General features: G+C 33.2%; 5 protein-coding genes and 2 long non-coding RNA genes across 11 annotated transcripts; 2 read left to right on the top strand and 5 right to left on the bottom strand.

The window, feature by feature from the left end:
* Positions 1 to 10,521: 10,521 nt before the first annotated feature.
* Positions 10,522 to 25,235, top strand: LOC117913008. Of its 3 annotated transcripts, XM_034827847.1 has the most exons (24): positions 10,522 to 10,742; positions 13,241 to 13,371; positions 14,204 to 14,288; positions 14,471 to 14,524; positions 15,387 to 15,478; positions 15,571 to 15,674; positions 16,565 to 16,637; positions 17,204 to 17,606; positions 18,652 to 18,975; positions 19,092 to 19,295; positions 19,807 to 19,902; positions 19,999 to 20,062; positions 20,455 to 20,582; positions 21,286 to 21,532; positions 21,702 to 21,850; positions 21,936 to 22,060; positions 22,628 to 22,751; positions 22,853 to 22,911; positions 23,384 to 23,480; positions 23,561 to 23,741; positions 23,972 to 24,073; positions 24,251 to 24,369; positions 24,730 to 24,789; positions 24,922 to 25,235. In XM_034827847.1, exons 1-24 carry the CDS (start codon positions 10,704 to 10,706, stop codon positions 25,021 to 25,023), a joined length of 3,162 nt encoding a protein of 1,053 aa, XP_034683738.1. In that variant the 5' UTR covers positions 10,522 to 10,703; the 3' UTR covers positions 25,024 to 25,235. The 3 variants fall into 3 exon arrangements, with proteins under 3 accessions (XP_034683738.1, XP_034683739.1, XP_034683740.1); XM_034827848.1 differs by lacking the exons at positions 24,730 to 24,789; positions 24,922 to 25,235 and having other exon boundaries at positions 23,972 to 24,140; positions 24,251 to 24,342; XM_034827849.1 differs by lacking the exons at positions 10,522 to 10,742; positions 13,241 to 13,371; positions 14,204 to 14,288; positions 15,387 to 15,478 and having other exon boundaries at positions 14,496 to 14,524.
* Positions 25,236 to 26,353: 1,118 nt separating this feature from the next.
* Positions 26,354 to 29,105, bottom strand: LOC117912959 (cancer-related nucleoside-triphosphatase). The gene is made up of 6 exons (XM_034827779.1): positions 29,003 to 29,105; positions 28,836 to 28,923; positions 28,671 to 28,761; positions 27,663 to 27,747; positions 27,143 to 27,299; positions 26,354 to 26,834 (listed from the first exon to the last, which is right to left on the bottom strand). Exons 1-6 carry the CDS (start codon positions 29,042 to 29,044, stop codon positions 26,719 to 26,721), a joined length of 579 nt encoding a protein of 192 aa, XP_034683670.1. The 5' UTR covers positions 29,045 to 29,105; the 3' UTR covers positions 26,354 to 26,718.
* Positions 29,106 to 30,509: 1,404 nt separating this feature from the next.
* LOC117912960 (HMG1/2-like protein) lies at positions 30,510 to 32,307 on the bottom strand. Of its 2 annotated transcripts, XM_034827781.1 has the most exons (8): positions 32,088 to 32,307; positions 31,925 to 31,982; positions 31,612 to 31,734; positions 31,439 to 31,496; positions 31,280 to 31,324; positions 31,096 to 31,176; positions 30,876 to 30,968; positions 30,510 to 30,791 (listed from the first exon to the last, which is right to left on the bottom strand). In XM_034827781.1, exons 2-8 carry the CDS (start codon positions 31,972 to 31,974, stop codon positions 30,771 to 30,773), a joined length of 471 nt encoding a protein of 156 aa, XP_034683672.1. In that variant the 5' UTR covers positions 31,975 to 31,982; positions 32,088 to 32,307; the 3' UTR covers positions 30,510 to 30,770. The 2 variants fall into 2 exon arrangements, with proteins under 2 accessions (XP_034683672.1, XP_034683671.1); XM_034827780.1 differs by lacking the exon at positions 32,088 to 32,307 and having other exon boundaries at positions 31,925 to 32,081.
* A 3,498-nt stretch (positions 32,308 to 35,805) lies between these two features.
* Positions 35,806 to 36,591, bottom strand: LOC117912338. Its single transcript, XR_004651003.1, has 3 exons — positions 36,507 to 36,591; positions 36,365 to 36,424; positions 35,806 to 35,919 (listed from the first exon to the last, which is right to left on the bottom strand). It is a non-coding gene; the product is annotated as an uncharacterized LOC117912338 (long non-coding RNA).
* Positions 36,592 to 45,102: 8,511 nt separating this feature from the next.
* Positions 45,103 to 49,071, top strand: LOC117912237. Its single transcript, XM_034826750.1, has 7 exons — positions 45,103 to 45,305; positions 45,950 to 46,029; positions 46,317 to 46,387; positions 47,140 to 47,210; positions 47,299 to 47,380; positions 47,528 to 47,577; positions 48,770 to 49,071. The coding sequence occupies exons 1-7, from the start codon at positions 45,201 to 45,203 to the stop codon at positions 48,839 to 48,841; spliced, it is 531 nt and encodes a 176-aa protein (XP_034682641.1). The 5' UTR covers positions 45,103 to 45,200; the 3' UTR covers positions 48,842 to 49,071.
* Positions 49,072 to 56,201: 7,130 nt separating this feature from the next.
* Positions 56,202 to 58,608, bottom strand: LOC117912356. The gene is made up of 2 exons (XR_004651005.1): positions 57,159 to 58,608; positions 56,202 to 57,075 (listed from the first exon to the last, which is right to left on the bottom strand). It is a non-coding gene; the product is annotated as an uncharacterized LOC117912356 (long non-coding RNA).
* A 7,326-nt stretch (positions 58,609 to 65,934) lies between these two features.
* Positions 65,935 to 67,987, bottom strand: LOC117913065 (heterogeneous nuclear ribonucleoprotein F). Of its 2 annotated transcripts, none has more exons than XM_034827963.1 (2): positions 67,837 to 67,987; positions 65,935 to 66,918 (listed from the first exon to the last, which is right to left on the bottom strand). In XM_034827963.1, the coding sequence occupies exons 1-2, from the start codon at positions 67,851 to 67,853 to the stop codon at positions 66,141 to 66,143; spliced, it is 795 nt and encodes a 264-aa protein (XP_034683854.1). In that variant the 5' UTR covers positions 67,854 to 67,987; the 3' UTR covers positions 65,935 to 66,140. The 2 variants fall into 2 exon arrangements, with proteins under 2 accessions (XP_034683854.1, XP_034683855.1); XM_034827964.1 differs by having other exon boundaries at positions 65,935 to 66,829; positions 67,837 to 67,919.
* Between the last annotated feature and the right edge of the window lie 3,177 nt (positions 67,988 to 71,164).

Here is a 71,164-nt window from a genome sequence, read left to right as displayed (position 1 = left end):
ATATTCAGGTGGTACATGTACCACCGGAATGCTTTCACGTGCGAGGGGCTCAATGCTCCATCAACCATTCCCATCAAGCCACGTGGCTAACTTCATGAGTTTGAGTAATTATATGCACGTGTCACGATACGAAGGATAAGAAAAAGCGCGGCGCGGAGTAGGCGATCGTGAGGGTGTCTCGTCCGCCGTCCACGTAGCGACAGAAGCGGGGCGGATAGATCGGCATGATTACATTTTTACCCTTTTTGAAATTATATCGGTAATGTGTTGATGGCATAAAAAAGAACAGGTCATGGACAGTTGCTGCGCACGACATTCCCATTTGGCGGCATAGTAAACGGGATACGGAATGTGTGGAGGATTATATTTGTTTTTGTTCCGCGCCGTGGCTTGTGGGATTGGTTTCGAGGTTGGATTTTACGGCGCAGTTCAATTCTATTCAACAGTAAAAGAGGGTAAAAGGAGAGAGTGGACGTTGAAAGATGCATAGGAAGAAAAGGGCGAAAAAGTGGGTAAGGGGTGTCGCTGACAACTCATGATCATTCGAGGAAGGGAATAATGGGTGGGGTTGGATGTTGTAAAGCTAACCTTATCTAATGATGTTGAGAGCGTGTGGCATGTGCTTTGGAGCCAGCAACGTGAGATTTTTATTCAGTGATGATTCCATTATAGAGCCTTCGGTACTTTCTGGGCCTTTTGTGAGGGACCGAGGCCCGGAAAACTTCGAACTTGACAACGTGGCACCATCACCCCCCGACAATTTCTTTATTGGTGAAATTCAAGTGTGTCCCTCAAACTCTTCAAAGTTTGGGAAAAGGAAGTGCCTGGTGGGCTCTGTTTTGTAAAAATCTTCTTCTCTTTCTCTGGCTGGGCTTTCCTTTTGTTATGGGCTTGTGATCATTGAAGTAAGCCGCCCGTAAGCACATGCACGCTTGCTTTTTCTCATGGGTTTGATGGTCTCCGGCTGCAAATCATCAAATAATCGAATGTAAACAGTGACCGAGACAGGAATTCAACTGAGGAATCTAACAAAATTTCTTTTATAAGTACTCATATTTTGAAACCCTTCAATCATAGCCTCACTGTCAATCAACAAATTGCATATGTTTAAATTTAAATACAAAAATAAAAACATATTTGTTAACTGTTTTCAAAAATAATTCTGAAAAATAGTCTCTCGATTCTTCTTTATACAAGATTAATAGCTTGATTTTAGTTTTACAACATGTTATCAATACAAGTTGTTCTTAAGGTAATTTTTTATCCTTAGTTCAAGATTATTAATATAAGATAGACTATTATGGCCAAAAGTTACATTCAATTCTTTATTTAATACCGTCATTACTAGAATATAAAAATCATTCTTGTAGTCGAAAGCTATGTACAAATCATTCTTATACTTGCAAATTATTTACAAATTATCACTTATATAACAAATTATTTTGTCTAGTCATGACCAAAATCTACGTGCAAATTTCATTTAATACCATTATTGCTAGATGCTATGGACAAATCATTATCTAACCAAATGCTATATAAAAATCATTTTTATAGTAAAAAAACAGTATGTAAAAATCATTCTTATATCTCTAGACCCTTTGTAAATTATAACAAAAAATTATGCAAAATTATTTTAAAGTAATTTACTTATATCAAAAGCTATATAAAAATAATTTCATATTTTCTTCACAACTAGAAACTATCTAAAGAAAAAATTTCATATATTAGTATAGCCTAAAGCTATATAAGATAGCAATTTCATTCCTTAAAAGAGAATGTAAAGTTATTATCAAAAACAGATATAAATCTCTCTCCTTGATTATTAATACTAAAGTGAAAGTTAATATAACAAAATAAACCACAACATATCATCAAAAGTAAAACAATATAGATAATTATTATAGGTATGATATAAAAGAGCATTGGTTACGTACCTGTCGTACGTCAAAATATTTAATCAACTTTTACCAAGTATCAATAAAAGAAAAAGAAAATATATGAAAATAAATTTCACTGATAATAATGTATTAGATCGGAGTTACTTTGATGTATATTGATATATTTGAATGTCCTAGTGAAAAATTAATCTTCTAGAAAATGATGGAAATATTCGTATTGATTAATAATCCATCATATGTTATCATTATATTTGTTTTTTATGTATCATGTCTTTTAATCAAATTTTATTCATATATGAAAATTGTATATTTTGTTTCATGATAAACAAGAAAGTTGAATGTCTCATAAATTGTGCAATAATTAGCACTTACACATTCCTTTGAGATAAAAGATTATTTTCCATTTGACATTAGCAAAAGTTAATTTTAGTATCATATTAGGAATTGCCAACTTGATTGAAGGCTTTGAAAGAGCAAATATTATGTTACTAAATGGAACTAGATTTCATATAAATGACATTTTATATTCAAGCAAATCTAGAAAATGGTTTCTCAATTTTAAAGATATTTGTGGAAAAGAGTATCCTATTGAATCTATGAACAAAGTTAATGTAGAATATCTTTACATTACTTCTATTATTTATAACCAAAAGCTTATTGAATCATACATTGTTGTGAACCAAGAGTTTAAGGACCCAAAATTCTTTTATGTTTTGGCATGATCGATTAAGCCACCCCGGTTCTTCAATGATGTGTCGAATAATAGAATATTCAGAAGGGCATCCATTGAAGAACAAGAAGATTCTTTTGTCCAATAAATATTCATGTACTACTTGCTTACAAGGCAAATTAATACTTAAACCATCTTTATTAAAGTCGTATCCAAGTCACTAGTCTTTTAATAAACAATACATGGGGACATATTTGTGTCTATCCACCCACCATGTAGACCATTCCATTATTTTATGATCTTAATAGATGTCATTACTAGGTAATCACATGTTTGTCTGCTTTCTACACAAAATGTTGCCTTTTCTAGGCTCATTGCATAAATAATTAGATTACAAGCATAATTTTGAAATTACCCAAATCGGGACAATATGTCTTAATAATGCTAATAAATTTACTTTTCAAACATTTATTGGTTATTGCATGTCAATTGAGATTGATATTGAGCATCCTATTGCTCATACTCGTATCCCTAAATGGTTTAGTAGAATCTCTCATAAACATCTCCAATTAATTACTTGACCATTACTAATGAAAAAAAAAATTACTTACTTCTTTTTGGGGACATGTTATTATGTATGTTGTAGATTTAGTTTGTATTCGACCTATAACTTACCATGAATATGTTAAGATAGATCCTTAAAAGCATGACATGATGTAAAAAAATTCAAATTTATTATTTATTTAATATTATTTCAGTTTCACTTTTATCTATCTTTATTCATACATTATATCTTATGAGCATTTCTAACCTAGCATCTTTTACATTGTATATGACTTTGGTGCATTAGAACTTGCACACAAGATTCAAGTCATAGGTTCTTTATAAGTAACTAATTTCTTCATAGTTGGTTTGTAGATTTAGCCAATTCATTTGAGGTTGTAGTACACTACCTCTTAAATAGAAGGATAACTAGTTTTAGTCATTAGGATAGGGTTCTCATGGTAAGTGCATTATTGTGTACGGTTACACATTGGACAAGATCTACGATGAGTTATAATGTAAGGCTATTGAGTAGTCATGATTTTACAAAACAACTATATTGTATTATCTTTTAACCTTGAGAAAATCCTAAGTCTGTGATAAAGTTAACAGTAGCTTTGAGTTACGAGGAAGATCCTAAAGTGATCATATATTCCCTATAAATTTAGTAAATGTTAATGAAAGTTAATAACAATAAGTATTTTTAACAGAAGCACCACGATATCTCATAAAGTTTAAGATAATGAGTCACTTGGATGATTTTAAGGAAGTGTGTTCATGTAAACTATGGTCATAGTAATCCTTAAGTAGAACTAGACATAAGCTCTTTTTTAGCTTGGACATGCCAATTAATCACATAAAAGGAAAATCTATAACTTAAATATGGTAAAGGTAATCTTAAGAGATTGATAGCATTCACCTTGTTAGATTACAGACATTAATTAATGAACATACTATATACAATGGATAGTTGGTCAAAACCACGAACACCTTGTCTTTCATTGTTATTTACATAGGGTACTAGAGTGTAGTTGACTTATTACAATGAGATGTTGAGTCAACTTCAAAATTTGATTATAAGATAGTTATCATTGTCTTATGGGCTTTAATGGTTGATTGGAGCCAAAATATGTGCTCTAATGATATATATTTGATATGATTTATGCACCATATGACACTTAAATCATCTAGTTATTAAAGATTTTGTCATTATTATCTACCCTAAGACAAATCTACACAGAGCGACAAAAACCCAAAAACCTTAGACCTAAACCTAGATTCCATGTCCATTCATCTCTTAGGTAATTCAATGGAATAAAACATTAAAAGTTAGGATACGAATCAACTCTGAGGTGTGGAAATCAAGTTAATCTCGTTAGACCATGCATTTTGATTACCCTAAGGCTATTAAATTATATACTCTTGTTTCACCTAAAGGTTTATACTCAGAGTTGGATTGTGGACCCCCAATATTAATTAATTGAATTAAAAATCAATAATTATTCTATAATTTAAATAGGTTTATTTAGGAATTTTTCATCCCTATTTTATGCTGATTTCTTGGAATTAGATTTTTTTTTTTTTTACCTTTAGTAAATAAATAATCTTTTGAATCTAAGAACAAATAAACATATTAGAGTTGATCTCAGAGGATGACAACTTAGAATACTACAAAACTATGGTAACTCTATCTCTGGTTTTTCTTGGCTAGAGTTATCATGTATTTAGGCTTTAATATATTATTTACAACAAGAATTTACGATCAGTGGTCCCCACTCAAGTTCATATTCCTTAGTAACACAGTTTATGACAGTTGGATTTGTTTTTGGTTCACTTATGTATAGAACAACATTTTGGTAAATATGAAAAGTTGCACATGGGTCAATAAATGGTATCTCTACACTTGTCCAACTGATTTATTAGAGTCCAATTGAGTTAATTAATCAATTAGGACATTCATTTTTAGGTTAGATTAAGTGACTCAAGCTCAAAGTAATCAATTAGCATGTTATTTGGCCTTAGACAAAATCACCTTTGTTTTTTTCTTAGTATCCCTGATCTATTGATTAATTGTCACATTTTCCTCAACCTAGCCAGTAGAAACCTTTTTAGAACTTAGAGGAGTGTTACCTTTTTAGGATACCTTCTTGATAAGTAACCTAATCCCTAGATTTAGACTCGAGTTTTTCAAATACACATTTTTCCAACAATTTAAGGAGTTATTTTTCTTAGCATTTTAGTTTTTTATTTTATTTTTATAAAATAAAAATAAAAATAGGCGACGACTCTAGTTTTTATAAAATATAGTTTTTTTTTAATGTTTTCAAAACCGGACCGATCATTGAACTGGAAAAATTACCGATTCACGGTTCACTAGTCGGATCGACGGTCAAACTGGTGATGTCATAAATATATAATTTATAAATTATTAAAAATTAAAATAATTATAAAAATTAAAATAATTAATAATTTTTATCTGAAAATATTTCATAAAAACAAAGTAAGATATAAAATAAATTTTAAAAAATAAACATTTTTTTTCCAATTTTTCACAAAATTTTAAAACTAAAAAATAATTTGTTTTTTTTTTAAATTCTTTTAACATAAAAAAAATGATCTTTTTTATTTATTTTCTTTCTTTTTTTTGAAATTCTTTTAACATAAAAATAATTTTAAAAGCAAGTATATAAAAAAAAACATGGTAATCTGAGAGTTTTTGTGAATGCAAAGTGGAATTAAAACATAAATAAGGTAGAAGAAAATAAAAACCTTAAACTACACCTCGAAAGGGACTAAAAACTCCCAACTTCCAAAGCCAAGGTTTGACTAGCCTTAAAGTTTGCTGCTTCTTAAGGTAGCTACAGTTGTCAGGGAAGGACTTTGGATGCCTAAAAGATAGCATAAATTTCTGCTTGAATCTTCCTCTTCCCTTCGCCGCTCCACCACCACTGCTCTACCACCGTCGGCATCGTCCATGGGAGGCGTACCTGATCCAAAATCGAAGCTCTCCCACTCTCACCTTAAGGATGACAAATATCTTAGTTGTGTCATTCCCAAGCGCATAGCTGTCTTCGAATCCATCAAAGCTCAACAAATCGCTCATCGCCAATCCATTTTCGGCAACCCCATCAAGTAATCTAGCTATTTCTCTGTTTTATATATATATATATATATATATATATATATATATATATATATATATATATATATATATATATATGTTTTTTATTTTCCAAATCGAGGGTTCCAGCGGAATGAGAGGAACGCGGGGGGGTGGGAGGTTCCAACGGGGTTGCGGGGGTCTTGCCGGTGGGAATGACGACAGTGGGAGAAAAAAAAAGTTGAATTGAATGGTTCCATCTGGTTCACCAATCAGACCATTGATTTAGCCGATCCAATTCTGGTCCTACCACTTTTCGGTCCAATTGACCGAACAGACCGAAACCGTGATCGGTCAGCAATCGGACCGGTCGGACCGGCCAGTCTAGTCCGGTTTTTAAAACCATGGTTTTTTTTACAAAGAAAATGAGTCTCGTCATCAAGTGGGAACGCACGTGAAAAATTGGATTCCAGAATAAGTGGTTCACCTAAGATTAGCATAAGCTTAACAAACAAGTATCAAAGCTTAGCCTCCCCACTTCCTAGGTGTTCACCTAGAATTAGCATAAGTCTAACAATTGGTATCAAAGCTTAGTCTCTAGTATTAAGTTTAAACACCTTAGAAGAATAGCCAATCAACCTTGCACATTAGTCATGGAAGCAATTTCTATACTCTCATTCTTCTCCGGACATGATTATGCTTATTGGAAAATAAGAATAACTTGGTTTTTTAAGTCTATTGATATCATTTATGGTAAGTCATTCAAAATGGATCTCATATCCCAACAAAAATTGAAAATGGGGTGTCCATTCAAAAATCTAATCATGATGCATGAGTAGGATGAGCTAGAGAAAATAAATGCATAATTAAATACTAATGTTATATATTTTTTGAATGTGCATTAAATAGTGTTAGCAAATCGGAGGTTGGTCGCGTCCATCAACTCCCCTTGTGTTTGAATATCATGGGTGTTTAGGTGAATGCACTATAAGGCTAGGATATGTATCTTTCTTGATAGCAATTGGCAGTGTCTAAGGTCCTACAAGTGGTATCAAAGTCAAGGTTGCGGGTTCGAACCCTAGGAGTGTTACTGATGAGGAAATTGTTGGCAGATCGAAGGTTGACCACGTCCATCAATTCCCATTATTAATTAGGTTAGGTGCATGCAATTCTCCTTAGGCTTATCTAGATCCTAAGCATACCTAGATATGGATGTTCTTAGATCTAATCCTTGTGGTGAAGAACAAATATGAAGTTGTTGGAGATCTTATAGACCTATGATTTTCTACCCAATGGTTTTACCTAGATGTTAGGCACTTAGATGGTGGAAGTTTAGAAGGTAGAGGTTAAAGGTCTCTCTTTAGAATGTAGAGAATGGAGTTGAAGAAAATGACAAAACCCTAACCCCCAAGAAGGAATGTATAAGGTTTGGTGTCACCATCTTACCAGTAACGGATAGTTTTGTCCTAATTGATTCATATAACTAAAAGATTGTGTAGGTAGGATCATTGAACATTGATGATCACATACCTTTGTAGGAGATAGGTTGTTTTTTTTATGAAAGCCTAGTCATCTAATTAATAAACTTGTAGGAAAAGTGTGTATGTGTGTGTATGTTTGTGTATGTAAAAGTGCGTTTTAAAGTGAAAAAAAGAGGTAAGGTGTCAATCCCACATTGGAAATGAATGACACCTTTTAGCAAGCATATATCTTGTCTCACTTTCATAACCTCATGAGCTTATGGAGAAGTGAGTGGGAGCCTCACACCATACCTGAACACTATTGCATTCTAATTGTAGTCTTTTTTTATCCAAACTTCATTCTTAAAGAATCTCTTTAAGCTCGAGTTGTATTGTTCCCTACTGAAAGGTCTGCACTTAAAGTAAGGTTTTTGGTTGTTGAATCCTAAATATAGGATGTCAATTCCCTACTGCACCTAGTTTAATATGTAAGGAGGACAAATCTACTTGAAAAACAATATTTTTCACACCTTAGCCAAGTCCGATAAGTGCCCTAATTTGAATTTCTTTTCCTAGTTTGGGCTTGGTCAACTCTAGTTTATCCCATTTTTTGAGACCTAATTTTTCCAACAAAGAGAGTCTAGGATATACATAGATAATAACAATAAGCTCCAGAGCATAAGATAGTGTAAAAGCATAACCAAGAAATGTATTTAAAGATGAAAAACCGTAATGATAAGGCAAATTATAATAATACAAAAAGAAATTTGGAGAGTTGAACAAAATAAGAAATATGCATAAAAATAGCGCGAAGGCAATAAGCACTAAGACTGGTTGATGCCCTTGTTAATTTTGGTTTTTCCAACTTAGTTTCAAGCTCTTTATGAATTCAAGCCCATAATATGACTTATGTATGAAATTATACTCCAAACAACCCAATCACACTTGAACAACCTTATAGGTGAATCAATAAGGATCAAGTATATTCAGGGTCAATATAAAAACTCAGAAAGTATAAAAAGTGGAATCCAAGAATGTTAGAAGAAAATTATTAACTTAAATTAACCAATATAATTCACTAAAAAAGTTCTTTAACTGGCAACCTATTCATAGAATACAGTCAAGTACAACCTTACAAATAGTTGTATTACAAATAATTGAAATATTTGTTTAAAGTTTAGTTATCTTAATTGTTTCATTGATTGACAAACATTGTATAACAAATGAATCTCCAAACGGGCTTATCTAAAGGACAAGGAGTCTTGTTTGTTTCCAATTAAAGTAGTTCGGAGTTTCATGTAATTTAATCTAACTTTCTTAGGTGGTGTTTGTTTTTAGTTTAATTATGTTGATTGATATTAAAGAGTTACTTTTAATTGAATAGAAAAAACCAAATAATTTGGTTTTTTCTATTCAACCAAAAAACAAACACCACCTGAGTTTAGGGACGTAAGGAAGTAAATTCCTCCCATTGATCAAACTTATAAGGACTAAGAAGGGCATGATGTCTAGTTAAATCTGTGCTGCCTTTCCAATCTAGGAGTTGCCGACCCACATTTTTTATTCTCTACGAGTTAGATTCTAGCTTTTGGTCTTTGTTTTTCTCATTATTTGAGGTGACTTGACTTTGTCCTTATCAAAAAACAAAAAAGAAAAAAAGTCACCTGTTGCTACCATTAGAGGAGAAATTTTATTTTAAGAATAATAATAAATATAAAGCAACTTTAGGAAGAAAAATCATTTGATTTGATATTCGAATATTACCTTTCAAGCTAAGCTCACATGAAAAATAGTGTCCATATCATTAAAATTGATTCAGTGTTTAATAATATGATTTGTTACTTTTTCTTTTTAGTTATTTTAGGGTATTATATACTGATTATTTGTTTATACCTTCATCCAATAATATAGGTTTCATCATGTACATTCAATTATTGATACAAACAATTCGATGAGGATTTACAAAAGATAGAAAACAAAACTTGAAATCACCTATCAACTTCTAGTAGAGCTATTGTTTGGGTTTCTATTTTATTTTATTTTTATTTAAAACTTGTATTTTATAAAATTATTTAAAAATTTAATGTGATTAACTTTTATAATTTTTAACCTAAAATTAATAAATAAATATGGATATATATCTATATATATACACATAAATTATGGATTTTTAGTAACATCAAGAAGAAAATCGGATTGGAAAAATTCTTAATTTTTTGTTATTATTTAAAATAAAATTTTAATGTGATAAATAGAAAAAAATTAAATATAAAAAGAATAAATCACACACTTTAGTAAAAATGATCAAAAAAACTAATTAATTTTATTTTAAAAGTGGTCGAAATTATACATTTATCATGTTAATTTGTCCATATAAATAACATTAATTAAATTACAAAAAAGAAAAAAATAATCCTTCATTTGTATTTTTTTTTTCATACATTTGTCATTTTAATTTTTAAAATTGAAAAAAAATTCATTTATAAGAAATGTTATTTCAAAACTAGAAAACTAATTTCAAAAAATATTTTTTAAAAATATTTTTTCCATTCCATAAATACTGATGAACTATTATTTTCCGTTATTTTAACTACTCAAACAAGTTACCTCCAACTCATCTGGTTTTAGTATAAATATAGAATCAAATCATCGCCAAATCGGATTCTGAGGCTCTGAGCCTTGCAGCTTTGCTTTGCTGGCTTTGCTTTTGTCGTTTTCCACAGTGGCTGTGAGGTCAAATCGTCAAACCCCCTTATTTCTCGCGAACGTTAGGAATCAAACCACCAAATCGCACTCCACGTGTACGAATCCGATGTTCCCTTTCTATAAAACCAAAAAAAACCGCTCATTTTGTCTGTGCTTCCAACATCAAACTGCGATGAACCGTTCTCTTCACTCACTACAGGCTCCCTTCTAGCGGTTTTCACAAAGCAGAAGCCAAGGTCTCCTTCTCCACGTCTTCTTCTCCATCGTTTCGCACCTTTGATTCAAGCGAATCCTCTCTGACCACAGATTCGAAGACGCTTCAGGCTATGTTCGTCAAGAAGCTTGTTGAGAAGGCTTCCAAGAAGGTAAGTTCAAGTTCAAGTTCAAATTCACTTATCTTCAATCGCTTTCTTTGATTCATCAAGCATTACTCTGTTAGGATTGTTTGTTTATCTATATTCAATCTCATTCGGTGAATTCTCGAATTTGAATCGACTCTGCACAAGAACCGATGTTTTCCAGAATAGAAAATGAATTTGGCGTTGTTTTTAATCATTTTAGGTGGATTCCGAAATTTAAATTTTTTTAATAATTGACTGCACGATCTGTGGATCTTCATTTCGGACGATTCAAAAAAAGAGAAAAAAAGTTTGATTTTGTTTTAATGGCTATGGATCCTGGTTTGTATAAGAAAGTAGTATACATGGCAATTAAGTTCTAAAATTTCTGAAAATGGGAAGAAATTAAGACAACAAATTGGGCTATGAACAATCGCAAGTTAGCATGATTCGTAATAGATGTGGTTGGTGGGAAAGTGATCCGCTGGAGAGATTTCATTCAATGTGTTTCAGTACAAACGTTTACTGTGACTGACTAGTGGAGCCATGAGGGTCTCCATAAGCATGAGGGGTTTCCGTGTGGTTGAAGTTAGCGGAAATGAATCATGTGTTGTCATTACGGTTGCTTTATATGGATTTGGATTGAATTCTTGCCTTTTCCTTTTTCTTTTTTTCTTTTTTCTCTTTGCTTTCAATTGGTCGATCTTCCATCTATAATGTTCATCACTTTGGTGAGAGCCATTTCTGAGTTGATAGAACTATGGAAAGATGTATTTGAGAGGAAAAAGGATTTGAAGGTAAGGAAGACTAGGATAGACATATGGACCATATATAAAGTTTGTTTGGATCTGAGCTAAATCATAAAAGAAGAAAAAGGTTCGATGAGTACGATGTGATGTCAGTCTTTGATTTCAATGGTTTTATTTCAGATTGTTGGACTGAATTAAGTTGAACCCATGCTTCATTCTTAGAACTTATTAGTTTGTAATTATCGATCACATTTAGTTGTCATTGTGACCTCTTTTGACAAATTCTATCAAGGATCCTACCTACTATAGTTTTTAATCTCTGCTTTTCCGTTAAAACTTTAATAAAGACTTTAAACAGCAACGTGTCAATCTAAGAAGCTGCCACGTTATTCTAGAAAGTCATAAGACGTTTTAAAGCATCCAAGACCCTATAGAAAAGAGGCCATTGTGATATTTGGTACACCGACCAAAGAAAAGAAAAAGACACAGAAGCAGGGCGTCTTATCCACTAGACATTGAGGAAGCGTGTCCGTTGCCAATGTCTCTTTTAGCTGATGGCAGGCCATTATATTAATGTGTACTCGATTCGGATTCAATAATGACAGTCAACGTGGCCATGTGTTGGACGGTGGTAATTGAATAGGTGGAGATGGTATGGGCCCATGGGCCCATGTTTATAATTCATATCCAAACGGACCCAAAAACCGAAATTCGGATTTGCTCATTATGGGCCCACTTGCATGGGATCGGCTCTTCTGCTGCCAGATGCCCTGCAGTATTTGTACCTCTGATGACAACAATCAGCCACATGTCACCCACGCAATTGCTCATCGCCAATAATGTTAAAATATATACCTTCCTCAATTCAATCTCTTCTTTTGTCTTCTCCCTCTTTCTTCTTTAATTAAATTTAAACTTTTTCCATATAGATTCATCCTAGTCACATGATATTGAACTACAAATCCTAGAGTACGATATTCGAGGTTGAGGGCTTTTTTGATAAAATATTAATGTTTATGAAATAATTATGAATTTTAAGAATAAATTTTGTTCAAAATTTGGATTTGGATTAAATAATATTTTTTTTCAATTTCGAACAGTACTCTACAGTTATGTACAGCATAAAAATTCTTAAAATATTTTTCAAAATATTTTATAAAAATACCTCAAATTTGTTTCTAATAAAGAACAAATTCTTTTTTTAGATTAATCTTATATTTGTTAACTTTTTTATTTTTCCAAATGAAAATTTTAATCTCTTTGCAAAATATAAAAGAATTGAGTGCATGTCACTGTGCCCCGAGAGAATGTTTCTTTTTTCCTTTTTTTTTTTTTAATTATTTTGTTTGCATTTTCAATTTAAATTCATCACGCTGGCCACTTTGAGGGAGAAAGTTCCGATTAATTAACGCAAAAGATTAACTCAATCTAGCCAAGATGAACTCTTCCTCTACTATGTATGCATGAAGGACGTTAGTTGTTGCTTGATCATTCACTGCTCCTGATGCAAATTGCAAAATTTGAATGCAGAACCATTGTAAAAGCCGATATCATTGAATTCTCAGATGCTTGTTAAGCTTAAAACTAATTTGCAATCTTTCCTTCTTCCAATTGCTTTATGATAATGCTTTCTTTGAACCTACTTGTATACTAATCAAATTTTTCTTGGTTCTGTCAACTCTGGCAATATACCACAAATTTTGTCTTTGAGTTCAAGGCAAGGATTGTTCAACTTGGGTTTTCCTGTTTTGATAATGTTACTTGGTTCTGTTGCAGCCTGGAGGAAGTTTGGATGGTTTGAAATCTCAAGATGTAGACCCACGCCTGGTTTTCCATTATGGAATTCCAGGGGGTTCTATCTTGTTTGCTTATGATTCGATTCAGAAGATACTTGCAATTGCTACGAGGTAAGTTCCTTTACTTTTTCCATCTATTGTCAAGTAAAGTTCTTAAGTTCTTTTAGGCCAGATGTTCCATGCAAGTTGCTTTTATCTCTTTTACATAGCATTTGAAGGTAGAACTCATTTAGAGACCCAATCAACTGGAGAAAACGGGTGCCATCAGATGGTTTAGGATGCTTTCTAGCGTTCATGAAATAGCCTTTTCAAGTTCATTATAATTTGAGAAGATTAGTGGCGTTTCTTCTAATGGTACAATTCAGTTATAATTTCATACAATAAAATATATAGAAAACAATAAAAGGGAAATCTAATTTCCAACGTGTGCTTAATGTCTCTTTGCTATGTAAAGTCATTGATATCAGTTCAATATCTTGGAATGTAATATTATGGAGTGATGAATTTTTATTTAGGGGAAATTTTGATTCATACATTCTAATGTTGGTTGCCATTGAAAGCATCTCACACAGATTTACCAAAATGAATACTTTTTAAATATATTTCTGTTAATGTTTTCTTTTTCCTACTTTTGAATTTTCTTTGATGTTGATTTCTATATTTGGTACATAAATCTATGTAGTTGTATGGTTTTGTTTGATGCAATACACTGTATATCACCCGATCGTGATGTTTCATACTTAGCTTCGTTCTTGATATATCATACGTTATTTATATGGATAGATGTATTTCAGAAGTTCATTCTATTAAATTTTGTAGTTCTTGTTGTCAATGCATTCTGTTACGTATGCCTCCATTATCTGGAGCACATTTTGGAGTTAATTATATAAACAGTGATGAACCTATAAGACGAAAGCTGTTTCTGACTCATATTTTTCCTCAGAGATGGTCGAATTAAATTATTTGGCAAAGACAACACTCAAGCTCTACTTGAATCCAATGAGACAGTTCCAAGCAAGTTTTTACAGGTTTTGTCTCCTCCATGTCCTCTTATATTTTACAGTTTCTGCTTCCATGTCTTATGTGATGTTGTTTCTTCTTTTTACCATGAGAAATTGAATTCCATTAGTATTGCTTTAATTATCTTCAGAACTTTAAATTTATTGGTAAATTAACATATTCCATTTTCTTCTTTTTTTTTTTCCTTCAGTTTATTGAGAACCAAGGCATTCTTCTAAATGTAACTGCTGAGAATCACATTGAGGCAAGTCATTTTCACTAGACTAATTGCTGAATTTTTAGCTTGGCTCTTTTAATTGCTTCTTTTTTTCTCTAATGTTTGATGAGAGATTATATGTCAAGAGTCCTGATTGGGAATTATCAGGACACAGATAATGGGAACGTGATTTTCTTTCCCTTTCTTCCTTTTTGTGTGCTAAAAATTCTAAAAACTGAATGGTACACACACTGTGACCTCAACATCCCCATTCTAATGTATTTAATAGGTTTTAATGAATTTTATCCACCAAATAGACATGATTTTTATAGTTATTGTGTTTTTATTGATCTTAAAGCCATCGACAATAGAAATATTATTTGATTATCTTTTCAGTACTTCCATAAACATACTTGAAAATGAAATTGAAAATAATGAATGTGGCCAGATACACAATTGTTTAATAAACTTGGCGATGCCTAGTATTTTTCATGTATTGATTTTAAAATGAGTATAAACTTGGCATTATTAAAATGTTTCATACTTCAATGAGACAAATCTAAATTCAATAAGAGTTTTCAATCATGGACTGGAACTTCTTTTTTTTCTAACAAAAGAAACACTTATAAGTAGCATTTCAGACTTAGATAATGCATTCATGAGGTTTTCAAGTTGAAATGCTTTAAATAAAAATGGGAAAGGGGCTTTAAAACCGTCTTACATGACTTATTATTATTATTATTTTGCAGACTGTTTTTTTTTTTTTTCTTATCTATGTATTATTTTGATAATTGATTTTCGTCTGGGACATAGACAAGAAGCTGTTGTCTCATGTGCATGTTTTTATTTTTTATTTTTCTTATCTATGTATTATTTTGATAATTGATTTTCCAAGGAAATTATAACTTAGGTCTGGGACATAGACAAGAAGCTGTTGTCTCATGTGCATGTTTTTAAAGAAGAAATTACCTCTTTTATGGTCATGCAACGAAGTTTCTTCATGTAAGTATCTCTTCGCCAAAATGGGCACTAACAACAAGACATGCATGCAACTGCCCTCAAATATGTGATGGGTGTGTTATGTGCATTGGCAGGTATCTTGGAGACTCTTCTGGTAATATTTCTGTTTTGAAGCTTGAACAAGAACCATGTCATATGGTGCAAATGAAATACACTATACCTTCAACAGCCTCTCATGGTGAGATAGATTCCTATCCAATTATGTCTCATTGCTATGCTATTTGTTGTGACAAATGTTGCATGAGTTCTTTTACACCTTCTTTCACATTGACCCCCACAGGTGAACTTTTAGAAATTAGAATCTCATATATGCTAGCTAGTTTTTATTTTTTTATTTTTTTTCTGGAAGCAGTGAACCATGGCTAAGGTTATAATAGCAATAGCATTAATGCTAAAAGAACAGTATATTGGACTGGTGGAAATCTGTAAATCTTGGCAATCATGGCCTCAGATTTGTAGCATGAATAAGGCTGAGGAACTTAAAGCCAAGCACATGAAGCCATGTTGAAAGAGATGCCATTACCAAATTTTTACTAAATTTAGTATGATTACTCATTGATCATACAACACTTTATGCCCATCAATTGTCACTATTTTTTCATCTTTGTTTTTAGTTTACTAAAATGGCATTTTGTATCACAATAATTCATGGACAAAGTAATTAAGCCCATCAATCAGAATATTAACTTGCAGTTGTCCTTTTTTATTGCTGAAAATAATTTTTAAGGACAAGCTTATTTGAGACTTTAGAGGATTTTTACATTAAAATGAAGTCAATGCATGATCTTATTTTTTTTAGTTTAAATGTGACAATGAGCTGCAGACCAGGGTAGCCCTGCCTCATTCCAGAAAATCAGGCAAAATTCCATCCCAGCCCTTTGTTATGGCAGGATAGCTGACACCTTCTAATCCATTCTTAATGTTAACACTGCACCTGCTATCTGTAGTATAACAGGATAGCTCTTACCTCTTTTGAATGTTAATACCTGCACATATGCTTCTTAATTTATTTTTGTGCTATTTGCACCTTTATTTCCATATTTAGCTTGATAAATTATCTTCCTCTAGGGAATCCAACTGAAGTTGCAGGTGGCACTGCTGTAATGCATATTCTGCCCCAACCAACTGCTGAAAGTAAAAGGTAATCTCCATGTTGATGTTTTTCCATTTCAGTAGTTTTCCTTGATGAGATCCATATCTAGAATCAACAATGATGACCATATTCTTACACATCTGGATGCACATAACATTTTAATTTAACACATTTTATATGGTCTAACTTTAGGAAAAACTAGCAAACAGGCATCAAAGGGCATTTATTTTAGCCTAGAAAATATAGTATGCACCCTTCATGAATAGGGGTTGGCTTCACTTGCATCGTATATGCATATAGTATTGAAATGTAATCTACGTTTGCCCTGTTGGGAATTTGAAAAGTTCAGAGACTGATCAGATAGATCCTGAATGAACCCTTGCTGCCAATACCGGTGGTTCATTTTTGGAAAAAGAAAATTATGGTTTGTCTGAACAAAGACGATATGGGAAATGTAAGGCCAGTAGTAGTTACTTTGCTTGGCCTGCCTTTGCTGGCCTATTTTCACCTTTTCTAAGCTGCTATCTTTAGGAGGTTCACAATTGGTGTTTCTTCTTATATTTGTGCAAGGCCTGAAAACTTACATCCCTCTTGTGATTTTTGATCAAATATAGGGTTCTTATAATATTTAGAGATGGTCTGATCGTGTTATGGGATATCCGAGAAAGCAAGGTTATTTTCAAGACTGGTGTAAATATGTTGCAACCATTAAGTCATGACACAAAAACAGTAACTTCTGCATGCTGGGCGTGTCCTTTTGGAGGTAAAGTTGTGGTTGGGTACAGCAATGGAGATGTTTTCATTTGGAATGTTCTTCATATTCCAGATCCAAGTAATGGAGCAGCAGCAGATAAAGATTTATATTCTTCTCAAAGTGCTCCTATTTACAAACTCAATCTTGGATATAAGTTGGAAAAAATTCCTATAGCATCATTAAAATGGGCCTATGCAGATGGGAAGGCAACTCGACTATATGTTATGGGTGGCTCTGACATTCAATCCACAAACTTATTGCAGGTATTTGGACATTAATTTTATCATTATCTACCCATTCTCATGTAGCAGATTGCATAGCTTCAGTTTCTAGTTTCACTAATAAAATATCCTTGTATTTCATAAACTTCAGATCTCAACTTCTGCTGCTTCCATCTTTCCTTGAAAATGTACTACATCTTCTCCTAGTTGAGAATTATGAACCAAACAGTATCCCACTTTGCATAGTTCCGTCTTATATAGCTAGGAGGGTAGCAGTTGGGTCATGTTTTGTTTCCAAAAAAGCTAGCCTTGTGGGTTTGTCGAGCTGGCTGCTTCCCAACCTAATCCTACCTTGATATTGAGATAATAAAACCAAATAGTGGGTTGGATCTGATTGGTTGGGTTGCTTGGTTATAGTGGAATGTTATGTTTCATGCAAATATTTCATATTTTATCCTTTCTTAATGCCTATATGACAATGATTATTGTTAAGTCATACCTAAGAGGATACTTTCAGAACATGATATCAATGGAGATTCAAAGTGACTAACCAGATCATCCTACTTATTTAACAAGGGAAGAAACATTTGAAACCAGTTGTGGTTAGGTCTTCTTCCAATGATAATTTTTTATAAATCTTATATTATTTAAAAGTAATTCAGACAACACTATATTCACATTTGGTTAAAAACCTCCAAGGCTTACATATTTAAACATAATTATAATATGTGATTTTTGTATATTGATAGAATGTAATATTAAGCCTGATTAGTGTTTGGTGACATGAGACATCAGTGCCTGATCCGTACTGGGATGGTTGGGAATTTTCAACTCAATTCCAATCCTAAGCCTAAAATCATCTCCCCAAGCTTAGCCAGTCATTATGTCAGTTCAGGTTCAACCCTCTCAAGTTGCTGACCTCGCCTTAAGCCTTAGCCAGTCAGAAGATGTGGATAGGAACAACTAATCCAACATTTGAGCATGAGTTTTGAGGATATATCTTCAACGTCCACAGTTCTGGATATTGAATTTTTTATATGAAATTCTGATCACTCTTCTTAACTCAAGGTTGACTCTGATGTGGCAGGTGATCTTATTGAATGAGCAGACTGAATCACGCACAATTAAATTGGGGATTCATCTGCCTGAGCCTTGTGTTGACATGGTGATCGTTTCAAGCTCCAGTGAGCAAAGCAAGCATAAACAAGATTCTTTCCTTCTTCTGGGAAAATCTGGTTGCATGTATGCCTACGATGATTATGTGATAGATAGGTATCTCTTACAATGCCAATCAAGGTCCTCACCCTCCCTCCCAAAGGAGATAATGGTAAAGCTGCCTTTTTCTGATTCAAGCATCACTATAGCAAAATTCATCACAGAGAATCCAAATTTCTTAAATTCTTCTGATGAGGTAATATTATATTGTAAAAGTTATTACCATTGAATCAAATGTTTTACTGTCTTAGGCATTTGATTATCAAAAATAAAATTGACGTGGTGTACCTTATGATTTCTCTGGTCTTGTAGGATTATGTTTCGCTGGCAAAAAGCATTCCACCATTTCTTCCATCTGAAGCAAAACCAAAAGATGAAACACGGTTGAACTCTACCAACTTTGGTGGATTTGCAAAGATTAAAAACTTGTACATTACAGGACACAGTAATGGAGCCATATATTTTTGGGATTTATCGTGTCCATTTTTGCTCCCAATCTTTTCATTAAAACAACAGGTATATTTCAAGTGACACTATCCAATTTCTGTTCACATGTTGTATAATTCATGGAGAGAAATGAACACCTTGTTACTTATCAATTGGCTTTGTCAACTCAATTTCATCATTGCCCTAGTTTTATTAGTGCCACTGTCTGCAGGGTCCATACATCTTCTTTTCGATTATTTTCATTACTCTTTGGATCATAAGACTAAAGCAATACAGAAAAGGGACATTCCAAATGAGCTTAGAGAAAGCCTTGCTTTCTTGTTTTCTAGTTAATACCTTGAAATCTGGTTGATTGTACTGGGATATGTTGACATGCCTCAATTGGGAATGTAGGACTATAAAAAAGATTGTTATAAAGGGATTTTTTTTTTTTTTCCATCTTCAATTTATTAGCTTTCTTTGCTAGATTATTGGCATTTTTGATGTCTTCAATTTGTTGGTTTTCTTTGCTAGAGATTATTAGCATTTTCGATGCATCAACTATATTCATTTGTGCTTGTCCTACTGTGTTCTTATGCAGAGCGAGGATGACTTATCTTTAAGTGGTACAGCATTAACTGCATTGTATTTTGACGGCCATTCTCGCTATCTTATTTCTGGTGACCAAAATGGAATGGTAAAGCAACCATGTTGATGTACTTGTGTGATATGATCAATTTCTTTGTAAAAATCAGGAAATTTTATGGTGCTTTATTGTTTATATGTTCCACAGGTTCGCATCTTCAAATTCAAAACTGAGGCGTATGCCACAGCCACCAGTTTTATGCCTCTGCAAGGTACCATTAGGCACATGATTTCATTATAAATTTCAAGCTGAATATTGCATGACCATAGTTGCAGGAATTATTTGGGTGGACTCTGCTCCTCAACAACTGCCTGCTTTGTACACTTCAGCTGCTAAGAATTGCAGTAACCCCATTATCTTAGGACCATACTGATTCTAGTAATTATTCTGTATTGGCAGTTACTAATTTGTCTATTATACCCATGATGTACACTCAGGGCCATGATCGTTATACCCACTTACCCATGATGTAGGACTTTAGATAAACTTTTGTTATGTGAAACTCTTAAATGGTCCTACTCATCTCAACTTAGTGCAATAAAGTTTCCCAGAAGTGGCTACCTAAGGAAGCTTCTTCATTATTCATACGTTCCTTGTTGGCAGGAAGTACAAAGAAAGGAAGCAACCATATCATCCAGAGTGTCAAACTTATAAAGGTCAATGGTTCTGTGCTTTCTATAGACATAAGCCGTGGCTCAAGACATCTTGCAATTGGATCTGATCAAGGATATGTGAGAAAGCTTATTTTATTTGCTCTTGTGTTTTTTCCTTTTCCTTTTAGCTATTTTTCCCATTTATCTTTTCTATTAGCATGTTATCTTGTTAATCCCTTGGTAAGCCTGATTTGTGTTTGAGACTTGATTTCTCTATTAGAATTTGGTATTGCTCTACTCAAAGAAGAAAGTATCTATAGCATATTGCCATTAGTTGTTTATTTAGTGAACATGAGGCTCCTTCATTTAGTTGAGCTTAAATGATCATAAATGGTATAACTTAAGAAAACTATTGGATAGAAAGCATATGGTTTGAGTTTCAGCACTATACTAGTTATGTTTTAGATAAAATTTATGGAGTTGATAAATGGTGTTTTTGTGAATATGGCTAGTCCTTAAAATTTACTAATGAGAATAGGCTGTCAAGGAAAAAAAGGGTCCTGTTCTCATTTATTTGAGAATCAGGTATAACTAACTGAACACTTTTTTTCTTTATATTTTTTAATCCTCCTCCTTAGAAAGATAGTAGGATTTCTTTTTTTTTTTTTTCTTCAACACATGGGTCACTAAAACCAGACTAATTTGACATTGTCCTAGATTGTATAGATCCTCTTAAGAATATGTTTTAATCTTTTTTAATTTTTAAATTTTGGGAATGAAAATTATAGGTTTTATGATATCTATGCATAAACCTAAAATATGCCAAGCCTTTTATTTACAGGTTTCACTAATTGATATGGAAAGTCCCTCTCTATTGTATCAAAAACTTATCGAAAGTGAATTGAGCACTGGTGTCATCTCCGTGCGGCTTGAAACCTGCATTCTGCATGGTTTTGAGAAGAATATTTTAGCGGTAGCAACAAAGGATTCATCAATTTTGGCTCTTGATAGTGACACTGGAAACACACTTAGTACCAGCATGATCCATCCCAAGAAACCCTCTAAAGCTCTATTCATGCAGATTTTGGGTAATCACTCCTTTTGTCTTCCTAAGATTTTCATGTTGACCTTGAGACGAATCAATAAATAATAAATTTCATGCACATGGGTACCCTAAAGTACTATCTCATGGAGGATCATCTACTATGACAACATTGAAGATTCTAACCGAGAGAATAATCTAATAATAATGTGCAGATGGGCATGATGCATTTGGTAAAAGATCATATACATCAGAGAATTTGGACTTGAACAAAGGGAACTATATTGAGGATTCAAAGCAGTTGTCACTATTGCTATGTTCTGAGAAAGCTGCATATGTCTATTCCTTAACACATGTAATTCAGGTAACAAGTGCCCTAGCTGTGCAGGAACTTATGATATGTGGAACAACTTTCATAGATAACTATAATTTCCTTCTTTTTCTCTCAGGGAATTAAGAAGGTACACTACAAGAAGAAGTTCAATTCCTCTTGTTGCTGCTGGGCATCAACATTCTACACTCCCTCTGATGCTGGGCTTGTACTCATTTTTACTAATGGAAAAATTGAAATAAGGTGAGAAAATCTCTCTCATGTTTTGCCCATTTCCATTCATAATGAGATGCCATAAAAGTCTGCTTCCTACATGAATTTTGTCTTCATGGTAAGATATAAAACTCCACCTTCACTATTGCATTTATTTTAACTAGCAAAGAGTCTCCCAGCTTCACTCTGTGCCATGTAATTAACATCATTCCTTGAACCATGCTATGTAGTACATCTGACAACTCTGGATCCTATTCCATAAACATACCATGTGCTCTGTATAGTATGCCTATCTTGGACATGAACAATGCAACTTTTATAAAGGAAGGCATCACTGGGCATGGTTTAAGATATTTGAACAGAATCTACTTATCTGGATAGACTGGATTGAGTTTGGCTAACCTGAAGGTTGAATTATAAGGAACTACTGCAAGTGATTCCATCTTGTACTACATATTTGTATATTATTCAAGAAAAGGACAAATAACCATGAACCACACATGAAATTCAACAATTCTATTTCATTATTTGTGTTACAGATGTGGGCTGAAATTGATTTGTTGCATATTAACCTGAATATCACTCGTAAAAGTTTAGGTCCCTTCCAGAGTTATCCCTGTTAAAGGAAACTTCAATAAAAGGTCTTGCATTTTCAACTTCCAAATCAAACTCATTGTCAAACAGTTCAGTATGCTCTTCAAGGGATGGAGAAATTATTGTGGTATGACAGCTTAACTCATATTCCATATCAATGTGTTTACAAAGGAGAGATGATTTTCATCGTGCTGATTTTCATGTAACTTCCATATTACTCCTGTACAGGTGAATGGTGACCAGGAAATGTTTGCTCTCTCAAGTTTGCTTCAAAATGAAATTTATAGGTGAGTATATGCTCTATGTCAATAATTCTTCTCTCATATCACTAGTTTATGGCCTCCAAGGGATAGTTCACATTTTTGGGAAAGGATGCACACAAGTGGGAAGCAGGTATATCTTTATTAGCTTGCAGCTATTAATCAAAACCTATGAAGACGAGTCTACCAGCTTTCTTCCTATAAAGGGAAAACTGCATTGATAGTCATGGGTATGTGTGAGAGAGAAAGAGGGAGAGGGAGAGACATAAAGAAAGAGAACATTATCTATGCATGTAAATGTTGATACAATGTTACATTATATAAATTATTCTAAAAATATGGATGATTTGTAAACAAAAGGGAAAAAACAAAAGATCAGTTATGAAGTGTGGAACCAAGCTGATACTGGTAGAACATTGTATACTAGATTTTGTCAAGAATTTGGTCATAAATGGTGGAGATTAGTATAATGTGGCTCTATGATGATGCACATTTGTAGGCTTTTGGACTCAGCTCGCCAAGTCTACAGGAAAGATCTGGTGGTTTCACAAGAAGGGCTTATTTCTGGACCTCTTGTCCATAAGGAAAAGAAAAAGGTAAGTAGCATGTTGAAACTGTTTGAGCTCTACCTTAGACCTAATATCATGAAACTAAAGGTTTTAGTTCTGGATTCTAGGGCATATTTAGCTCTGTTATTAAAGGCGGCAAAACAAAGCATGTGCCTGATATGGAAGCAGAAGATGCGAAAGAAAGTATTGAAGAACTTTCATCAATCTTTTCAGTTGCCAACTTCCCATCATATGCTGGGAAAGGAGACAATCTAGACTTGGATGAAGAGGAGGTTGAATTAGATATAGGTATGTACATCCCTCAGATTTATGTATTTTTACTGGATACTTCAATTCTAATATGCCTACAGGACCACAGTAGATACAAGAAAATTTATGTTTTACAGTTTTACTTTTGTCTAGCAACATTCCTGTTCAACTCAATCTGGGTTTTAACTTTTATACCCTTTTTTTTATTGAATGGATTGTTTAGTTAGTCAAACATGTGATTTTCTTTCCTTTCTTTTGGTTTTTTAAAGATGATATTGACCTTGAAGATCCTGGCGAAAAGCCCAAGGGACAGAATATGATGGCAGCCCTAAATAAGCAGAAGCTCACAAGCAAATTTCAGGCTCTTAAAGGTCAGAAGAAGACCGTAGATTATCACATCATTGAACAATTAAACTTCACCTCTTTACTTTCTATGAGGTGCAGCTATTCCTTTGATGACCCCTTACTGTTTTTTATTGTGTTTGTAATGTGTTCTCTAATTTCTGTTTCTTTTGATTAAGAATAATAATAATAATAATAATCTACAGGTAAATTAAAACATGTGAAGTTAAAAAATGAAAAAAGTTCCACGAAGGAAGAGCAACAAGATGAGAAGGCTGGTGCAGTTGATCAGATCAAGAAGAAATATGGGTTTCCTGTATCTGGGGTAAGTTTAAATCCAAGATGCACATCCCATAGAATCTTTAACTTGAATCATGCTGTATTTCTTAGGATAAACCTTTTTGCAATCCAAAAATCAACAAATTGTTGAGTTGGCTAATTAGATTTTTCATTGTCTTAACAACTGTCAAACAGTCAAACCTGAACAGATATTACTCAAAACATTAAAAATGATTTGAAAATGACATATTGAGCTATTATATGCAAGCAACAATATCTGCTGCTCAGATGATTTTTCTAGCAAAATGAATGTTCTCTATCAACATTTTTGTTAATGGGGTGCTTTGCATTTCTGCATCTTAGGCAGATAAAAACAGTTAAATTCTTTTCCTTGCTTTGGGTGTAGGAATCAAGTGTCATTAAAATGGCAGAAAGCAAGCTGAACGAGAATTTGAAGAAGTTGCAGGTACCTCTGGACATTGCCTTGTGCTCAATTCGTGATTATGTTTATAGGCAATTATTGATGACGGGCAACAGTAAAGAAGAAAAGGGTCGGTTGTTTAGACTTCCATTAACTTTGGTTTTACTCAATTTTTAGGGTATCAGCATAAAAACGACAGAGATGCAGGACACGGCTAAATCATTTTCATTCATGGCGAAGCAGGTCCTGCGAGCCGAACAAGATAAGCAAAGCTCATAATCCTCCATTGCCTTCATACACATGAATTGGTTGTTTATTACGTTGTGTGTGTGTGTTTTCATTTTTTCATTTAATTTATTTTGCATGTATATTCGTTATGTATGTAAGTGGCATAAAATGTGTGGCAGCATAAGCAGGTAGATTTTGTAAAGGATTGCTTTTTGTTGTGAATGGGGATCATATTCTTAATGGAATAAGTTCTTTTCTGTATCTCTTTCAGCTTCTTCTTTAATGTGCTTTTCTGCATCTCTTACTTTTGATCATGAATAACAAAATATGTGCCTGCTTTGCCAGAAACTTGTTTGACTTAGAATTAATGCCAATTAGGCAATAATGGCATACTTTCAAGGGTTGCAGAAAGGATATTCCTCTTTTCCAATTGATCCTTTTGACATCATCAACCAACCGCCGCCAACTATTTGTAAATTATGTAAAAGAGTGTGTGAACTGTTTTGAGGAGGACATTTCAACAATTGAAAGATGATGAATATCTTTGCTTTTGTGTATATGTTTTTGATTGAATTTACTTCTGCAGTATGGATAGAAAATTGGTTAAAATTTATAATGAATTTAAAATATTTGAAAAATTATTTAGAGAACATAAAGGATTTGACTCAATTTAAAAAATATTTTCAAAAACAGTTCTAATAAATAATTTTTGATTATTGAATTTTAAAATTATTCTCTAATATTTTCAAATATTTTTTAAAAAATAATATTCATCTATATCACTTTATTTTTAACCGTCCTCCGCATTTGTAAAATTATTTTTTGAAACAAAAAATTAATGAAAACAACTAAACTAGTTAAAATATATTCTATTCTCTAATTTATCAAACATATTTTCCTTTTTTTGTTTTAAAAAACAAAAATTTATTTTTGAAACTTCTTCCTGGGGGAAATTTTTTTAGGTTTACACATCTTATTTGATGGATGGGAGAATAGACGCCGAAATTTGTACGGTCTGCATCCTCCCTAAATTGATTGTTTGAGATAAAAATCAAAAACTGATAATAGGGTTTGAATTTGTATAAAGGTAAAATAGAAAGATATCATAAAGCACATTTCAAATCTATCAACATCTACTTTAAAAACCAGCCACAAAGTCAAATATAATATCAGACTCAAAACACAAAATTACAAAAACAGAGAAGGTATTTTGAATTTCAATATTGACTTTCTTTCAAGTGGATAGGTGTGAAATTTGTGAGAAGACTAGCAACAACCACTGATGGAGAGAGAAGCATCAAATAAGAGTATGAAAGAAGTAAGATGATGACAGTAAGTAAATGCTAAGATGAAACAATAAGAGGAGAAAAAAATTTGACAGTTGAAAACTGAAAAGCCTCTTTTTTATTAATCATTACTTTTAACAGAGTTTCATTATGTAAATTTGACATTTTGGGTCCCTTTTTTGAAAAAAAAATAATAATAATCAGCTGAACAAAAGTGTGCTGATTCAGTTAGTTCCCCACAGGGGGGAAGTGCAAAAGTTTGAAGCAGAAGTAGTCAAACAGGAGAGTTGAAACCCTGACCAGCCATAAAGGCTACCTTTTAAAGCCCAAGATAAAAACAATTACATGAGCTGCCAATACATCTCTTACAAGGTAAAATTTTATCAAGCCACGAAGGATTGTCCTTGACTTTGCGGAAGAGCCACAGCAAACACAATTTTAAAGCACACCTGAGCAACACCTAATGCTTCTGTAGTAAGTCTCTGAGTTGGGAGTAAATCTGTTCTTTAACAAAATCCCTGTTGCCGGTGTTCAAAGTGAAAATTGTTGCTCCTGGATGATTCCTCAACCGTGCAACTGTAGAATTTCAGACATCCTAGTTATAGGTAAATCCAGAACATAAGGCAAGTAACAGACAGCTTTTTAAGTAAATTATCCTAGAAACTGTTGAACCAAACTTTAGGATAGACCAATATGGACCCTTTTGTTGCATACCCTCCATCCTCTGTCTTATAGAATAGAGAGGACACAACAAATGAGGGGATTTCTAAGGAGAAAAAGGGTACATATCAAACTTCTTTTACAAGCACATTTTGCATTTGCCAAAGCCTTTTCAGGTGATTATGAATATATGGTAGTAAGATACGTGTTGGACAAATGTGTACCTCCAGGTATATCTCGGCCGAATTTTGGAATTGGGATGGAGGCCAAAACTGGAATATTTGATTCCAGAACTCTTAGAACAGCAGGAAAGAATGATGAACTGAACAGCTCCATTTTACCAACCTCGTCGATGATGAAAAGATCAGTGTCTTCTTTCACCTGGTTTCTAAAATGCACAATTCTTAAAACCACTTCCACAATAATAAAATGTAAAAATAACAATAATAAATATAATAAAGAGAACTGAAATGACAAATCAAGAATTTTGACATTTAACAGTTGAAATATTTGGAACTTGCCAATCCAGTAAGAAACTTGGAACTTTTCGAAATTTAGGCATCTAGAAACTCTAATTTTAGTCTATGCTCCACCACTGATTTATCATACACATACGAGTCAGGAGGGCTTCAACATGTAGAAAGTCCCCTTGCCTGCCTCCGTTCTCTCTGGTACTATAATAGAATCACTGACATTAAAGATTATTCCTCAGAAACACTTTAAAGATAAAAGAAAACAGCCCACCTGCAACTCGGGCAATGCTAATGCCTCAAAGGATGCTATATCCACTCTGTACTTCCCAACACTAGGCCATCTTAGAGACTCTGGGCTGCAATTGCACAAGACACTTCAGTTGGAGATGGAACACATGACTAAGAACCTGTTTGGTAGTGATTTAATTTTCATTCAAACGCTTTTAGTTTGTAGCACTTCTCAAAAGTGATTTTTGGAAGAATAGCCCACAAAGTGACTCTCTATGAATCACTGCAAACAATTCTTCAGGTTTTTAAAAAGTGATTTTCAAAAGTTTGATAAACACTAAATTTCTTCAAGGTACCACTTCCAAGCATTATGAAGAACTTTTAACTCTCTCAAAATCACTCCCAAATGTGTTCTAAGAAAAGTAGTTTCTATTCAATATAAAAAGCTCTGGCAGGAAATGGCCTTCAGAGTTAACAAAACCATGCAATTTGGTAGAAGTCATATAATTAAGAATGTAGAAAAATTGTAACATTGGAAAAATTGTAATGCCTATTATATGTAGACAGATATGGTCTAAGAAGCAGTCAATGAATACATTATTTGAATTAGTCATTGCTCCGTTTTGGTGCTTTCAGTAATAGATCAGCTAATTATACCATAATTTCCTTTCCTTACTACTATTATGATCAAGAAATAAACAAAAGCTTGAATCCTCAATTGGAATGATAGTGAAATTTTCGAAATTGGATTGATAATCTGGATTACAATTATATGTAAAAGGCTAAGATAAATACAAACAGAGAGAGAGAGAGAGAGAGAGAGAGAGAAGGAAGAAATTGAATTGATAGTCTGTTTACCTGACCCAAGATTTGGTTGTGGGGGTATTCCATACCCACCATCAAATAACTTGGTGAAATGCAAATGAATGAAATTAATGCATAGAAATGGGCATGAGATGGGAACATGTAAGATAAGATGGGTCGCTGACATTGAGCATAGAGAAAGGGTGTTGTAGGATAGTAAGGCAGGTAAGAAAGAAGCAAAGAGTACCTGGAAATAGAAGAAGAGGCGAGAGGTCCCTTGCGACCATCTAATGTAACCACTTGGAACCCAACTCTTTCACTGGCTTCTCTCACCTCGCCTATGCATTCATAATTTAAAATATCATCGCCTATTATCAAATATTCAAACAAAGAGAGAGAGAGAGAAACTTACTAGTGTAGAAACCCTGAACCTTCAAATTAGGGTTTGAGATTTTGAGAGTCTCCAGCACCCTCGTTATCAGAGTGGTCTTACCCACGCCCTGACAAAATTCATTCCTTTTTAATCACATATTCATTTTGAATGACAGGAGGATTGAGTTTCGAGATTTTATAACTTACAGGAGGGCCAGTAACGAGGAAGCATTTACCGGGACCTGCCATTCTCACCGTCTCCAAGCCTCAACTCTCACTTCCCTCCGCCTTTTCTAAGGATAATACCGGCAACCGCTTCATAACCGACTGATTTAATAATTAATAATTTAATATGGGCGTTATTTCAACCTTCTTAACCAAATAACCCCAAATAATATTATATTTATATCTATATGTCAATGGTGTCGCTAATCTACATTCCTCCAATAATTATTTTTTGTCTACTTCCCCCATCCACCCCCACCCTCCTCCGTTAATGATAAAAATGGTTCATCAAACTTGAAAACTCATTTTGCCCAAAATATCAGAGATATGATATAGACCTCCACTTCAAACAATATCAATTCTCCAAGTTATTCCGTAATAGCCACCAGTTGTCCGATATGTGATAAACAATTTCAGCGTTTTCCATATACACATTAGATAATATAAAATATGACTTGGACTGAATCACAAGCCCCATGAGGCGCCACGATCATATTTGGTGGATTAGTGAGACAGATTGACTTGGAGGCCGACGAGCTCACAAGACACAAGCAGGGTTGCCAAAAGCCAAGATTTCATCCATTATGTTTTGCGTATTTTGGTAACTGATCCAAACTGCTTAACCGCAAATGGTATGACTTGCGTTGAAATTGCAAGTCTTGATTTTGACACCTTGAAAAAATACTGCTACCAATCATCTGTTAAACCCCAATCTCACAGTGCGGCCAAACCAATAAAAAGGTCACATTCGTATGCCATCTAAGCTTCAAAACATAAATGGAACCAGTGAAAATTCCAGCAGATGAATTTCGCAATTCTCGCGCAAGGATATAACTGCTGCTTAAAATTGTGTTCTTCCTCTTTTATGATAAAAAATGTGACAATGAAAAATCTTGGCAATGCAGAACTCTCTTCTTATACGAAGGCGTCTGATGACAACTATAAAAACATCACCACATGCGCACTTGCTCCATCCTGATTTCGAATTTTAAACACCAAAATTACAATGCTCAATCTGATTTTTCAAGATCTGAAAAATAAAAGCTTGTTGTCCACGGAAGAGGCACACGTGAAGATGACGTACAAATCATCTTCCATTATTTTCAGCTCAAATAGACAGACCACAAAAGTCAGAGCAATAACCTATAGCGTAGAGGCCAAAAAAATGACCAAACCACCAAATCTGTGGTTGCAGGTAAACCTGTGCCTAGCACATTTACCACGTTTCACATTCGCCCGGGGACCAGACCTAATACCACGTGACAGGATGCGAGTGAGACTGACAAGGCACAACAAAAACCACCGTTTCAGATATTTTAGAGACCCCAAAACCAAGAACAAACTATTCACTCTTTAACCATCAATGAAGGACACAGACTCGTCGGGGGAAATACCCACATTAGTACCCATGGGCCTTAATGACAGTAATGGTAAAAAAACCAACAATATAATGAAGCATTCACACCACAAAGCGATTAACAAAGCGAAATTCAAGGAGACAGAAAAACCTAGCTGAATCATTGAGCATTAAGAAAAGATGAGTACATGGCCATATGAACGAGGCCGCTCCTGAAACTAAGCTTTCACCTAAAATGGGAGCAGCCGAAATTTCATAAAAAAAAAAAAAAAAAAAAAAACAAAAAAAGAACTATTTATCTTGATAGAGTTATCAGAAATGGGAGTCATGATATCCTAGCGATCCTACACAACTGGCAGATCTCCCTTGTTGACATCCTTCACTGCTGGTTCCCTACTCTTCATCATCTTCTTCCTGCAAACACAAAGAAATCACCATCTCAGTACAACTAATTTTAATTAACCACACCATACTTTTCTCAGAAAAGTTTTAATTAACCTCTCCACTCTCATCCTCGTCTTCCTCGTCGTCGTTCACCTCAGACCTAGATTTGTCAGACTCTTCCTCCTCAGCAGCAGTCGGTCCCTCAGCCTATTGAGCGAATTCAATAGTCGCGAGTCAACTTAGGAATTCTACTTATAAAACATTTATAAAACAAATAACTTTTGGAATTAACATGAATAAAATAAATAAATTAAAAAAGAAGAGAAATGCGCACCATTCTCTTGTTGTAGGCCTGCATGCTCTTGTTGTATTCAGTTTTCCTTTTCTCTGCCTTTGCTACATAGGGCGCTTTCTCCTGAATTTTTCCAAATTTTGAAGAAAATAAACGAAAAATAAACAAATTAGATTCAATTTGTCTCCAAACAAATAAATGATATTGGTTCTGTTTTAATACTCACAGCTTCTGACAACGATTTCCATTTATCACCACCAGCTTTACCGACCTATTTCGGTCCAACAATTATCACAGAATAAAAGAAATAAGTGAATAAAATCGAAAAATATATCAAAATTATTTCTCCAGGAATTAGTAGATCTAAAGAAATAAGTTTACTTACAACAGACACAGATTTATTGGCTGGATGCTTTTCTTTGTACTGCTTCCTAAACTCCTCCCTTCATTCAACGAAGGATAAAGAGATTCTCACATCAGAATGGATTAAATAAAAAACCTAAAAATCGGAAGGAAAAAATGACAGATCTGGTCAACGTTTCTAGCGAGATTCAGTACATGAAAACGAAGAAGGCACTAGCAGGCCTCTTCGGCTTGTTTGGATCCTTTACAGCCTTCTCCTTCTTAGCCGTCTTTTTTCCGACGGCAGCGGCACCTTTCTTCTTCACAGAAAGCCTAGCGCTAAAATAAAGGGGGAAAACACACACACACACACAAAAATCAATCAATCTCTTTCGCATATACAAATGGAATAAGAAAAAATCCAACTATTCTAACAAATACGCAGGAGATCTCAGATCCGAGATCAGAATCAGAAGAAATTTTTAGACAGAGACAAAAACACGAAAATGATGAAAAAAAAACAACTCACTTGCTATCAGCTCTCTTCGCCTCAGCGGCCTTCGATTTACCTCCCTTCATAGCGAATCCTGCAACGCAAAACCGCCCAAACCGCCGAAACCGATGAGAATCGGCCGAGAATCGGCGAAAACCGGCAAAAACGGACTGAGTTAGAGGGGGAGGAGGCGAGTTACCTGGTGGAGTTAGGGCTTCGTAGAAAGAGAGATAGAGAGAGATAAGGGGACAGGAATAATAGAGATATACGCTGGCCTTGGTGTGATGTGTGTGGGGAAAGGGAGAGATAAGAAGAGGGGTTGGAAAGAAAATTAAAATTGAATCAGGAAACAATTGAAGTCCGGGTTTAGGCGGGATTTCAAAAATCTTTGCCACGTCATCGATCCGTGTGCTCTCACTCTATTGGCTCCACCCCCTTCTACTGCCTTTGTGCTTTCCTTTGTGTTTCTTCTTCCCCTTCCTCGCTCTCCCCCACCTACTCCTCCCGAAGAGACGTGGCCTTACACTGTTTCTCCCGACCGCCTCCTTGCCCACCACGTTGGTATTTATTCTCACAGTACTACTAACACCCCCAAATACCAATAAAATTCTCCCATTTCAAGCAAAAGTTAAAAAAAAAATTAAAATAAAAAAATAAAAAAATAACAAAGCAAAATGATAACGTTCATTTTTCAAGTACTTTGGTTTTAGGTATAGGTGGATGATAATATTAAGAGCATGATGAAGCAAGTAGATACATTGAATATCGATCACATGGACCGTCGTAATTTCAGAGATGAAAGGGAGCCTTCCCTTTTTGGCAACTTATGGCATGGAAGAAATACCTTCCAAATGCTCACAAACTTAGCATCTTCATCGCAATTTTACAAAGAGGTTGTATCTAATTTTTGGAAGCCACCCAAGTGTGGATGGTCCCATGATTCCTAGGCAGCTTTGTCAACTTGGCTTTGATAAGATGTCCAAACTAATGGTTGATTAAAATCTAACGATAGTGGCCTACTAATGATTTAATAATAATTTTTTATTTATAATTTTGATTAGGAGTTGTTCTATAGAAATAATTTCTAAAAATAGAAATGGGGATACTTTTGAGTGAATAATTATAAAATATTTTCACGTGTTTTTAAAAACAAAAAGAAAGATGGAGAAATAAAAATAAAATTTAAAAACAAGAATATAATGTTTTTTTTTTCTTATTTTCTTTCCACCAATTGATAAAAAAATATATATATGATTTTTCTCTTAATTACATTTTTTTATTTCTTTAAAATTTTTCAATAGGTACATAGATTTCAAATCAAATAATATTAAAATTGAAAAAAAAAAAACATGGAGGAAAATTGATCATGAATGATTTTGTTACTTTCTTCTTACATATAATTATTTATTTAAAAAAAAATCAAATCAAATAAGATATGATATGTTTGATTTATTAAAAAAATCTAATAAATATTAAAAATAATTTAGTACTTAAATACTTATCAAATTAAAAAATCTAAGGACAAAAATTGATCTTTTGTGTAAAATTATATTTTTCTAAATTTTTTTATTAGATAAATAGACTCAAAATCAAACAAGACTTTAATGTATTTGAAACTCAAAAAACAACAAATCTTATAATTTGAAAATTAAAAATAAATCCAATTAACATAAAAATATAATAAAGCAAAATTAACGCAAAATAAGTCTTGACTCTAATGTTTTTTTTTTTTTTTTTTCACCGAGTAAATAGATTCTAAATCAAGTAAAAACCAATTAAATGAGATTTAATACTTTAAATTCTTTATTACTAATGTTTAAGAATGATTTGTAACTCAAAATATCTGCTCAATCAATTGTAAACTAAATCAAAATTAGTCCAAAATACGTCGTTTGAATAGATGTGATTGGAAAAAATTGACTAATTTACATATTAAAAAAGTAAACATTATTTGTTTCTAAATTTATTTTAAATAAAAATATTATTAGTAATTATTATTATTTAATTGTAATAATAAATAAAAAAAGTTGATTAAGTCTTTACGATGTTAATACACATATTTTATAATATATAATAATTATGATCAATTTTAATAAAAAAATGTAACTTATGATTTTATTATATTAGTACCCATATTTAATTAAAACTATTTTTTATTTTCAATAAAACTTGAATTAAATTTAATTAATTAATTAATATTATATAATTTGAATTTGATTTTTTTTTAACAAAATCAAAATCGAAAATGTATTTTTTTTTAAATTAAAATAATTTATTAAATGAAATTTTAATTTTTTGTTTATAGTAAAATTTATTAAAAAAATAACTTGTCAAAGAATTTACTTTTAGAACATCAAAAGGTTAATTTTTTACTTTTTTAAAAAACATGACCGAAGTAACCGTAAGATAAATTAATATGTCAATGAACACAAGCTATATAAATTAAAAAGAGGTTAAATTTATTTATCAAATGTGTGAAATCGAAATAAAGACCCTTGTCATGGCTCGGTTTTATTAGGCTATGTATGTTTCCGAAAAGTACTAAATAAAGTTTTTTATTTGGTTTCATTATGACAAATATGAAATAAAATAAAATATAATTAAAATTAATTGAAATTTTTTATATTTTAAAATTATTTAATCTTAATATCATCAAAGAAAATAAATAAAATGAACGTGAAGAAAAATATAAAAATAATTATTGATTAAAATTTTAATTTTTTTTTACATTTTAATTTATCAATTTGTCAAAATGCATCTGTCTTTTCCTTTTTTTCAATTTTCAAATCCAATTTTTGACTGTGTCAATCCAAATTTATCATGGAAGATTTTTCCAAAGCTGTTTTTTTTTTTAAAACTTAAATCTAAATGAAATTTAATTTAATTTAACTTAACTTAATTCCAAATATAACTTACTAGCATTAAGTATTAAATTGTGTATTTTAAATTACTTTATTATTGTTAAATATTAATTATTAATATGATGGAAAACATATTAAAATTATGTTTTCAGTTGTTTTAAAAATTTATTTTTAACATTTAGCTAAAAATCAAATATTTTGATTTTTTTCTATTTAATAAAAGAAAATATCAAATATTTTGATTTTTTTTTTACTCAATAAAATTTAAAAAAAAACAATAATAAGTAAAAATAAAATAAAATAAACCTTTAAATTTTGAAAATAAATTACATTTAATATTAAATTTTAAAAACAAACAAACAAACACTACCTCAGAAATCCTGTTTCATTGACTTGATTTCATTTGAAGTTTTAGGCTCAGCAAGTATTGGTGTCGTTCTCAGTAGTAAGGTTGCAGCTCTGAACTGCTACTTTAGACTATACTGATTGAACCAACCCACATGGTTAGCTGGGCACACTAAAGCGTCGAAATATACCTTTTAGGGGCTTGTTCACACGACGTGATCATGATCATGAATGAAGCTTTTGCAATCATGTCAGAAAAAAAATACTATTGATTTGGTCAATCTTGTACACATTTAACTTTCTTGTATAGCTCTCTGTCTATACATGAAGCCCTTTCACATGCCATATATTGATTTGGTAACTCTTGAAACAAATGTCTCTAGGGTCCTATATGTCAACTTTGAGTGTAGATAGGCTCTATTTTTTAGTATGCAAATCCGATGCCTGATTTTGGATTCAAACTGTAGGTTTAAGTTGAATATAATCGTATTTACATCAAATTCATATTGACTTATAAAACTTGTTTAATAATTATATTGTTTTTAGGGACTTACTCCGAAGTTTGGGATCAAATTAGATTTGGAATCGAAGAATATGAATAAAAAGAATGAAGTAGCTTACCTAAAAGAAGAAGAACGACCTCAATAAGAGAAACTACTCTTTACTGTGATACAAAAAGAGTTTTATAAAGAAAGTTGCTTACTATGAAAAGCAAGATGCCCCACTAATCTTATTTTATTGATCACTAGCCCTTACTCTTTGTCATTGATTCAAGAACAAATACCGAGCGTTCCTTTGTTGGTCTATTGCTTGATAGCTTTACATCTGCATCATACGAATTTGAATCAAATTGACTTATTTAATAATCATGTTGATTAATCTAATTATAAATTTAAATTATTTAATCTATATTTGACTTATTTTAATTTTAATTTTATTTTTAAATAAATTAGTCGATTGAATGATAAACATGTCTGATTACGAAATTGAGTATATAGAATTATACAAAATATAATTCAACTAGATTTTAAAATAAGAAATATATAATTATTCAATGAGTTATACAAAGTATTTCTTGTTTAGTGATTAGTTAGTATTTGAATTTATGTTTTTAACTCGAATATTATTTGTGTTGTGTTTGGGTTGGCCTCTTTAACCTAATTTGAATTTCCATTCCTATAGTTTAAATCTATTCAAGGAGGCTATTTGTAGAGTCAAATTTGTGGTGTAAGCTGCCATATAGAATCATGCCTAGGAGTGAAATGACCACCTTTGTTCCTTGCGCTTCGTCCATAGAACATAATATAGCCTTGCACCAACAACATCCCACCTAAGATACCACATAAGAAAATAGAGCTGTAATGGATAGTCATAATTGAAAGGCTAGGAGGGTTCTTGTGAGAGCAAGTTACCTTCTCAAACTAATTACCTCCCCCAAGAAAATTGCAAAACATAAGATGGTAATGAGGAGGGTCAATGGCGTACCACATGGGTAGAAAAACAAGCCCTGTCTTCTCAATCACCCATGTCTGCAAGTAAATGTAATGCCAGTCACAACAACTCCCTACAAAAGGTTGCCATCAGCTTACCCATCTCTAAATATGCATGAATAAGAGGTATCAAGCAGGCAGAGGAAAGCATTTGAAATGGATCTCTTGTTTGGTTACTTTGTAGGCTACAACAATGAGTCTGATGATGTTCCAACCCAGATTCCACTCATGAGGGTCTCTTTCTAAAGCGATAGCAATGAAAAAAAATTGAATTGAGTTCAAAAGGCACTGAAGAGTGGTCAGCAGAAGCTTTGCAGGGTAACTTTTCATTACTTCAACCTGTCTCCAGATCAAAGATCAACAACTCACTTATTAGACTATGTCTCAACCTACCATAAAAGTGGATTTACTCTGAAGATCAAATTCTTATAGCAATTGAAAGTATGTAATCAATCTACTTGAAGGTAGTCATGACAGCATACTCAAAGACTATCTAAAACACAAAAAGTTCTAAGTTCATTATCAGCCTTTTTTTTCCCACATTTTCTCCTTAATAAAAAGGAGCATAAATGCATATATAATAGAAGAGGTTACCTGCAATACAAGCCACAAACCCCAAGAAGTGTTAGCTGTGAGCACGAGGAAGCATCCCTTTACCCAAGTTGCACCATAGCTAACATGAGTTTCATGTTCTTCGATGGTATGGTGTAAGGGACGCCAGTGGGGACCCTTTTAAAAAGCAATTGTTGCAGCACCTTCAACCTTTGCCATGCTAATGGATGTCCTCAATTTCACCATTTCCATCCTGTAATACGATATTTGCATTCTGTTTTGAGAAGATATTTGCATGTGCCAGTCTTTCTAAACTGGCAATCCTAATTAACAAACCTTAACATAAGTACTATCAAAAGGTTAAACTTAGCTAAGTCGTGTTCCTCGGTTCTCTTGTATAAATTGGCGTTTTATGACATTATGAGCCTATTTTGCTTCAAAATCCTGCTAATTTGATTATCTTGTTTTGTTCATCTACAAATTAACTTGTTTGAGCTTTGGGGCTCTTGCATTGTGATGACACACTATGTAATGTTGTTTCTTGTTTGGGGTTCTTCATTATAGTGCTTTTAACTTTTAAGGTAGTGGAGGAATGGGAAAGTTGTTATATTGGGAGACTGTAATGACCTGCACCCAATCGTGTAGATATTTTCCGCTTTAGACCCAAAGGCTCCTTACAACTTTAAAACACGTTTACAAGGTTAAGAGAGACCTATACTTATATAGTGTCAATAACTTTCTCCCCTATTTGATGAAGGATATCACAAACACTTCTTATGCAAACACAACATCCTTATTGTATCCTATGGGATTATGAAGCCAAACAGAGAAACACCTCTTATGGAGCCAAACAAACTCTTACATCAGAGTTAAGTATCAACTTAATTTGATATCATTTTGTAATGATTTGTTCCTAACCATGTAGATATTGTCTGCTCTGAGTCCAAAGAGGCTCTCATAATTTTAAAATGTGTGTACAAGGTTAAGAGAGATCTATACTTATATGGTACTGGGAATTTTCTTCTTTATCCGATGTAGGATATCACAAACACCCTCATGCAAACACAATGTCCTCGTTGTGTCCCATGGGATTATAGAGCCAAACAAACAAACACTCCTCACAGGGCCAAACAAACCCTCACATTGGGGTCGAAGATCGCCTCTGATACCATTTTGTAATGACTTACACCTAACTGTGTAGTAATTGTTTGTTCTAGGCCCAAATGGGCACTCACGGCTTTAAAACGTGCCTACATGGTTAAGAGTGACCCATACTTATATAGTGTTAGGAGCTTTATCCTTTATCCAATGTGAGATATCACAAACACCCGTCATGCAAGCATAATTCCTCATTGTATCCCTAGGATTGTGGGGCCAAGAAGACAAAACATCCCTCATAGGGCCCCTACATCAAGGTCTAACATTGACTTTGATACCATTTTGAAATAACCTATACTCAATCGTGTAGATATTGTCTGCGTAAGGCCTAAAGGGGTCTTCATGACTTTAAAAGGCATTTACATGGTTATGAGAGACTCATACTTATATAATACCAGAAACTTTCTCTCATATCCAATGTGGGATATCACAAACATCCCATGTAGACACAACGTCCTTATTGTATCCCATGGGATTGTAGGGCCAAACAGATAAACACCCCTCATGGGGCTAAAGAGACATCCACATCGGGGTTGAGGATTAGCTCTGATACCATTTGTAACGATCTGCACCGAACTGTGTAGGTTTAAGTTGAATATAATCTTATTTACATCAAATTCATATTGACTTATAAAACTTGTTTAATAATTATATTGTTTTTAGGGACTTACTCCGAAGTTTGGGATCAAATTAGATTTGGAATCGAAGAATATGAATAATAAGAATGAAGTAGCTTACCTAAAAGAAAAAGAACGAACTCAATAAGAGAAACTACTCTTTACTTTGATACAAAAAGAGTTTTATAAAGAAAGTTGCTTACTATGAAAAGCAAGATGCCCCACTAATCTTATTTTATTGATCACTAGCCCTTACTCTTTGTCATTGATTCAAGAATAAATACCGAGCGTTCCTTTGTTGGTCTATTGCTTAATAGTTTTACATTTGCATCATACGAATTTGAATCAAATTGACTTATTTAATAATCATGTTGATTAATCTAATTATAAATTTAAATTATTTAATTCATATTTAACTTATTTTAATTTTATTTTTATTTTTAAATAAATTAGTCGATTGAATAATAAACATGTCTGATTACGATATTGAGTATATAGAATTATACAAAATATAATTCAACTTGATTTTAAAATAAGAAATATATAATTATTAAATGAGTTATACAAAGTATTTCTTGTTTAGTGATTAGTTAGTATTTGAATTTATGTTTTTAACTAGAATATTATTTGTGTTGTGTTTGGGTTGGCCTCTTTAACCTGATTTGAATTTCCATTCCTATAGTTTAAATCTGTTCAAGGAGGCTATTTGTAGAATCAAATTTGTGGTGTAAGCTGCCATATAGAATCATGCCTAGGAGTGAAATGACCACCTTTGTTCCTTGCGCTTCGTCCATTGAACATAATATAGCCTTGCACCAACAACATCCCACCTAAGATACCACATAAGAAAATAGAGCTGTAATGGATAGTCATAATTGAAAGGCTAGGAGGGTTCTTGTGAGAGCAAGTTACCTTCTCAAACTAATTACCTCCCCCAAGAAAATTGCAAAACATAAGATGGCAATGAGGGTCAATGGTGTACCACATGGATAGAAAAACAAGCCCTGTCTTCTCAATCACCCATGTCTGTAAGTAAATGTAATGCCAGTCACAACAACTCCCTACAAAAGGTTGCCATCAGCTTACCCATCTCTAAATATGCATGAATAAGAGGTATCAAGCAGGCAGAGGAGAGCATTTGAAATGGATCTCTTGTTTGGTTACTTTGTAGGCTACAACAATGAGTCTGATGATGTTCCAACCCAGATTCCACTCATGAGGGTCTCTTTCTAAAGCGATAGCAATGAAAAAAAATTGAATTGAGTTCAAAAGGCACTGAAGAGTGGTCAGCAGAAGCTTTGCAGGGTAACTTTTCATTACTTCAACCTGTCTCCAGATCAAAGATCAACAACTCACTTATTAGACTATGTCTCAACCTACCATAAAAGTGGATTTACTCTGAAGATCAAATTCTTATAGCAATTGAAAGTATGTAATCAATCTACTTGAAGGTAGTCATGACAGCATACTCAGAGACTATCTAAAACACAAAAGGCTCTAAGTTCATTATTAGCCTTTTTTTCCCCACATTTTCTCCTAAATAAAAAGGAGCATGAATGCATATATAATAGAGGAGGTTACATGCAATACAAGCCACAAACCCCAAAAAGTGTTAGTTGTGAGCATGAGGAAGCATCCCTTTACCCAAGTTGCACCATTGCTAACATGAGTTTTCATGTTCTTGGATGGTATGGTGTAAGGGACGCCAATGGGGACCCTTTTAAAAAGCAATTGTTGCAGCACCTGCAACCTTTGCCATGCCAAGGGATGTCCTCAATTTCACCATTTCCATCCTGTAATACGATAATTGCATTATGTTTTGAGAAGATATTTGCATGTGCCAGTCTTTCTAAACTGGCAATGCTAATTAACAAACCTTAACATAAGTACTATCAAAAGGTTAAACTTGGCTAAGTCATGTTCCTCGGTTCTCATGTATAAATTGGCGTTTTATGACATTATGAGCCTGTTTTGCTTCAAAATTCTGCTCATTTAATTCTCTTGTTTTGTTAATCTACAGATTAACTTGTTTGAGCAATGAGGCTCTTGCATTGTGATGACACACTATGTAATGTTGTTTCTTGTTGGGGATTCTTCATTGTAGTGCTTTTAAGGTAGTGGAAGAATGGGAAAGTTGTTATATTGGGAGACTGTAATGACCCGCACCCAATCGTGTAGATATTGTCTGTTTTAGACCCAAAGGGGTCCTTACGACTTTAAAACACGTCTACAAGGTTAAGAGGGACCTATACTTATATAGTGTGAAGAACTTTCTTCCCTATTTGATGAAGGATATCACAAGCACCTTTCATGCAAATACAACATTCTTGTTGTGTCCTATGGGATTATGAAGCCAAACAGAGAAACACCCCTTATGGAGCCAAACAAACTCCTACATCGGAGTCAAGTATCGACTTTGATACCATTTTGTAATGACTTGTTCCTAATCATGTAAATATTGTTTACTCTAGGCCCAAAGAGACTCTCATAGTTTTAAAATGCGTTTACAAGGTTAAGAGAGATCTACACTTATATGGTATCAGGAACTTTCTTCTTTATCTGATGTAGGATATCACAAACACCTCCATGCAAACACAATGTCCTCGTTGTGTCCCATGGGATTATGGGGTCACAAACACTCCTCATAGGGCCAAACAAACCCCCACATCGGGGTTGAAGATCAGCTTTGATACCATTTTGTAATGACTTATACCTAATTGTGTAGATATTGTCTGTTCTAGGCCCAAATGGGCACTCACGGCTTTAAAACGTACTTACATGGTTAAAAGTGACCTATACTTATGTAGTGCTAGGAACTTTATCCTTTATCCAATGTGGGATATGACAAACACCCGTCATGCAAACATAATTCCTCATTGTGTCCCTAGGATTGTGGGGCCAAATAGACAAAACATCCCTCATAAGGCCCTCACATCGACTCTAATACCATTTTGTAATAACCTATACCCAATCATGTAGATATTGTTTGTACAAGGCTTAAAAGGACTTTCACAACTTTAAAATGCATTTACATGGTTATGAGGGACCCATGCTTATATAATACTAGAAACTTTCTCTCATATCCAATGTAGGATATCACAAACACCCCCATGTAGACACAACGTCCTTGTAGTATCCCATGGGATTGCGGGACTAAATAGACAAACATCTCTCATGGGGCTAAAGAGACATCCACATTGGGTTGAGGATCGACTCTGATACCATTTGTAACGATCCGCACCGAATTGTGTAGATATTATTTGCTTTGAATCCAAATGGGCTCTTACAACTTTAGAATGTGTTTATAAGGTTAAGAGAGACTCGTATTTATATAATGACAAAAACTTTCTTCCCTATCTGATGTGGGATATCATAAAGACTTTTAATGTAGGAATCCAAGCAGTTGTAAAACTGGCTTAGAATGAACTTATTACAATTACAAGTGTTTCAAACTTTTTCTTTTTAATTTTTTTTTTTAAATAGGCAACACTAAACTTATATATTTTAGGAGAACCAAAATTTCTAATTTCCAAATCTTAAAGCATATTTATTTTATTTTCATTTTTTGGGAATTTTGAAGGGGCTATGTGCCCCATAGTTTATATTGGCTTTGTAAGTGATATCAATAGTGTGATTTAGGAGATAAATGTAGTCACTTGGGAATGTAAGAGTAAAGTGTATTATTATTATTATTATTATCTCTTAAATTGCACACGTGCATAGAGAAATAGCTTTAATTCTTTCTTGTGAAAATTACATTTCCATTGAAATAATTAGTAATAGATGGTTTGATTTAAAAATTCAAACTCAAAAATTTAATCAAACTCAAAGTTTAATTTCTCACCAAACAAATATTTCTTAGTTCACTAACCAACATTTATACATTCTTCAAAATAAATTAAATAAAATAAAAATTATCAAAAGACCTAGGCACTTGAATAAAACTACCAATAAAAAGGTAACGACTAAAAGACAATTTGTGGTTTTAGTAGCCAAAGTTGCAGACCTATAAATAAGGGAACACCATTCATATCCAAACTTAAAGTAATCTGAAAATTTTTTGGAAGGAAAAACCTTAAAACATAAAATTCCCCTTTCTATTGAATTCAGCGAACAAGATTCAAAAGTTGTTATATCTTTCTCAGTCGAGTATTGGTCAAGGTCTAGTCGAGGATCGATCGAAGTTTAAAAAGGACCAACAGTCACCTATAGTGCACTAAATTGTTAGGAACTTTAGATTGCTCAATTTTGTGGCCTTGGATCTCATATGGTGCATGCATTTATCTAAAGCTTCTCTAAATGTAATGCAACAGAAACCTATGACTACAAAAACCATAAAAATACTAGATATAGAGGTTATAACTCATACTTGCAATATTAATGTTCCCATATTGTTTATAAACCAATAAAAATATAAAAAATGTCGTGTAACTCATCTACCTAGTGTTCTTCCACCCGATTTCTCTTCAAATGAGTCTTGGCACAAGAAAATGGTGGGCTTCTCTCTCTCTCTCTCTCTCATTAGGGTGGCTAAGGCCCTTCTCTTGAATCTAAAAAAACTGAATAGAAAGTAGTGAAGCCCTAACCCTTAAAGGGGTTTATACAAGCTTCCTTATGGGCTTAAGTGACTTGAGCCTAAAATGGGTTTGGGTTACCTAATCCAACCCACTTGGGTCAAAATGAATTAATTAGGCCTAATATGATCAAATTAATTAATTATCCCATTTTAAAAAGTCAATTCATAAGATCTAGTGCAACCTTGCATTCACATACCCAAAATACCTTCAAAATGTGCTACCATGAACTAGGAGGTCGAGTAAGGATCATTAAGACCCATAGAAAAATAATGGTTTCCTTATAATCCAATTTTGAATTTGACTAACACCCCAACTAAAGAGAGTCAATTGCACTCCAATATCCTATGGAATTACAACGAGTTAAAGCTCAAGTCCATCATCTACTATTCATTGCATGAAAACTTCCATAAACTGATATCCATAATCTAATAGGATAGTGCTATCAACCCATCAAGATTATCTCTCCAGTCTTTAAGTTACAAATCCACCTATTATTTGATCAACTAACGTACTTTAGCTCCAAGACGCATGTGTCAAATTCCATTAAAGAAATTGCTACAACCACAGATTTCATGATCACATTGCTAGAATCCCGAATTGCTCTATTCCTTTGCCCTAGATCATGTAGGGTGCATGCATTTTATCCTAGGCTTCTCTAGATTTATCGCAACAAAAACATATGACAAAAAAAACTAACATAGAATAAGTATCTCAAGATAGAAAGCTCAAACTTGTGAGCGGGATGTTTCTAGATCGAATTCATGTATTTATAAAGACATTAATTAATATTCACATTTTATACTATATGTATTATTTTTGTAATAAATACAATTTATGATGTTATTATAATATTAATATTCATATTATATTAAAAACTTTATATTTTAAATTTAAAAATATTTTATTTTTCATAAGACTTAAATTAAAATTTAATTAATATTATATAAATTAATTTATTTTTTTTAGAAAATAAAATTGAAAAAAATAAAAATAATTAAAATTTATTCATCCAAATGAGTCTCATGTTTTTTTTTTTTTTTGAAAAGTGTTTTTAACAGTTGGTCCAGTAGCTTTATCTTAAGAAAATATAAAAAAAATTAAGATACAAATTAATTTTTAAAAACATAGTAAATTTTTATTTTTATTTTTGACAAATGTTCTATTTTTAAATAATAATTTATGATTTTAAAAACAAAAAATAGAAAATATACCAAAAGTGACAGTAAATATTCTTTTGGATACACTTCTTATTTTTAAATTTTTTTTGTGTGGATATAATTTTTATTTTTTGTTTTTACAAATAAGAAATAATAGTAAGTTTTATACATAAAAAAATAACCTCTTATAAATTTACCTTATATTTTTTAAAATTTTAGCTCAATTTTCAAAGTTCTTCTATCTTATGTAAAAAAAAAATTATTACTATTTTTTTAATTTTAAAAATAGAAAATAAAATGTGTACCCAAAGGGTCCCTAAAGGTATGGTTTTATGGACCAGCTAAAACGAGGAACTGCTCTGGGCCAGCCCATACACAAAGGCCCAGACCAAATTTGTATCGACCCAACTGATCCGGTCATGTGGACACCTGGTTTGATGCCTTGCGTGGTTTGCCCTTTCCCAATTCACCTCCAAGTGTTCTTCTCACAGCCCATCAATCATGCATTGTAAAGGGTAAATCAATCTTCAGGAAGAAGAAGAGGAAGAAGAAGCAATGGAGGAAAGCCTAGATCACCGAAACTCTCTTGCAGCTCCCCTAATTTTCACCGTCGTCATCTCCTTCCAATTCATTTCCGTGTGGCTAGAACTCTCCAAGAAGGTAACTCCTTTCATCTCTCTCAATTCTTTTTAATCGAAATGTGGAACGAGGAATATGATTTTGGGTAATTGTTTCGTGTTTTGGTTTGACAATACGAGAATTGATGAGACTCTTGTGTTTTTTTAGGTTTTTATTGTGTTAAATTAGGGTTTCAAATTCTGTTTGAGTTTTTCCATTTGTTATCACATTGAAAACGATGGGCGAGGGACCACGTTCATCAAGAACGATGCATTGTGAGATTTGGTAACCATGTGAATTGCTATTTTGATCGCATTGAATGGTTATTATTATGGAGTTCGACACAAACAATTGAGCCTAACATCACATATTTGCACTGGGAGTCTCAACCTTGTTGAAAATGACAGCACTAGAAATCTTAATTTGGGTGATTAAGTTTGTCGTGAATTTGAACATTGATACTATAACAAAAAAATCTGGACCCTCATGAATGATGGGTAGCCAGAATCAGTAGAATCTGGGAGCCGTCACATGCTAATATCATTGTTACTTTCTTCAAGTAATGGAACTTCATTCTTTTCATTCTAATATCTTTGTTGAGATAGTGTAACAGTTGTTTTACCTCTAGTACTGAAAGATGGCTCTTTTGAAATGATTTTTCTTTTGGTTCCTCTTTTTCCTTCTAGAGAGGGTTGAGAAGTGCTGAAGATGACAAGTTGCGTGGAGAAATAAAGCAACTCTTGAAGGAGGCAAGCGCATTTTCACAGTGAGTGCTTCTAATATTTAATTGACCTCTTTCCCCTCCAATTAAAATGTATCATATGGAAGTTTAGCTCCTTCGTTTTGAATTACGTGAATAGCTGTTTATTAAGTTTTATCTTATTAGATATTTCTTTTTTTCTTTTTTTATATTTTTCCATAAAAGCCTTATCCATATTGCCACTCTTTCATGATATGCTTTCTGGCCTTTTCCTTTTTTATCTCTGTCAGTTTAATTTTTAATATTTTAAAGAATGTGGAATTTGACAGTCTTTTATTCTTTATTAATTTCAGGCCATCAACATTTGCACAGGCTGCAAAACTCAGAAGGATGGCAGCAGCTAAGGAGAAGGAACTTCTGAAAAGTATATAATTATATTGAAGTGGCATTTCTTATATATATATATATATATTTTCGGCACTCATTTTTAGACATCCAATCTAAAATTCTTTGAGTTATAAAGATTTGTTCCTGTACAATTTGGTGGGTCTTCTTTGGATTCTGTTTGGAGCATATGAGAAAATCAATGATTAATAATGTGGGTGAATTGTATATAACAGTAGGAATTAATTTAGAATTCAGTTTTCAGGGTTATGGGGTTACATTCTGAAGGATGACTTTGTGAACTCCTTATGATGGATGGGATAAGTGAAGAGAGTAAGGTCCAAGCTTGAGTAAAGAGTAAGGTCTTTCATTTTGAGGTAGATAGTGTGGATAAATATAGCAGGAACTTGATTCACTCAGCAAATATCTTTCATTTCAAGGTAGATGTGCAAACTAAAGGAGTGGATAAATCTTGCAGAAAACTAATTCATTCAATACATATTCATAATTCCTTTTGAGGGTTGGCTTTGATGGTCTTTCTCAACATCTTTCTCAATTTATGGATATATCTTCTGTTTAACTTTATGTCATCATGTGCTTTCTAACAGCTTGCACAGACATCCATTTTTATCATCTGCTTCCTACATTTGTTTATAACCATCAAATTAATTTTCATTTTACTTTAAGTCAAAGTTTATATTTCCTGCTGGTTAATTTGTTGCTTTTGCAATTTGGATATGTATTGCCTTATACAATTGAAAGTTTCTAACAGCTTATATTTATCACTTCTAGATCAAGAATCACTCAACAGGGAAAAGAAATCGTCTTATGATTCTTATCTGAAAGCTCTGCTCTTTTTGAAGGTGGTTCCTGGAACATTTTTTTTTAAGAACTTGAGTTGGTCCCTTCCTTGAGGTTCTAAAAGTTTATTCACATGATTGTACGATATAGGTGTTTTTTTATTTTGTGCTGGTTTGCTGGTATTGGAGCTCTCCTGTTGCTGCCATATCTAAGCAACTTGTGCAACCCTTTGGTAATACATTCTTTTAACCAATACTTTGATTGATATTAAAGACTGCATGCGTTTCCTGCTTACCATTGTGATTTTATTATTCTCTACGAACTTCTGTCTGTATTCATCAACCTTAATTATGTATATCTACCTTTTTGTTTTCTTCAGGAAAGGTGTTATCTTGGAGATCTGGGGTTTCTTCGAATGACAATGTTATGGTAATTAGAACTGAAATTCTTGTTTTTCTTTGTTATTATTTTTATTTCCTGTGCTAGAGTAACCTCATTAGTGCTGGGGTCACTTATCTGAGTTCTTCATGGGGGTGGGGCAATGGGTTGCACCATGTGTCTGGTAACCACAAGCAACAGAACAATTTGATTGATGCTCAAACCTCATGTCAAGAATTGGATCTCTTATACGAGTTCTGCAGTGGGGCAGGGCATTAAGATGCACTGCATGTCTTGTAATGAAATGATTTTAATTGGTGGCAATCTCCTAACACTTGCTGCAGCCTGCCGCTAGACTTTACTGCCAGTACTTGTTTGAGAAGTGGTTGCCCATTTAAGGAATACCACAAATCAATCTGCACAACAGATAGAAGCTATGAGGAGAGGTGTACAGCATATTGTTTTGCTGCTGCTAGATTTTGGGGAAAATTACTGCTCCATATAGTTTAGGAAACTTTTACCCATGAATGGAAAACCACAAAGCTACTTGCAAAACAAAAAAAGCTGTGAGTGTGTTCTCCCGTTAATAAACTTGAGCTCTTCCCACATGGCTGTTAGATCAAACATCAGACATCGGTGTTTTCTTATCGGCACATCTCAAGGGAATTTTCTGGTCCAGTTTCCATGAGGGGAACATCTTCATAACCTTTGTAAAAAACATAAAAGGTTCATCTTAATTTCTTCCTCCATGCCATTAAAATAAAAACTATAGTTTCTGTTGAAGGCATTTGAAAAATTTCTATACTGAGAACAGGTGTGGGCTTCTTCTAGTGTTTGGGTCCTTGTATATCAGACGCCAAAATAGCTCCAGATCCAATGTTCGCAGACGTTTCCTTCTTATGGAACACTTTACTAATAAAATTAGGGTTGTCAATTCACTCTTCATTATTAACAGGGATGGCAGAGACCTTTTCATGTTGTAGACTGTGTTACTTCTATCCTTAATCTTAGTTAAAAGGATGAGCGTGCTAGTACTGTTACATGTAACATAGTTAAACTATAGCTTTGGTGAAATAGGGAACTCAACTAAACCTTGAATCAACTATTTTAGAACCACTTGATGCATATGCAGCCCAATACATGCACTGTATCAATCAGTATCTAAATTTAAAACTTAAGCTATTGTATTGCATCTGCGGTAGTTTTGAATTGATCTGTCATCATTTATTTATTGTAATTGCAGGTTGGAATTATTCCATGGCTGGTATTGTCTACCAGAGTAAGCAAATTCATCTGCCGAAAAGTCCTCAATTAAAGGAAAGAGGTATATGAGCAACCTTGTTTCTGTATTATATACTGTTTTAGCTTTGAACGTTGGGTATGTAAATTCAGTTTTGGAACGATGAATGTTAAATCAACTGCCCGTCGACTATTTTGATTCTGTATTATGCTACATTGTTGAACCTTGCATTTCGGATATGTAAATTTTGTGGAGTGGTGAATGGAATATCAACAGCCTGTTAATCGGTGGGTTTATATCTCTCAGCCTGTGTTGTGGAGGATCTGCATTGTTTTTAATATCTGGGTTGTTGGGTTATGCCTGCAACCTAGGACCAATTCTCTGTCCGAGGAGAATTATTCACAATTTTTGTTTCTGCTATACCATGGATTATCTTTAATGCTTTTAGCCAAGCTAATTAACCATATTCAGGAGCTGATTAGCTGCTGTGTTCCACAAGCAGACCATCTCATATCAATACACATAGAAGAATAAATTATAGGATGGATTGCTCATTCAGTGATTGGTTTGATGGAGGGTTGGCTTTTTTTCCCTTTTTTTTTTTCAATTTCTTGGACATTTGGATCACAGTAAGTGAATAAACCACTAGAAGTTGGATCAATAGTAGATTAATAGAGAAACAAATATTGAATTGAATTATTATATTAAACAATTACTAGGCCATTGGTTGCATGGTTGCAACCAAAGGCAAAAGAATTCCTCACAAGGTGGACTATTTAATATTAGTTTTTTTTGTTTATTTAGAGTGGGTTTAATAATGTTTTTTAAGAGATTATTTTTATAAAAACGTTTTTTCTAAAAAGGTTTTTAAGATAATCATCCATAAATGTTTCTTCAAAATATATATATATATATATATATATATATATATATATATATATATATATATAAATAATTTTTTTTAAAAAAATTATTTTCTAAATTTTACTATTTGTTTTCCTTATTTGTTTTTAAATCAGACAAACTCTTCTTCATGCAATAATTGTTTTCTCGAATTTTGGGTCAACATGACCTATTTTGGGTTTAAAATATTGAGTTTTGGACAAATATATATATATATATATATATATATATATATATATATATATATATATATATATATATATATATATTTGTAAAATGAAAAAAAAGGGAAAAGTGGGTTTGATAGCTAATTTGAAAAAACATATGTAAAAAAAACTATAACTTTTATAAATCAATTTTTTGTTCTTTTATTTAAAAATATTCTAAAATATTTGTACTTTTTCATAACTTAAATAATTATTTTTTGAAATACCTTTTAACTTGATAATATTAAATAAAATTATCCAAAATTAATATTTAATTTTAATTTGATAAAAGTGTTTTATAAATAAATATATTATAATTTTTTATTATATAATATGAGATACAAATTATTGTGAAAAAAATCTCTAGGATTCTCAAATGATAAATAAAATGTTTCTAATCCCCTAGTTAATAATGATTTTATATTGTGTATTATGTAAATCCCATCTGTTAGTCCAAGGGTTCTCTTAATCATGTTTTGATGATAACAAACCATGGTTACGTTACGAATTAGTTTGAATTATAAAGAATTTTAGGTGTTAATTTAAAAATTTATCAAAGAATCTAATGGATGCAAGATCACGACTTTTGGAAAACCTTTAATTATAGGAAACATATGTAAGATGAATGCATGAGTGTACTTAAGATTTACATATCATTTCATGCATCTTTGAAAAACTCGATTTATGCGTTAAAGTTACATTTCCATCAAAATCTGAGATCTATCAAATGAACCTTAGGCAAAACGTTTCAAACTGACATATAATTTTACCTAAAAACCTTGTCTAAGTGTTAGAAGGAAAAAGATTAGAAAAAGATAGGTTTTTAGGTCAAAAATGGTGAATTGGTCAAGACTCTGTCCAAACCGGCTCAAGCGACCAAGGTATCAGTCGACCGGTTACCACTTCCCAGTCGAGTTCCGTTCAAGAAGTGCAAAAAACACTTTCTCTCTTCCAATAGCCTTTCCTTCCCAGTCGAGAGGATCTGCCTTCCTAGTCGAGGGTAACTTTAAATTAGGTCACCTGTCAAGATAGTGAACTGATCAACCCCCAACTCGACTGATTGAGGTTGTTTTTTGGTTTTCTTGGCTCCCGATGTTAGAAACCTATAAATAGAGAGCTCCACTTCATTTATGAGTAAGAGAACACCTGTATTTATTTGTTTACCCATTTGTTCTTGCTTTAAAAGCTTTAATTCTTTTCTTGGTGCATTAAATCCCCATTTGCATACTCTTTAGTGCACCTTTGTAATTCATCCTAGCCTTGAGTTGTATTTGAACCATTGTTGAGCTAGGTTGATAGATTCATACTTGTCAATTGATTGTTTAAACCTTCAAGTGAGTTGAAACTTGAAGAGATTGTGTAAGAGCCCATTAGAATCAGAATTCAAGTGTAAAAGTGATTGGAAGCTTGGTTGAAGTTTTAAGTTAGTGGAACCTTCACTTGATTAGGAGCTTAAGGAGAGTTGACATAAATAAGGAAATATCGAACCACTATAAAATTTGAGTTTGATTTCTCTAACTTTATATCTTTTTATTTACTATTCTTGTGCTTAAATTTGTTATGTTTAAAAATATTTTTTTAAATCCCAATTCACCTCCCCCTTCTTGGGTGTTTTTTCTTTTAAAAATTAGTCTTTATTTTCTCACCCTCATTTTCTCCTTTTATTTAATAAAATTGAATAAAAAGTTTGTTAGTTGACATCAACAATAAAATAAAAAATTTAAAAAATTTAAAATATAGTTAAAACTAAAATACATAAAAATTAATTACAATTAAAAACAAAAAAAAACTTAAAATTTTAAAAATAAAATATTTACTCCCATTGTATTTTCAGTTCTTTATGGATATTTATATTTTCTACCGGGTTACTTTAATTAAATGAAAATTTATATTTTATTTTTATATTTTTAGTTTTAAAATTCTTTTAGTTTTAATTGTATTTTTAATTTTTTAAATTTCTTATTTTATTAATCTCACATCAGTTCTCATAGTAAAAAAAAATTATTAAGTGATATTCTTAACATTGAAAAGGATCATTTCAAAAAATAATTATTTGAATTATAAAAAAGTACACATATTTTAAAAGTTTACAAATAGGTGAGGATAAATATGATTTATAAAAGTTTGAATTCTTTTTTCTATATATTTTCAAATTAATGGGTCAAAACCCACTTTCCCTAAGAAAAAAACCTCTACATGGGTTTAACGCAATGTCCATTACATTGTATAAATATCATTTTTTTTAAAAACAAAAGAACATAGGCCATGTTTATATGCGTTTTCAATCGTCGTGGCTGCTTTTGTGATGCAAGAAGAACATGGGCTACCCTGTGTTTGCGTTTTGCAACCATGTCTACTCCTCAGTTCTTCGTAGACTGAAAATAAGGATTAATCGGGATGAAAAAAATCTCAAATTTATAAAATTACTCTATCTCATTTTTTAATTTGAAGGGTAGTCAATTTTTTTTTTAAATATATATATATAAATACCCTTCAATATTTTTATTATTTATATATGTGTTTTAAAATAAAATATTATTTTTATAGTAAAAAAGTGAGGATATTTTTATCCAAAAATGAGTTTTTTTTTTTTTTTTTTTTTTTTTTTTTTTTTTTTTTTGTAAAAAAAGGTGGAAGATTAGATTTGTAATTTCATATTTTTGTCACTTTTAGTCAAAACAATTCTAAAAAATAGTTTTTGAGAACAATTCTCTTATTTTTATAGAACAAAAGTTTATTTGAAAATTTAAAATATTTTTAACCTATTTTAATATTTTTAAATATGTTTTAAAAACTATTTTTATATTTAGTGTTTTATTTTTAATTATTCTACATATTTGAATAATTATTTCTTAAAACAATCTTAAAAATACAAATGAAAATAATATAAAACAACTAAAAAAATTATTTAAAAATAATCTATTTTCTGTTTGTAAAAAAAAAAAAAAAAAAAAAAAAACCTTTTTTTTTTATTAACAAACGTGTTTTCTACATTTTTTGTTTTGATGACTATAAAACTATTTGTTCTCGACCATAACCTTAATCTCTTATCAAATCTTATTATTATCTTTAAGATAATATTAATAGATCAATTTCTTTATAAGTCTGTGGACCCCGCATTTCGGCTCATGCGTTTCCCACTCGATGGCGAAATTCGCTTTTAAATTTGAAAATTGATTTTTAGAAAAAGACTTGGAGTCGCCACTTATTTTTGTTTTATTTTTAAAGGGTAAACAAAATAAGAAAGAAAAACCCTAAGTGTGACTCCTTATTTGGAAAAGGTGGTCTACGAAAAACCAGATTGGGTTCGGAGGTCAGGTTACTTATCGGGAAGGTACGGTAAAGACCGTAACACCCTTCTAAGTCCCTAAAGTCGGGTCTCTACTAATAAAATGAAGCTAACATGGCAATTGACGAGTAAATCAATGAATATCCTGAATGATCATGTACACATAAAAGTCGAGACATGCATAAACAACGATTAGAGAAAGATGGGTACATACCTGGGCAACGAGCCACCATGCGCTATCAATAGAGAGGGTTAGTGCACAATTTAAGAATAATCGCATGTATGTTAGAGAGTAGGGTAAATCAATCATGTATGATAATTAAAGCAAACGATCAATCAATCAATCATAAAGTCACATATGTTGAGCTCCCACCAAAACCCATTTATTTTGCATGAATTAATATCACAGATTCCATTATTTCGGAATTATGAAAAAAAAAACATTCATGCCTATTAAAATCAAGAGGAGCAGAAGATTGCGGGCGGAAATGGATCCGGCGAATCGCAAGTGTATAACGAGCCAAGCTGTCCGGGGAATCTGAATTGTCGGCTGCGGATGCTCTCCGGGTAGGCTCTATCAGAGGATCCGGACATGTCTGACCGGGGAAGTTGAATCGTCCTCCTCTCCAATTCGGCGTCAAGCGCCGGATGTGAAATATTTGGAGAAGGTGGAACGTCGGCGGGACAGAATTCCGGATGTGAGATATCCGGAGAAGGTGGAACATCAGCCAGACAGAATTCCGGATGTGAGATATCCGAAGAAGATGGAACGTCGGCCGGACAGAATTCCGGATGTGAGATATCCGGAGAAGGTTGAACGTCGGCCGGACAGAATTCTTCCCCGGGTGGAATGAGCTATGCTGCGCGCCGCAAGGGGGACCATTTGCGTGTGCGAGGGAGAGAGAGCCACGTGGCATTTTTTAGGGATGATCCCACAGGTAGGTGAAGGTTTAGAGAGAGAAACGGGTTTGGTGGGTTGTATGGATATGGAGGCTTGGGTGAGTGGTTTTAATGGGTATGTGAAGGAGTGAAGGATAGCATGCACCCGTGAGACTCCATGTAAGTGAGGGAGTGGGATTGAGAATGAATGAGGGGAAAATGGGTGTGGTGGAGGATGCTTGATTCTTGCAAGCTTGAGTGAGGAAATGGGTATGGCTGATGCGAACAATGAAGAAGGCGTAGGCATGTGGTAACCGTGTTATACATCATGAGAACATGAAGCCTTTGCTTGGACAAGTTAAACTGGATCGAACTAACAAGCTCTTTCCCTGCTCTCCGCGACTCCGCCTGGGCCTCTCCTCACAACTTCAGCTTGCTTCTTCAAACCTCTAATGTCTCCACCCTTTTCTCTGTAGCATTGCCGTCCACGAAAGGATCTCCTCTTTTCAAATATCTCCAGCCAAACATCAGGAAAACTGGAATGCTCTCCTCCTCTCAGTCTCTTGAAAAAAATGCTTTCCCCCTTACTCCTTCTGTCTTCCTCTCCAGAAAATGCCATGAATAGAGGGGAAAAGCGAAGAAAAAGAAAAAGAACGAAAAAAAGAAGAAGAACAGAGCAATATATAAGGGGAGATAATACCACTAAAACCAAGCTCTTCATCACGAAGACCAAAAGAGCTTTCAAAAGAGCCTGGTGGGAGGATCTCAATGAACTTAACACACAAACACTAAATATATCCAACATGCAGCTCATACGGGAGAAAACAAAGATCAAATAAACAAAAATCAGAAACAGGTTTGCCTCCTTAGGTAATCAAAGCAATCATCTGAATATCAGCAAAAAACGTAAGGTGATCCTAAAAAATAAGATAAGATAAAGTAAAAGATAATCAAACCTGACTGATTCTTCTCCTACCTCTCTAAAAAAATGTTTTCCCCCTTACTCTTTCTCGTCTTCCTCTCCAGCCGTTCCCCCTTCCTTTCCTCCCTGGTATCCTCCTTTGCAAGCCACTCTTCTGCCCTCCTATTCACCGGTCAGCAAGCATGGCTTGCCCAACCACTCTTCCTCCTGCTGCAGCCGGCATTAAGCCCTCAGCTTCCTGGCTGCCCGTCCCATCTGGCAGGGATTCATGGTGAGAGGGGGGGGTCCCCCTCACACCTCAAAAGAATAACCCTACTCCACTCTAACAGCCCAAAAGCTCTTCTGAATATCCTCCAACAGGTGTCTCCACCCCATTGCATTTCCAACCCACTACCTAATTCACTGACCACCCAATCAGGAAGCAGCATCTGACTCTTTAAGAGCCCTCCACTTGGCAAGAAGTGTGACCTGCAGCAAATGAAAAAAAAACAAGCCCCATATAGGGGTTTACAAAGTCATATCCATTTTATGCTTTATCTATTTTAACTACACTATCACCCTATCGTTTTTTTTTTCTTTTTTCAAAATGCATCTATATATACCTTTATGTTACGGATGCCTTTATAAAATTTGCTTTATCATTTCAAATCATAAATATTTTAATTGGTCTAGATATTAATATAGTAAAATAAATTATATGGACGGTTATTTAAATGATTAGTGGGTATATATATATATATATATGTTTATATTCAATAATTATTTATTATCAAAAACATTATAAAATGATGTTTGAAAATTAAATTATCAAATCTCTTTTGGTATACATTTTTCTAAAATAGATATGATTTATAAAACACATTTCAAAAATAAAAACATAATAACGGAAAGCTCTAATATTATCTTTTATTTATATTTGTGCTACTAAAATGATTTCCCCTAAAAGGGACTAGTCTATTATAAGATACCCCAAAAAAAAGGTTAATTTGTCACGAGACATCAGGAGGTACCCATGATCATGCTCAACTTATTATCAATAAGAATAAAAGAAGTTAAATATTTTAATTTTTGTATTCAACAAAAATACAAACTTCATCTTAATATGAATTTTCCATTTTTACGTTCAGACAATGGTTTTTCTAATTAATAAAAAAGTGTACAAGCCTTTCAGTTTTCTTATCCGGCCTTCTAATTCATCACAAATTTGAAAAATATTTTCTTAAAGAAGCCGAATCAAAGTTGAAGATGAATTTTGTTTTTATACATGTCTTAGCAGAGAGTCATGATGGAAGCCACTTTTCCATTGCCATTAAGACAGAAAAGTAACATGTCGGCTCCACCACAGAGTGCTGCCACTTTTTGTACATGGAAAAAGAACTATTCGGGAGTTGATTCAACTACTAATGATATTGAAAATCTGAGTGTGAAGACAGGCTAAAACCAGCTGCATCAGTTGAGAGTCATGTTGTAGATGAGATGTGTTGTGTTGGGTGTTGCTTCAATTTCTCTGCCTTAGCTGGAGCCAGGAAGCAGCATGGATCTACACAAAGGGCATGTAACCTGACCCGCATCCACCCATGTGTCCAGGCAGTCCTTGTGAAACACAGGACAACAGTTGGGCAGCTCTCTGATTTCCTGGCTTTGTCCCCAGTCTTTCAAGCAAACTTCCATATTCTACTACTGGGACCGGACCAGAACATAAGCACTACCAGTGAGGTGTTCCTCGGAATGAGATCAAGAAACCCGTGTAGATATGTCCGCTTTGCACCCAAAGGGGTCCTCTCGACTTTAAAACGCATCTTCAGGTTTAAGAGAAGTCTATACTTATATAGCATCATGAACTTTCCTATATCCGACCGATGTGAGATGTCACAGCCAACCCCACCATTATCTGGTCAGCAGGTTCAGCAGAAATAGGTAATTTATGGACTTTGTCATCTTAATAGCAACACAGAAAAACCCCATGAGAGGAAGAAAAATGAAAGAGCTGGCGGGAGATCCTAAGGAGTCGTGTTTATTTCAGAAGCTTGGGGCCTGCTATTGTCCTTTAGCAATAGCAGTCCAGGGTAGCTCCAAAGAATAGGCCTAACTTTATGGACTCTTTATTTACCTGCAGTTCAAATTTGTTGGATTATTAGTATTAGGATAAAGTTGAATATTCAATTACTTCTACCCATAGGCATTGTCTTTTACCTAACACCCACACCGAACAACTTTTGTAGCCACCGCCAAAGGCCACCACTGATTCATCTGTTCAAAGCTTTAGGCGAGTGGAGCCATTTTGAATATGAGATTACAAGAATGACCTGTAAAGTGACTTTGATGGTATAGTGCGCAATGGGACAGCCTTATCATTGTAATTCAAGCAAAGTGGGCAGTGGGCTTTGGATTGAAAATTCTTTGCCTACTTACAAACAATCTTCACCTCAATAGACATTTGTGCTTCTGACCGTTCTAGAGAAATATCCATGATGCCGTAGAAAGAAGAATAGAAGGCAGAGTCTTGGAATTCAGACGACACACGACACTGTCGCGAAGACTATCTGGAGATAAACCCATGTCATTAGTCATGCGGGTCAAGTTTTGTATCTTCGCCAATCCACACATTAATATGTGAAATTGAAAAGTATCAATGTTAGGTACCATGATGCTGCTTGGTACAAAAACTAATGATGAGACTGCTTACTAGAATTAATTCCTTCTGAATTAAGAAACCATTGAGAGAAAGGGGTAGAACAATAATTGATCTATGAAAACTAATGATGGAAGCATTGCGCATGCGCCAAGGTCACTCAAGGTAGAGGGTGAGAAAACAGAAGGGAAAATATGCTTGACAGAGTATCGGATCTGTGGAGAAGCTAATAAAACTGAGAGACATTCTCCACTCAAGATCCCAATCCCCTGATATGATAGCTGAGTCATCGCCTAGGTAAATTGCTTTCGTCCCATTTGGAAGGGAAAGAGCCTGAGCCAAGTAACAAGCCACTTATCCATGGATCTCTTCCAATTTGCTTTCTCCTTCTTAGATGGAGCCTGGAAACAGCATGGATCTGCACAAAGGGCAAGTCACCTGACCCTCATCCACCCAAGTGTCCAGGCACTCCTTATGAAACACATGACAACAGTTGGACAGCTCTCTGATCTGATGGCTTCTCTTGATGCAATCCAAACACACACTGCATACAGCATCCTCGTGTTCATGCATCCCGAGTCTTTCCAGGAAACTTCCATATTCTACTACTGGAACCCTCTTCTTGATCCATGCCATCACAACTGGAACCGGGACTAGTGATGGGGTTTGCCCGTCCATTACAACAACATAAGTACTGGCGGGGTGTTCCTCGGAGTAAGCTTGCTCTGGTGGATGGAACAGACCCAGATGAGCGAGTGCCACCATGACAATGACCTTGAAATAGCCAAGCAGGTTCAGCAGAAATACAACATTTATGGACTTTGGCATCTTAATGGCAACACAGAAAATCCCCACGACAGAAAGAGGCTGAATGACTTGGAAGAAAATGGAGCAAGAACCAGGGCGGATCAAAGGAGTAGTGCTTACTACAGAAGCTTGGGGCCTGGGGAAATTTGTTTGGGTGGTAGGCAGCTGTGGGAATCTTGAAGAGAAAATGTACAGGGGAATGACAGAGAAAAGATGCAAAATGACTCTCTTTGCTTATTCAACTAGAATCTCTTTTCATTAACAATGCATAATGTTCCACTAGCCAGTGTCAGATATAATTTAAAAAAGCATTGATCCAACTGTGACGTTTAATTTATTAATAACCCTAATTTATCCACATTCAATACTACTCATTAAGACAGGGAAGCATGGATTGTAGCAAATCACTCATTCTTTTACACGATGTGTTGATCACATCTGTGGGAGTAGGATCTGCTTCAATCCTGAAACCAATCACCCATAAACGTGGGGTCAGGATATTACAAGTACTAAAAATGCCTTCCCCAATTCTACCCCTCACTCTATTATATGAAATCTTTCATTTTTGGTCCATTGCAAATTTGTTTGAACTCAATTTGTCTCAAGTTCTTCAATTGCTTCACTGTTCATGTCCTGTTTTTCCAAATTCTTTTGGCTAATACTCCAACAAGCTACCCCAAATGGGCAAATTTTTGCCCAATGGGATTGCTTCCAAGGGTTTATTCTTTAAGAAGGTTAGGTGGTTGTCACGCCCCAAAACCCACTTCAAGAGTATGACAGTCATTTCACACCTTAAGCCCAAAGGCTCAAAGTGGAAACGGCATAAACATTCGTATTGTAACTAGAAATTTACCAATTACCAAATTCTTATTTAGAGTAGTAGGGACAAAATTCTAAAATCTCCAAATATCAACTTTAAAAAAACTAACACATTAACCAGAGTGTTATTGTCAAAATAACTCCAAATTCAAATAATTTAAACTAGAATTAAATTTTAATATCTAAATAATGTCTAAAATAAAGTTTGAATCAAAATCCTAATAAAGAAAAATTTCTCAACCTAGCCATCACTCCTCACTCGAACTGAGAGTACTTGAAAAATTATCAACGAAGGGGCATGAGCTGAAAACTCAATAAGGAATATCAATACAATTTCATGGATCAAATATTTTTAATTATAGTTACAAACATGAAATATAATATATAATTATTTTCATAAAAACTTTTGAATTCAAAATGTTAATACAATAAAACTTTTCAATAAGACTTTCTCATATCCATTCCAAAACAATTTCTCATCAAAACTAAATCAAATACATTCAAAATATATTTACTCTGATTATCAAATAACAAATGGTGCCCAATTAGGTTAGATTTCACAATGAATGTCTAGTTTCAAATTTGTTATAGTTAAGGTGAATAAAACTAAATGTCAACAATTATAACCTGTTGACTAGGGTCATAAGGTCAACTATTATAACCCGTTGATTAGAGTCGAATATATCAACAATTATAACCCGTTGATTAGGGTCATAGAAACCAGAGTCAAAACACTTTATTTCATTAATCCAAACTTACAAAACAAAATATCATATCTCCAAAAAATTTCACATTTCATAAATAAACAAAGAAAATTCTCAATATATATACTTTCTATACAAAACACATATTTGATCCATGCAAAAAGATAAAAATAATATTTTTACACATTTCAAAATATAATATAAAAAGAAAATTATCTTATTTTATAAAAATCTGCATTAAATTCCCTTTTACCTCAAAGAAGTACTCAAAAACTTGAAGTATTTAGCTTGACGAATTTACTCCTCACCTAACATAATATCATATATAATATTAATTATTTATCTAAATATATAAAATTTTCAATCTTAAAAATATTTTATGTAGTATTAAGGATCCTAATTAATTTCTCATATTAATATTATTACCATCCAATATTATTTTCAACTTCCTAAACAATAATTTATTTCTTTTTTCTAACTTATCTAAATTAAATCTTTTAAGAATATTTATTTGCATTAAACTATTATTACTATTATTTAAATCTTGTACTGAAACTTAACAAATACCCCATACAATTTTATTTTATTTTTTCTCTAAAGTCAAAACTTTTAACCTTCATACTCACAAATTTTATGTAATTTTTACATCCGAAACTATATATATATATATATATATATATATATATATATATTATCTAGATCTATTCATTTGAGTAATCAAAATTTATCGATCTTTATTAATAAATCAAACTATATTCATAAATTTTTAATCTTTTTGACCTAAAAATTAATTAAACAAACTCTAATCAAAATTGGGATATTCCAAAGAATATCTAAAGTGTTCAAAACTAATTAACGAATATAAAATATTAATATAACGATTAAAAATCTTATCTAAAAAATTGACCTTCAAACCCTAAACCTCTAAATCCTCAACCCTATGTTCTATATCTTTCTGCTCTCTGTGTAAAAGGGTTTCCTAGATAAAGAAGATAAGAAAAATCTAATTTATATTTAGAAGTTTTAAATACGAAAAGACCTTTTTACCCTTATTAAATTATTTTAATTTTAAATCATTTTTAAATTACGATGTTACCCCTAAATTGGGTTTAGGGCATTACAATGGTTGTTTTATTTAAAATATTTCCCTTCAAAGACCACCAAAACTATATCCTTTTTTTTTAAAAAAAAAAATCTTATGCATGCAGGAGCTAACAACAAGGTTCAGTGAGTTGTTTCCATCAAAACAAAGCATGCGTGCCTAAATATGAGCAAATAAAACTTGGGACCTGTGTATAGGGAGATGATACGTGATTCCATGGAACCTTTTATCATCTATTATATTAATATAACATATTATAATTCTCCGGGCATCATTGTTATGTGGGTGGTTTATTCGGTGCCAGGGTGCCATAGAATGGTTGGAAAACCTACTGCTTTCATGTTGGCAGCCACTCAAATCCCCACCTGCCAGCATTGGGTTCCTGTAAATTAGAATGAACAGATAGCACACGGCACTCTGAAACAAAATTTTGCTGACACTGATCATCATTCTGATCTAATGATAGTTTTGCTGACCATGATTATCATTCTGAGAATGGCTGGGGTCCCATTACAATCTCATTTCGGTAGATATCAAAAATAGGAACAATCAGATGTATTCACAGTAGGAGTAACATTTAAAGTCTCATTATTTTGTACCAAATCCAATCTTCTTAATTCATACCTTGATCCTATATTTTTTTTTTTAATCTCATTTGTTTATATTTTGGTCTTATATATACATACCATCATCTAACAGTGTAGATTTCATCATACACTTTCAAATAACCTATATTTTATTTTCAATAGATACCGATCCATACCCTATAATTTCACATAATATTTCTTAAACTAATATTGACCTAGATATGTTTCAAATAAGACCCTTTTAAGAGTCAAACAACATTACTTCTGATGATGGGGTGCTGCCTCGGTAAAGACTGAAAGCTTTTTTTTTTTTTTTTTTTACGTTCAATGACGTTAATAGATTTCATTGATTCGGTAGGTTGTTGCTTTCATTTGTACATCTTGGACCGCTATTTTAGTGCCTCTCATTAATACAATACCTTTGTTTACTTATAAAAAAAAACATCATATACTATAACTATAGTACTAAAAAATAGTTACTTAGGCATAAAAAATGTACCACCAATCAACGAGTGTCATATCTCATTGCTTTATACTTCATGTATGAAAGTAACATGGCATTGTTGTACAAGCCAAAGAAGGTATTAGAAACATCTTCTTTAGGTTTTGATTTGAGTAAGGCTCAAATTCTGGAACTATAAAAAGAAAAATTAATTTTACTTTCCCAGGAAAATATTTGTGGAGGTCATTTATAAGCATGCTCCATAACTCAGGGCTTGTTTTGGATAGGTTTTTAACTTCTACATAAAAGATGAATAAGAAATTTAATTAAATAGAAATCTGTCCTCTATATTTGAGGAAAAAGCATAAGCAGTGACGACCATATTTGAAAGTTGTATTTGAAAATCAACTTTTAACGGATAAATCAAGATATACTTGGATCTATTTCCTTTTGTTGAATAGAATTTACAAAAATCTCCATGCTAATTTGCCTTCTCCCAAACAATTTAGAAAATCATATTCCAATGCCTATTCAATGCCAAAATTCAACATCAGATCACAACTCTTCTAACTAAGAAATAAAACCTGGACTTTGGTGTCATTACTAGCTGCTAAAAGAAGATATCTAATATTTAAAAAAAAAAACACTCGAATGGACCAATTTTACGCTACAAAGCTAAATTAGTAGCAAAAGGATATCAAGTGGCAGACTTCAATGTTTTTGAAACTTTCAATCCACTTGTGAAACCCACAAAAGACGGAGTTGCACTTACATTTGCATTAGACAACTTGATGATGTAAACAAAGCATTCTTGAATGGGGTTTTGGGAGAAGATGTTTATATAAGTCAACTATCAGGGTTTGAGACTACCAATACTGAGAAATTAGTTAATAAACTTCACTGGTTATATATGGATAGAAATAGGCCCCTAAGAACCTGTTTTGACGAACTTAAGAAGACTTCATTGTTGCACCTTGGTTTTCAATCTTCTCAAGTTGATAAGTCTTTGTTCATGAAGATTATTGCTAACAATTGTTTATTCATCCTAGTCCAAGTGAAGTGACACCTAATAGTTATGGGTAGCAATGGATAAGAGGTGGATTGGTTCATTGATCCTGATCGGCTTGATTTCTTCCTTAGCATTGAAGTGACACCTAATCACACAGGAGGTTTGTTTTTATCACAATCAAAGTATATCTCAAACCTATTGGAACAGTCCAAAATGATTAACGCCAAAGGATCTATAACTCCAATGCTTAGCAGCTCAACACTTTCAGCATCCAACGCAGATCCAATGGAAAAGTCTCATCGGTACAGGAACATTTTTGGTGCTATGCAATATGCAACAATCACAAGACTTGATATAGTCCTCGAAGTGACACCTATTAGAACAATCACACTAAATGATTTCTTCCTTAGCATTGAAGTGACACCAAATCACACAGGAGGTTTGTTTTTATCACAATCAAAGTATATCTCAAACCTATTGGAACAGTCCAAAATGATTAATGCCAAAGGATCTATAACTCCAATGCTTAGCAGCTCAACACTTTCAGCATCCAACGCAGATCCAATGGAAAAGTCTCATCAGTACAGGAACATTTTTGGTGCCATGCAATATGCAACAATCACAAGACTTGATATAGCATTTAGTGTGAATACGGTGAGCCGTCAACTCATGTATAATCCTCTTGATACACATCAGAAAGCTGTTAAGAGAATCCTAAGTTATCTTAAATTAACATTACATATGGATTACTCGCGAGGAAACCTAAAGACCTAAATTTAGTTGGCTACTTTGATGCCAATTGAGCTTTGGATGTTGATTATAGAAAATCAACTACAGGTATCTGCATTTACCTGGGGGATAATTTGAATATTTGGTGTTCAAAAAAGCAACACAGTGTTTCAAAAATGCAGCACATAGTGTTTCAAAAATGCAATGGTGTAAACACAAATAGATGATTAACTGTACATTCTTATTTTTCTCGCAGAGAATTTGAGAATGCTAGAAGAGAGATTGTTGAGAAATGATTTATTATTATTATTGTTGTTGTTATTGTTTCCTTTATTTTCCAATTATAGACGTCATTTGCATATTGGTTGCACACCTAATCACACAGTAAAAACCTTACCAAATACTTTTATCTTTTTACATGTGGATTTACCGTGATTGATTTACGTGGACCATGATTTTTTTTTTTTTTTTGATAGGTAAGAAAAGATCTAATATAAAAAGAGGCGCAAAAAAAGCGGCTCAAAGTATACAAAACCTATACACCCACCGCCAAAATGGCCAAAAAAGAAGAAAAACACTCAACTGGCCCAACAAACAACCTTAATTAGAACCCAACTAATCAATAAAACTAACTATAGTTAGAGGGCAATCAACTATAAACAACTTGGCCTCTAACCAAGAGAAAGAACAAAAGAGTATTTGAGTCTCTGGATTGACAACACATCATATCCTTGAAGGCCAATCTATTTCTCGCCTTCCAAACTATCCAAAAAATGTAAAGAGGGGTTGCTCTTCACACCTTGCACTTTTTGCCCACAAAAGAACCATGCCAACTAAGGAGAAACTCTCTAATTGATGAAGGCAGCACCCATAACACCCCAAACAAATTAAATAGCAAATCCCATAAAGACCCTTATTTTTGTACAATGTAGAAGAAGATGGTCTATGGTCTCCTCTTTCTCAAGGCACATAAAAATCTATTTGCCAAGACCCATCCTCTTTTCTGAATAAGATCCAGGGTTAAGATTGAAAATGGTTGGCACACTACTAAGTTAACCAAGGAAAAGCTAAGATTACCATTATCAACACAAATTTGATCACATGTCAATCAAAAGACACAGGACGAGTGACCCCATCTCTAATCTCATCCCTCCAACTTAGCCATTGAAGAACTTTGACAGAGTTTACAAGTTTTGAAGGTCCGATGACTCATACAAGAATCTTTCATCACTTTACAGTTTGCACAACCCTTTTAAGATATGTATTAAAGAATATGTCACTAATTGTTGGTAATTCTTCTTTTATATATAAAGAATAAGGATAAATTGCAAAATTTTCTAAATAAATCTAATGAACTTGACATTTACTCTGAGACCTTGCTAGTTGCTCCTTAACATCTGGGATAACAATAAATACTGTAAGGCCAGAGGTGCTAGAGTTGCCTTCTTTTTCTTTCTTTTTAGATAGGTAAGCAAAAGATGAACTAGAGTTGCCATTTTCTCGGATCAACAATGGAGCACAAGAAACAAAGGAAATCCCAGAACAGAAAAAGGCACATTGCACACAGTACCACCTTGAATACTAATTTTATTGCCTACTTCCTATTACTAAAAGCCTGATCTTACAAGCTTTACTCAGCTAATTTATATTGAAATAGATTTAGTGTGCAAAAACAAAAATATGGCATGATAGACTCTAATTTTCATGCATATTACTTTCCTCAAAACAAAAATAGAACAATAAAATTTTACCAAGGTCAGACTACCATCTCCTGGCCATTCACATTACACACAACTCATCAAGCATAACCAGAAATTTTTTTCCCAAACCTAGCATGCTACATTATAACCAACATTTTTCATTAAGCATCCAACTACTTCTGAATGCGTTTCACTCTCTGAATAATTTCCTCCAACTTTGTTGGAATTCAATGCTACTGTTTTTCCTGCCCAAAACCCTGTTCTTTTTTATTAACCAATTATCTCTTCCCTTCCCAATACTTAAAACCCTGTTTTATACATTGGCTTCCCCTAGTACATTTGGTTCCGATATTTCTAAATTAAAACCAGGCAGAAAGTTGTTGGCCTTAAATGGTAAAACAACCAATTAAGGCAAGAAATCCAATAAACAAGTTTTCATTGTCCCCAAAACTTCAATTTAAATTTAGGAATTCAAACGTCAAAAATGTCTCAATCCAAATTATATGCATATATCCTAAAAAACAGAGAATATTAAGTACCATAACAAAGGATCCGTCTATAGATGGAAACAAACATGGTGTAGCTGGTTGCAGATCAAATATTAACTGATAATAAGCATTAAAATCCCAGGCCATAGCACACAATCATTGCCTTGATCTTGACTCAGCTCGTCTTGCCTCATCTGGTGTTGACGGGAAGAGCTCGACATACCGTGATCCAATTGTCATCTTGTCCTTGCCCATAGCTTTCTTAGCCTCTTCTGCTGAAGCAAACTCCACATAAGCCTCTCCGGTAGCCTTACCATCTGGGCGACATGCAATGTGTACCTTATCATCTCCAAGCTCAAAGTCTCCAAAAAATTCAAGAATTTGAGATTTCTTCACAGAGAAGGGGAGACCACGTAACTTCAATATTTCAGTGTGCTCCATTTGGTCCTTATCTGAGAACCTCTTTGACCTAGATGGAGGAGGACTTCCATGGAAGTCATTGTCATATATTCCTTCATAATTCACCTCTGAAGCCACAGCATGGTAATAATCCTGCTTCTTGCACCTAAAAACTTCAACATATCTGCGTCCCATGTTCTGTCTATCCCTCTGCAAAGCAAAGTCAGCCTGCATGGATCCCGCAAAGACAACATAAGCCTCTCCTGAGAAGCGCCCACTCTTGTTCACCAGCAACACATCCACTATGTCTAGCCCAGCAAAGAACTTGAAAATGTCAAGATCGGTGCAGTTGAAAGGAAGGCCCCTGAGACGAACCACTGGAAAGGTGGGAGGCTGAAAGCCGCTTCCATAGCCATAAGGTTGGAAACCACTTGCACTGCTGCTCACTGCGAAGTAGGGATTTGATTCCATCATTCTTTGTCTCTTTGAGCCGATCTCGTACCCGTCCGAAACCCCCCCGCTTCCCAACATTGCCCTTCAATTATCCATACCCAAAACAGAAAAAAAATCCCCCACTCAACCTGTTAATAAAACCAAACCCAACCCACGTTTTCCTGACACCTAATGTCTTTATTCCTATACTTTTTTTTCCTCAAAACATTTATCAGATTTTATCAACCCTCCTAAACACCAAGTGAACCCCAGAAGCAGTGGAAAGAAGTGAAGAAACACAGCAAATGATCACCCTGGCCAGGAATGCCAAAACCTCGACTCACTAATGCTATCAGGAAGGAACAACCAACTGGGTGTCCTCCCATAATCAGGGGGAAAAAAAGGTTTTTTCTGGCCCAAAGAATTTCCAAGATGTAGTCACAAAATAACATTAGTGAAACAAAAGAATGACATTTTTCCAAGTGCGTCAAGGGTGTAACAACTGCCATGTTTCCCAACATCACCAATTATAACTTGCAACCCCAAGAACACCAATTTACAGGAATAAAAAGAATTGATAAGTATAAATAACTTGATAGAATAAGCATATAAGCCATTATAGATTAAGAATGAAGTTCAACAAGAGATTTTCCACGCTGCATACGGGCTACTTGGGTTCGGCCATTTTAGGGTTTGCCTTGAAAATATATACTTTACTGATTAAAGGCAATACTTCCCGAAAACAAAACCAATTTAAACAGTTGCCAATCTCCTATGATGCAGAACTTGAGTTATCATTGAACATGCCAAACGTTTACTATTGTTACAAAGACATCAGAAATTTCAAAATTCTTTCCTTAATTCTTTATGCATGAACATGTTGGAGTTTTCTTCCATATTTTCATTAAGACTAACAAGAATATACAAAAACCCTAAAGATTTTCTTGCATACATAACAAGATTGCAGCACATCAAAACAGGGAATTAGGATTTAAATAAAAAGAAACTTTCTTGAACTTACCCTCTCGATCCGTACATGATTTCGAAGCTTTCAACGGAAGAAATTTGAAAATCTGAACCTGCGTAGAGAAGATCGATACAGAAAGCCCTAGCTAGGGTTGCGAACTTGGAGAGGATTTTCTTTCTTTCGTATCGGACTTTCCTTTCGCTCTCGTTGAGAAACCAATTTATAGCTACTTCCGAGTAGGGAGATGAGGTGACGCTGAAATTACATACACAGCCTTGCCTATTAAGGAGACATTGGTTGAACTCGGAGGGTAATATAGACAACCAACCTAAAATATTGAGATATTTGCACGAGTTGTGGATTTTTAAACCACGGGATGCGATGAGATCTTAAAGTTATGTTTGATTACAAGAATATTTGTAAAAAAATGCCAGGAAAGGAAAATGGAAAAAAAAATTACAATGAAAAAAATGATTAAGTAAAATAAAAAATAAATTTAAAATAAATAAATTATTTTTATATGTTATTTAATTATTTTATATAAAGATTAAAATTATATTTGATTCTCCAAAAATATTAAAGAAATAAAAGAAAAATGTTAAAAAATATTGCTTTCTCAAATTTGATTTTACCATAAAAAAATACTAAATAAAATAAAATATAATTAAAATTGGTTAAAAATTTATTGATTTTAAAATTATTTAATATTTATATAATAAAGAAAAATAAGTTAAATGAATTTGAGAAAACAAATAAAAATAATTTATTGGTTTTGAATCTATTTTTTATTTTCCTTCATTTTTTTTCCTTCCACTTTTTCTCTCTATTTCTTTTCTCTCACATTTTCCCTCAAATTTTTCGATAATCAAACATAATCTAAATAATTTGAAAATATATTAATTTTTAACTAATTTTAATTATAATTGACTTTCTTTAGTATTTTTAACAAACATAAGAAAATTATTTACCTTGATATTATATCGTCAAGCCTGTGTTAGCTTCATGAATTTTGATGTTGCCTTTGTAAATAAAAGATGATAAATGCTAGGATATAGATCTTAAAAACATGTCATAATATAATAAAATAAGATTTCATTAATATATTTCTATATTATGATTTTAGTTTTCACTTGTATATATGTGATTGCATTATTATTTATTCATAACAAGTTGATGACTTATTCACAACTGTTTCATGGAATTAGATAGTTCATTTGATGATGTAGTGTACTACCTCCTAATTGGAATGATGACTTACCTTGGTATTCGAAATGAGTTTCTCATACTAAGTGCACTAGTGTGTATGGTAATACATTGAATTGACCTACAATGGGTTATAACATTGACTATTAGGTAATCATGACTTCACTTAGTTAGTATAATGCATAGACTTTCAACCTTAAAATAATATTGAGTTAACGCTAAGGTTTATAGTAGCTTTAACTTACATGTGAGAGTAAGATCCTCAGATAATCATATGTTCCTTATGAATTGAATTATTGTTGATTAAGGTAGGTAGTAATAAATATTCTTAAGATAGAAATCATGACATATAATGAAATTGAAATGGAGAATTCTCTTGAGTATGTTAAGGAATTGTGATAATAAAATTTATGGCTGTAAGAATTCTTTTAATGAAATTTGACATATATCATTTGTGAATTAAAATGTGTCAATTAATCATATAATATAAGGATATAAAATTCAAGGATTGTAGTGGTAATCTTGAGAGATTGATAGTTTTTATCTCATTAAATTATAGACACTTGTTCATAAGAAACCTATATGTAGTGATTGTAGGTTACAAAAGTAAAAAATTAATTAAATTTGATTTAATCAATTTTAATATCTTGATGTAACATTATAGGATAATATAGTGTAGGTCAACTCTATTTAGTGGAATATTGAATCAACTTTAAAATTTGATTTTAAAGGAGCCAATATTTTTCTATGAGTCTCAACAATCCTCACTTGAGCTTATATACCTTTCTGGTATTTTTTTTTAGAGAGAGTTTTAGTCACATTTATGTATAAAGGCATTTTAGTAAAAACTAAGATTGCACGTGAAGTTATGATTATTTTCTTAAGTCTTTTCTATTAGGCTAATTAATTAATTAATTAGAATCTATAATGATTAATTAATTAATTGATTAGAACTTTATGGACTAAATTATGTGACTCAAACTATTACACATAAGTCACTTAAGCTCATAAGAAAGGAATAATTTCTTATGGGTTTAGGTTAGCAATTATTTGTTCTTTCATTAATCCAAAGAGAACCCTTGCTCTCTTTCTACTAAAAGAAAAAAAAGGAACTCCCACTACTCTAGTGTCAAGATAAGGAAAAGGGAAGAAGTCGTTGTTGGGAAGCTTGGATTTCCCTATTTCCAAACCCAAGATTGTATAGGTGCATGCAAACTACCTTAGGACTCTAGATCCTATGTACCAGAAGCAAAAATCAAAATTTTACAAATCTAGGATCCAAAGAAAAGTCATTAGAAAACTTTACTTGTGATTTGGATGTCCCCGGATTAATCATGCTCTATGAAGATGAAGCCTGAAGGATCCAGAGTTATCATACACCCAAGATCTTTCGTTCGATGACTAAAACCACAATCTTGATACTCCAAAGTAACAGAAACCCTAACCCCTAAGGGGTTATTTATAGGGTTCTCCTATTGAGCTTAAGTGAATTGAGTCTACTAAGACTTAAGTCACTTAATTTAGTCCAAAACAATTGATTAATTAATCAAACATGATCATCTAATTAATCAATTAGCCCAATTTATAGAACTTGTTCACTATACTCTATACAATCTTGTATAATTATCAAATATAATTACCAAAACACCCTTATACATAAGAGTGAACCTAGAGTCAATTCAACCTTCATAAACCATGTCATCATAGTATATGAGCTTAGAGTAAGGACCATTAAGACCCATAGGAGTACTAGGTCCCTCATAATCCAATTTTGAAGTTGATTCAACATTTCACTAAAAATAATCAACTACACTCCAATACTTACATACTCTAACTTTCAGAAGTATATGTCAAATTTCCACTAAAGGAAATGTTATGGTCATAGTCTTCTAAATCACATACCCTTTGGATCACCTAAGGTGACACACTATCTCAATCCATGAGATGTCATGGTACCTATATTGAGAATAATTGTTGTTACCAGCCTTTGTCAACAATGACCGAATCCATAGGGATATATGACTACTTTAGGGTTTCACCCATAGATCAAAGTCTCATGTTGACTTTGACAAAGACTTGATATCTTTTCATAAGAGTCCATGCGGTATAGTAACTAGGTGAATCATGATAATTGATAACTTTATGTCATGATTGATTATAGATAATGTCTAATGTGCAT

This window comes from Vitis riparia, chromosome 4 (genome assembly GCF_004353265.1).
Source record: "Vitis riparia cultivar Riparia Gloire de Montpellier isolate 1030 chromosome 4, EGFV_Vit.rip_1.0, whole genome shotgun sequence".
NCBI lineage: Eukaryota > Viridiplantae > Streptophyta > Magnoliopsida > Vitales > Vitaceae > Vitis > Vitis riparia.
Note: the sequence above shows the minus strand (reverse complement) of the source record. Positions and strands in the feature narration are given on the sequence as shown.

Excerpts from the sequence above, each read along its gene's own strand:
- LOC117913008 (XM_034827847.1), top strand. The coding sequence starts at position 10,704 with ATGTTCGTCAAGAAGCTTGTTGAGAAGGCTTCCAAGAAG. Across the intron at positions 14,525-15,386 it reads CTGCTGAGAATCACATTGAG|GTCTGGGACATAGACAAGAA; the intron begins GCAAGTCATTTT and ends ATTATAACTTAG. Across the intron at positions 21,851-21,935 it reads CCTTAACACATGTAATTCAG|GGAATTAAGAAGGTACACTA; the intron begins GTAACAAGTGCC and ends TTTTTCTCTCAG.
- LOC117912959 (XM_034827779.1), bottom strand. The coding sequence starts at position 29,044 with ATGGCAGGTCCCGGTAAATGCTTCCTCGTTACTGGCCCTCCT. Across the intron at positions 28,924-29,002 it reads TCCTCGTTACTGGCCCTCCT|GGCGTGGGTAAGACCACTCT; the intron begins GTAAGTTATAAA and ends GAATTTTGTCAG. Across the intron at positions 27,300-27,662 it reads TAGCATTGCCCGAGTTGCAG|GTGAAAGAAGACACTGATCT; the intron begins GTGGGCTGTTTT and ends TTTAGAAACCAG.
- LOC117912960 (XM_034827781.1), bottom strand. The coding sequence starts at position 31,974 with ATGAAGGGAGGTAAATCGAAGGCCGCTGAGGCGAAGAGAGCTGATAGC. Across the intron at positions 31,177-31,279 it reads GGAAATCGTTGTCAGAAGCT|GAGAAAGCGCCCTATGTAGC; the intron begins GTGAGTATTAAA and ends GGAAAAATTCAG. Across the intron at positions 30,792-30,875 it reads ACGAGGATGAGAGTGGAGAG|GAAGAAGATGATGAAGAGTA; the intron begins GTTAATTAAAAC and ends TTGTGTTTGCAG.
- LOC117912237 (XM_034826750.1), top strand. The coding sequence starts at position 45,201 with ATGGAGGAAAGCCTAGATCACCGAAACTCTCTTGCAGCTCCCCTAATT. Across the intron at positions 46,388-47,139 it reads GGAGAAGGAACTTCTGAAAA|ATCAAGAATCACTCAACAGG; the intron begins GTATATAATTAT and ends TATCACTTCTAG. Across the intron at positions 47,211-47,298 it reads AAGCTCTGCTCTTTTTGAAG|GTGTTTTTTTATTTTGTGCT; the intron begins GTGGTTCCTGGA and ends TGTACGATATAG.